The 72,089-nt window shown below is 33.0% G+C and overlaps 1 long non-coding RNA gene across 1 annotated transcript; it reads right to left on the bottom strand.

The window, feature by feature from the left end:
- Positions 1-16,376: 16,376 nt before the first annotated feature.
- On the bottom strand, positions 16,377-45,129 carry LOC142876869 (uncharacterized). The gene is made up of 3 exons (XR_012923710.1): positions 45,031-45,129; positions 17,481-17,616; positions 16,377-16,745 (listed from the first exon to the last, which is right to left on the bottom strand). It is a non-coding gene; the product is annotated as an uncharacterized LOC142876869 (long non-coding RNA).
- Positions 45,130-72,089: the final 26,960 nt, after the last annotated feature.

Raw genomic sequence — 72,089 nt, 5'->3', positions numbered from 1 at the left:
GATGTCTGAGAGAGAAAGAACCTGAAGTGAGGAACTTGCCAGTGACATGGGCAAAGAGAGACTGTGTAAAACCTTGTTCTCAGTACAGCCTCCAATGGATCCACAGAGTTAGTTCATCACATTTGCTTTTCTCATGGCTTCCCCCAAGTTGTTTCCACCCATTCATCTACATCTGCACCTTCCCACACCTTCTTATGGAAGAACAACTTCTATCTGAGCAGTGAAATGATGTCTAAGGTAGTCAAATTATCTTGACAATCAGTATATTTCTTTTAGTATATAATTAAAATTAACCTCAAAGAATAAAATTTTGTTCCCTCTTTTAAGCATAATGAAATAATTTTCTCAGTTCCTTTCATTCATAGTTCACTTCATGAGAAACAATTTGAGTGTTCAGATTTTAGAGAGAGAGGTACTTGGGTTCAAATTTCAAATCTACCATGAAGTAGGAATATAAACTTAAGCAGTTTCCTGAAAAAATTTCTATGCCTAGTTAGCAATATAACCAGTATTCAAACCCATTCATTCCATCATTCAACAAATATGCATTCATTAATATTAGATTCCTGATGTAGTCCTAATTTCTGAGCATATGGTCCTTGTCCTCATTGATTATTCAGATTAATTGATTTTTTCGTAGAAACATGCTACCACAATGTGACCAAGTGGGGGAAATGGATAACACAACAAATGTAATCACCACTAATAATGAAAAAAATATCTAAGAAATGTTTGTATTCCATTCACTGAATAAAACACAGTTTACCTATGGGGAAAGTTCATTAATGAATAGAAATTGCATCATTAAAGCAAACAAACAAACAAAACACAAAAAGCTTGAAGACAGTGGAAAGTTTTCTCATGGTATGCTGTTGAATATTATTTTAAAGATAATGTTGACTTAGTTGAGATTAGAACTTTTAATATTTAAATTCAATAAACACCTTGTTTTCACTAAAAATAAAACCCCACATATTATAGTAGTATTTTAAATATTTAATCCAATCAAATTTCACAAATTATTTAATACATTTCCAAAATGATAGAGTCACAAAAAATAAATGGATTTGGCCAAATAATTATTTGTGTGATAAAATATTGGTGAAGTAGCTATCACTATGACGTGATGATAATTTTCAAAGTATTTTCTAAATAAATTGATCAGATAGGCTTCAATGAAAAAATCAAAGAGTTATAAAATATTTGAGCGCCTATAAATCCCTTTGAATGTTAGCCAGATAGATTTTCTTATATTAAGGATAACAGGAAACGACTCAGAAGCAGACGCTCAGTGTATTACTTCCATTTAAAATGTTTGGGGAGTTCATTTGTTTACATTTAACTCATAAATAGGTTTTAGTTGAAACACTTGAGTATGACAGGCATACAAATGAATAATGAAGGATACTTCCTTACTTGGAAATCTTCCTTTCTTTTGTCTTGCCAGTGAACATATAGAATTATATTTTTTCTTCTGCTTATCTCTTTTTGTTTTATTATAGAACTACTGAGCAGGAATTCTGTCAATGTTTGATTTATTACATAACTGAAATATTGTTGGTGCTCAATGAGGCAGTGAAAATCTATTCTGTGAAAAGAAGCTATACACTTTTAGATGTTGTGTTAAATTTTCATCTCTCAAGAAGAGTGGTACTCTAAGTGTGGTCCAGGGACTGGTTACAGGCAGCAAAATGTTGTTACTGATTATGTAGTTAGAAGTATGCCAATTGAGAATAAAATTTAAAACCCTTTATAGAAATTAAACATTGCTATGACATCCAAGTATATTATCAGTCAACTTGTCTTTATGATAGGGCATAGATGGCTCAAGGGATTGTTTAACTCTTATTTCTAGTCACATGTGACAACTTGTTATAACATTTTGTCTACTGTCAACTAAATTGAAGAAAACTACAAGAAAATTTGTCACTATTGGCTTTGTTATTATTAAATACTTATGTGTGTGTATATATATATATATATATATGCACACACTCACAGAGACACCAATGAAAGACTAAAGCAAAGATAATTGCTTAGAAATGTTAGTTGAATCATGTCAATGAAGATAGCTATCTGGTCCCATTTTTCAGTGATGCCCACAGTATGGTAGCTTCAAGAATTGGCTATTGATATGAAAACCAATTTCAGTTTTTAGACTGGTTTTAGATTTATAAATAAGTTGGAAATATGCACATAGTTCATGTATATACTATACCTTGTTTCTGTTAGTTATTAATATCATGCATTAGTATATTTGTTATAATAAATGAACTAATAGTGAAACATTATTAATTAAAATTGAAACATTTTCATAGTTCCTTAAGTTTTGTAATATCCTTTTTATGTTTTAAGATCCCATCAAAGATAAGATACTGCATTTGTAGCTGTGACATCTTCTATCCCTACCCTTTATATATTTTATAACCTGAACAGTTTTGAGGAGCACTGCTCGGTGATTTCTTAGAAATTCCTGTATTTTCACGTTCGTATATTGTGATTTCTCTGATGTGTTTTTTATGATTGGCCTAGGGCTCCATGTTTTGGTGAGAAAAATCAAAGAAGTAAAGTGGCATTTTCATCACATCATTTCAAGTGTACATGGTTTCAGCAGGAATCATCACTGTTTTTCCTATAAAATAAGATAATTTAAGATATTTTATTTTTTAATCCCTTCACTTTTTTCTTTCTTCTTTTTATCAATTATAAGGTAATATGTGTACATATATTTTTGGAGTGCATGTGATATTTTGATACATTTATATAATATACAATAATAAAATCAGGGTAATTGTCCTAACCGTCACCTTAAACATTTATCTTTTCTTTATGGGGAACACTCAAATTATTCTACCCTAGTTAAACCGTAGAACAATACACAATAGATTATTTTTTGCTAGAGTTACTCCACTGTGTTTTTAAACATTAGGCCTTATTTCCTTGTTGTACCTGTATTTTTGTACCCATTAACCAACCTCTTTTCATTCCCCATCCTCCAACCCCTTCCAGCCTCTGACAACTGACAGCTACTCTCTATCTTCACAAGAGTCACCTTCTTAGCTCCCACATATGAACAAGAACATGCAATATTTGCTTTTCTGTGCTAAGCTTATTTCACCTAACATAATGACCTCCAGTTTTATCCATATTGTTGCAAATGACAAGATTTTAGTTTTTTATAACTTTATAATATTCTATTGTGTACATATGTCACATATTCTTTATCCATGGGCTTATGGCACACAGGTTGATTCCAAATTTTGGGGAAAATGAATTGCATGTGTATGAAATTTCATGACCTATTCTGGGCATGGAATGGTCCTAAAATTTACTATGTGTAAAGTAATTCATGTCTACATTATTTGAAAAAGCAAAGCAAGTGAAAGTCTACATAGTGTGTTTACAGTAGGTGCACTTGTGTCCAATTTACTTACTGATTTAGTAAGCAAATGAAAAAAAAATATGAAGACAAATGATAATGCAGGTAAAACTTAAACAAATTGAGTAAAGTATATAGGAATCAATATGTTATTAATGCTATAAGTATTTTGTGTCAATTAAGATATCAGGCTCCAGTTTTGGTTAAATCCAAGATGTATGAGCTAGGGACATACCGTTAACTGATCTATCCATTGTTTCACACTTGATAAATTATCTCAAGATTGCCTAATACAACTAAGCAAGTTAAATGATAAATGCTGAATATTGCATTTGACAATGATATGATGTATTAATGTGTGTGTAAAGACAAGTGAAAATACATTGCTAAGAATAAAAAAAATAAACACTAAGCCACTACACTATCTTCATACTTAAAACTCACCTGATTAAAACAATAATTGCTGAGAACACATATTTATTTTCCATAGTAAAAATTTCACTGAAAATATGTTCCAACAAATCAAGCTTCAGGAAACACTCTTGTTACAATTCATTGTAGTACTCTCTTTTTTTCCTATTTACAGACAACAGACTTAATGTACTTAAAAGTATCTTTAATACAGAATTTTCCCTTCAAACCACCACTAAAATTGCTTTATGAATAAATAATAGTAACATATAATAAAAATCTTGATAAAAATTTTAGAAAACTACTATGTTTTTATTCCTATCAGCAGCATGTTCAAATCACAAGTTTTGGTATATGTTATTTAGAAAAACATACAAAATATGTAATTTCAATGACTATCTTCTCCTATTCACTGCTGGTTTGTATTCTGTAGATAATTCTAGACCTTCAAATACAGAGCCTTTGGATATACATTTGCTTCTAATAATACTAGGCAAAAAGGCAATACTTTTGATTAATATATTTCTACAACATATAATCTATCTCTTAGAGGACCTATTGTCATTGTATGTCCTTGGTAGCCACATTAAAATATAAATACACTACATATTGATATTTCAAAAAAATCTTGGTTTGACTTGATCCCTTTGCTCACAAAGATTAAAAGCAATTCAACGAGAAGCCAAGTTTACTGAATGCATTGAAGTAAATACAAGTGGAAAAACTGTGACTACTACTCTAAGCAAACAAGGACTTTAACTCCTCTATGGTATGTTTTCCCCTATGTAAATAACTATTAGATGTATATTGCAGAAATATTTCAAATCCTTTATAGTTGTAGAATGAAAGAAGTACATTGCCATAGTATAGAATTTATACAGTAACTACAATATGTAAACTCAAAATATGAAAAAAACAGATAATTTTAAAATTCAAAACTATAAAATAGATATAAGAAAATTAATTTAGTCACAGAAGATATAATTTTTTGATAATAACAAAAGTACATGGAGTTCAGGAAATAAACAGCAAAACAAGGAATAAGAAAATGATTTATACAAAGTGGTAACTTGTTAGAAAACAAGAATAGATTTTTATAATTAATGTGATAACCTTACTGATACAATTTAATTCAATAGGCCTGATCATAAATAATTTGTTAAAGAGAACTTTTTATAAACCTAATATTAAAAATAGGAACATTGAATTATTATTGTTAGAAAAAAATCAATGGAGAATTTGAATTGAATCTTGTTGAAATTAACCAATATGATACACAAAGATTCAATTTATGCTGTATTCATTTGTGATACTTTTCTCTTTTTGAAATTACTAATCATACATCTCTAAAACAAACCTGATTAGTGAGGTTGCATGTTACCTACTTAAATCACCACAGTATCTCTAACTCAGAATAAATAATAGCTTTGGGCAACAATAAAATGTGACTGATGGCCTTTTTCATTTGAACACTGTAAGCAAGAGGCAGAATCACTCATGGAAAATTGTGATTGGTGGAATGAATAAGTGGTAATTGCTTCACATTAAATAAACAAAAGACACTATCATATATTAATGCATTCACATTTTATTACAGTTTAGACAGATATTCTAATCAACAGTGACAGCAATTGAATAGATTGGTTGCACCCAAAGGTGCTGTTTATTAATTTATCCTAACAAATAATGATGTTGTGTCAAGGTAAATTATGTTTCTTCATATGTTGCAGGTTTTTGTATTGAAATTTGAATCAAGCAGAATGGTTATTCATTTGTTAAATTATTTTAAATTAACATTTTACTGAGTTTTTAAGGGAATATGGTTTGGGTTGTTTTTAAATGGCTTTTCTAAATGGTAATAAAGGATGATCTCTGAGATGTTTGTCAAACTATCAGAGATTTATAGTGCATTTTCTATTGACTTTTTCCTTCCATATATGTAAAGTAGGAGTGATAATCTACCCAATTTAACTTTTAATGTTATTGAATATATAAGATATGATAAGAATAGGAGAATATTTGAAAGTTTTAAAAAGACATTTTAATGATTAACAACAATATAATTATACAAATAGTTTAATTAAAAACAAAGTATTTTTAAAATGTAACAAAAAAATTTTTGTAGCCATTCCATTATACAAAAACTATTACCGACAACTAGAACCCATTCAAATTAAATCTGGTGCTCTCCAAATATATCTGCCTTACTTTGCCTTTTTCTTTTTTCACATGCCGCTCAGAATAATCCCTTTTACATTTTTAATATGACAAGCCTTATTTATCATTCAAGGTTCAGCTACCATTTTGTTAAGCAAGTCTTTCCTGATACTCTTTTCTCTTTTATCTACCACACTCTATTTTAGCATTTCCAATATTAGAACATAAATGTTTTTTTTATTAGTGTGCTTCTCTCACACAGTGCAAAGTGAAAGTAAATATGTTTCAAATGGAATATATATACACCACTCTATACACACATCATTTTATTATATATTTGCACGAAAAATTTTACATTATTAAATTGATGCTATAAATCTAATAAAATTGCACTTTAGAATATACTCTCAAACACTCTCTGTAAATACAGACACATCTGCTCACCTGTAAACCATATTTGAATCTCTTTTCTCTCTCTCCTTCACTTTTTCTACTGGTATCTCTCTCTCCTTCACTTTTTCTACTGTATATATACGTATACATTGGCAATATAAATTTTAATTATATGCATGTAGCTATTGAGGAAAAGGCATAACCTAATTTTCTAGGAACACAAAAAGTGGAGTTTTGTAAAACCATTGAAAAGATTGATTCAGTCTGTTATAATATGTTTGTGAAATCTTTATAGTTATTAAAATCAAATGAGTAAAATAAGATTAATACTAATGCATACATGCATATTTATACATAGTAGAGGATTCAATTATGAAGCCTTATTCATTAATTTATTTATTGCACTCATTCAACAGATATTGATAAAATATCTGGTATGCTTCAGGCATTTGACTTGGCACTTCACATGAACTTGTGAGCGTAGGAAGTATAATATCTGCTCTCATGGAATTTCAAATATAGAGAGACTCAAATATGGTGAACAACTAAATAAAATTAATTTAGTGTTGTTTTAAAGAATCTGGTATCAAGAATAAAAATAGGGTGATGAAAGTTGGCTTCTATGAAGCAGCAATATTTATTTACATATAATTGAAAGTTGAAAAGGAGCTAGATATACAAAAGTAGGAGGAATATTAGTGGTGTTATAATTTTTTTCTGAATAAAAGGAATGGTATATGAAAACAGTCTTACTGTAAATAATTGTTAATTAATGTCAAAACTAAAAGAGAAATAATTTGAAAGGTGGATATTAAATAATGTCAGGAGAAATACCATTTAGGCTTGAAGAGCTAGAAAATGAGAAGACTGTGAGGGTCTTGTAAATCAGAGCAAAATACTGGGATTTGATTCCATTTTTAATGGATAAACAATCAAATACAAATAATGCAATCTGGTTTATATTTTGAATGCTTCATTTTGCTGCTCTATGGAGGATAGGTTGCATGGAGTCAAGAATAGAAATCAGAATACCAGTTAGGTAACAGTGCTGTGCTCCAGATAAAAGATTTAACTATGCATTGCAGATGTTTTGCAATTGCTGTATGGTGATATGAGATGAAACACCAAAGAAAGAACAGATACTATTCTTTTTCAAAAATTACAAAATTATAATTTACTGTTCAAATGAATTAGAGAGCAGTTATTTTGTATATAAAGCTATTCTTAAATTAAAATATGCAGTTATCTATGGACCATTTACATTATGATTAAATATCCTCAGATTTAAATATAACACCTTCCAAAAAACATATCTCTTGTACAATAACATACATAGGAAAACATATATGGACAATTAATTTAAATTTTGAAATTTGACTTAGAAATAAACTTCTGGTTTGATCATGTCCCATTTACACATAATGAGTGAGATGTGCACCATCTGGGGGATGGTCATGCTTTAAGCTCAGACTTGCCGGGGGAGTGGGGGCAAGAGCATTATACGCAACCTTAAAATTTGTACCCTCATAATATGCTGAAATAAAAAAAAATAAACATATATACTAAAATGTAAAGTTAATTATTCTCACACTAGAAAATAGAAAAGTCTTTCAGCAATATAAATAATTCACATTTTTATTTATCTGAATTTATTGGGTTATGACTCAGCATATACTGCTCTGCACTTGACTTGTGTCTGTGCTGCCTATAAATAATTATAGATAAGTATTAGTTCCTAGGGTAGATTAAAAGGACAGTTCTTACTGAGTTCAGAGACATACCACAGCTCCTATATACCCTTCATCCAGCTTTCTCTAATATCAACACATCTTATGTAATGATAATACAATTAAAACTAAATTGACATTGGTACAATATTATTGGCTATACTGTAGATTTTAGATCTCACTTGGTTTTCTATCAATATCTTTTTTCTGTTCTAGGATCCAATTTAGATCCCACATTGCATTCAGTTGTTATTTCTCTTAAGTTTCATACAATCTATAGTTGTTCTTCAGTCTTTCCTTGTCTTTCATGACATTAACACTTTCTAGAGAGCATTGATCAATTACTTTGTAGAATGTTCCTCAATGTGTGGTTGCCTGATGTTTTCTCATAATTAGATTGAGGTTGCACATTTAGGGAAAGAATATCCCAGAGGTGATAAGCCCTTCTCAATCCATTGTTATTAGTGGTATATGACATTGATATTATACTGAGGAGGTAGAAGAAGAAAGAGGCTGACCTAAGTAACTTTGGAAAATAGTGTTTGATTGGCTTCTGATATCCTCCTTTAATTATCAGTTATTTCTGAGCCACAAAACAAATGTGTCTTGAAAAATAGGAATTGATTATCTTGGTTTTAATCAAATGGTGACTTTAATTGTCACTACTATTTCATATAGGTTCTCTTAAAATGAATAAATAAGTAAAAGCTTTGGAACAGTTTATGATTTCAATTTTTAAAAAAAAAATCTTCTGAGAAATTATTAAAACTGAAAGCAGTTATTTTTATTTGGCGAGAGCATCAGTTCTACCTAAAATGTCTTACCTTGGTGTTAAATCAAATTTTGGATTCTGAACAACTATTAGGTCTGGAAGGACTTTGATGATCTTATAATCAAGGAAGGGCCTTGGCCATCTCACTGTTCCAAGAGACATCCCTCAGTGCCATTGATATTCTTACCACAATAGCACCTGAAAAGTAAAGGGTGACAAGTAATTCATTTGGATTCCAGAGGACAGGAGATATTTCTCATGAAAACTAAGGTATTTGCCATGTCAGTTGAGTAACTAGGAATCTAGAAGTCTTGGAAATTTTGAGAAATCCACTCCACAACAGTAAAAAGCAACTTTCTGCATATTAATTTTTAGACCTCTAAAACAAGCAATCATTGCTTGCTAAAACCTATAGAAATTTAGAGACAACATATGTTCTATGTGGCACTTATTGGACTTGGAGTCAGGAAAGGCTAGCTTTGAAGTAGTCTGGAAAACTGATACAGACTACAGTGTATACAGCTTTACTAACTCATAACGCCACGTGCCTGATGTTACTTAAGCATCTATGGTAGAGACAGATTTCATTTAACTCAATGGCAAGCCTCAACAGAAGAGGCACAGTAGTATCCCCCAAATATTGGGAAGGAAATTTGTGCTACCTTAGCAATTAACTATTTTCTTTTTTGAGAAATAGTTTTTTGTTTTCGTGTTCCTGGACAATGATATAATCTAAAATGCTTAACAGTGAGATATGAGATTTTTGTTCCACTTGAGTTAAACATGGTGACTTAGGTTTTATTACATCCTTTTCACAATAAATTTAGACATGCCCAGCAGCACTTTATGGTGAAGTAAAAGTGGTACATATGAAACTGTTTCGAACATGACCCAGGCACACATAATTTGCATGCTGAGTTGATTCACGCAGCTTATCTCTACCCGCTCCACCATGTCTCATCTCAAAACACAAGTATTGCATCATTAGTATTCCCTGTGACCACTGGTCTGATGGAAGAAAAATACCCAAGCCTGATTTATGCATAACACTGTAAAATTAATCTCCTTGCGCTGGTCAAAAGTGTACTACAACAGTACTGAAATCCCACTTTTGCACAATTCTAAATGATGGTGAAGAAAGTAACAACTATTAGCATCAGAACATCAACTAGCATAATCACATTTCAATGTTAACTCAAAGGAGAGAAGACCTGAGATATCTATGAATAATGCTTTGATAGAATTACAAAACATTTAGAAAAAATAAAATAAAAAGATGAATTAATAAGAAGTTTGGGAAGACACAGATTAACGGATCTCCTAATTTATGACCAGATTGTCGCCTAAAAGGCGCCTGCAACCAGCTTCTGCTTTCCTCAATTCTCAGTGATTCAGCTATACAGACACAGACTTTTTTTTTTCCTTCAGTTTTTCAAATATCTTGTCCAATCTTAGGGTCTTTATGTGAGATATTTTTGAACCTGTAAATCTCTCCAATTCTCTTCCATTTCTCATATTGCTTATCTTAAATCGTCGTTTAGAAGACATATTGAAAGACACTATCACAAAAAACCTCCCCTTCTTTCACAGACTACATCAGGGCTCCTTTCTAATGCTGTTACAGCTTTCTGTACTTTTTCATTTTACTGATCACAATGCAATTAATTGTATAATAAGTATTTCCTGTCCCTTGCTTTTTGGAATAACTCCTATAAGTCATGGATCATTTTTAGCTTATGCATTTCTGGCACTGGCGTTTTCATTATCTAGCAGTGTGTTTATACATAATTGGAATTCAAACATACTTGTTGAATGAATGAATAAACAAATGACCGAATTAGTTTTTTATAAGTTAATATTTTTCTAAGGATACCCTAATCAAAATAAAAAAAATAAATAAAAAGAAAAAAAATATATAAGTTAATATTTTGCAGGAAAATGGGAATTTTATGTTAGTGAGTGAGAAGAAGGACATTCTTCCCATCACATCCTCATCCTCATGTTTCCTTCATGACAGCAAGGTGGTGACTCGCAAACCGAGAACCCTCGCTCCGACATTCTCTTCCCAACATGTCATCCTCATTACTAGGCCTCGTGTCACTTAATCTGACACTAATCAATACACTAGCAGCAGTCTTACCCATGGGGAGTGCCCTAATCATGTCAAAAATATTGTATATTCAGTATTGAGACCATATCATCAAATTATTTTGGGATTTCTTGAATATATGAGAGAATTTTTCATTATATACACACAGAACAATTGTAATATTTGCTAAAGAAACAAACATGTTCCTGGCTATTAAGAAAAACAGTTGTACATTCAAACCCGACACACAGATTATGATGATACACTTGTCAAAACACAGTACAATTATGTTATGAATAGGAGGTTGATTTCATATTTTAATTTTAATGAAGATTGGATATTTGAATTCTGTAGACATATGTCTGAGTTTAATAACCATCAAATGCATGTTCAGATTGAATGACCGAGTCAATTATTTCTCCAAAAGTAGTTATTAAGAGAGTTTTAAATATATAAGAATAGTAATGGAATAACTCATGAATATTCTATGTTTCCAAAATTAATCACAAGTCAACTTCTAGTTTATGTTTTGTGGAATAATTATTATGTGATTTGGAGATGCTGATGAGTTCCAAAGTATTGGAATGCTAATAACTTTTGGAAGAGGTGAAACAATGAAAGGACATTGATCAGCCATGTCGTGCTTATCACAGTGATTTCATCTGCTACATATTTTGTGTCTGGACTTCCATTTTTCTGAAGCAGATGATTTTTCAGCCTATATATTTTATACTATGTAACAAAAAACATAAAACACTAAAATAATATAAACAAACATTTATATTTTATGCTTCTAAGTAATAAAGTACTAGTTAAATGTTGCCTTTTTTCTATAACATAAAATATTTTATTGATTCTAGGGTAGTTCCCAATTATTTTCAGCATTTTACACACATTTTAGAGAGTATAAAAAATTAAACTGAAACACATTTGCTGCCCATACTCCCCAATTGTACCATGTCCCTTCGGCATTCAGATATCAATTAATTTAGATGTCATCATTGCTTTCATACAGGGAAGGGTTGGGAGAAATGGAAAGGAGTGGGGGAAAAGAATGGTTATGATAGCAGCATAGTCCAAGGCTAAAGAAACATACAGTAATTGTTTGGGATCTGAGAGCAGGTTGTATGTCAGGAGACATGTACACTAACATTTGCTATTTTCCTGGCTCAATCAGATAAACCTATTCTACTAAGAGAGGCTGATAGCCTATTGTACTAGTCAGAATTCTCCAGAGAAACAAGACAAATAGTAGCTATTTACATATAAATATAAATTATATATAATATATATATCCTATATAAAATATAAGGAATTGGCTCACACAGTTATGAAGGCTGAGAAGCCCCACAATCTGCTATCTGTAAACTGGAGACTTAGGAAAGCCAGTGGTCAGGAAAGCCATAAATTCTAGTCCAAGTCTAAAGGCATAAAACCCAAAAGTCCTAATGGTATAAGTTCCATTCCAAGGTCAGAAGACTGATGTCTCAGCTCAAGTAGTCAAGAAAAGGCAACTTTCTGCTGTCTTTTTGTTCTATACCGGCTCTCAACAAGTTGGATGAGGCCTACCCACATTGGGACAGGTGATCTATATTATTCAGTCCGCTAGTTCAAATGCTAATCTCTTGTAGAAACACCATCATGGAAACACCAAGAAATAATCAGCTATCTAGGCATCTTGTGGCCCAGTCAACATATAAAATTAACTATCACAAGTCCACTCCTTGTCAATTTGTGATTCATATGAATCTCCATAAACCATACCTATTTCCAAATAAATACAATACGATTTTCTAATTCTGTCTACCATAATATAACTATGTTGTGTACAAACAAAAGCACTCAAATTCCTCCCTTAGAAGGAAAAGTAAAATCTTTCAGTGATGTTTACTCTTCTTCTTGATATCTGTCTTACTCTGTTCAGGTTGATATAACAAAAATGCCATAAGTTGGGTAGTTTATAAACTACATACACTTATTTCCCTCAGTTCTGGAATTTGGGGAGTCAAAAATCAAGGCACTGGAAGATTCAGTGTCTAGTTAGGGCCCATTCCTTATTGACTGTGCCTTCTCACTGAGTCCTCACATGGTGAAAAGAGCAAACAAGCTCCCTTAAGACTCTTTTATTGCATGGAGAGAAGGAAAATCCATATCTAGAGTAAAAGTCTATTCTAGTAAGGACATGTTATCCTTCTATGATAAAAGCTGCCCAATGTGATCAACCTCCCACCAGGGAGCTGTCTGCTCACCCTCAGCGTATGGTGCCATAACAGGGACTCAATGTTGGTCTCTACTGCTTGCAGATTGGGCAATCAGCAGTGGTTATAGCTAGATAATCTCCACTTGGAGAGTGGAAATTAATGTTGCTGAGCCCATATATAACCTACATCCCTGATACCATGGCAACTTTGTTCATGAGCCCATTGGGCAATGACAGGGGTAGCATGGAAAAAGACTGACTGATACCCACAGAATATGTTATCCTATCCACTTGTTTATGAAAATTCTCCTCTGCTGAGGTCAACTTTGTGAGCACTCACACGTAGCACACATATCTTCATATTTTTGCCAATTCAGAAAAGCAAATTTCTCCTCCAAATTTTCTTATCACCAATTTTCCAAACATGTTTTTTGGAAGTCCCTTACTATTCAGCTAAACCATTGGCTACAGCCCATGAATTGGTATGTAATCATATGTTTAGCAATTCTCCTAAATGAAGTGCACAACCAGGTACAAAATCCCTGATGTTTTGCTCCCTGGGAGGATTTCCCCTCACTACCATCCTTCAGGGAGTCCCAAAAAGGTGCTATAATGCTGCAACTGTTCACTTTTTGATTTTATATATATATATTTTACATAAATATCTGTAAACCAAGCCTCAATCTTCTCTTCTCTTCTGTCAGCTGATTATAGAAAACTCCACATAAAACCTTGTGTGAAGGCTCTAAACAGCATCCTTATCTACCACTAACAATTTAAGCAACATTTTATCTGCTGGATTATGTGGCCCAATGAACAGAATAGCTTTCACAGCAGATTTACCTGTTCTCTTATTCTGGACCCCATCCAAATCTAGCACTTTTTGAATCATTCAGTAAATGGTCAGGAGTAACACAGCAAAATTAGGAATATGTTGCCTCAAAAGTCCAAAGAGAAGCAGTTGACATTGTACTTCTTTATGGTTGAGAGAGGGGCCCGATGCAACAACTTAGAAGAGATATCTTGACAGGCCACATTCCACTACAACCCTAGAAATTTCACTGAGGTGGAAGGCTGCTGGATGTTAGCCAAATTTATTTCCCAACAACAACAAGCAAATGTCTTACCAATTAGTTTAGAGCAGTTACTAATTATTGCTTGCTAGGTCCAATCAACATAATGCTATCAATATAATGGTTCAATATGATATCTTGTAGAAGGGATGCAAAACAAATTATCACATAGGGCTGAAGAATTTATATACTCCAGTGGTAGGACAGCAAAGGTGTACTGCTACCCTTGCCATCTGAAACAAAACTACTTCTGGTAGTCTTTACTAACAGGTATTGAGAAATAAGTATTTGCTACAGCAATAGCTGCTTATCATGTAGTAGGAGGTATGTTACTTTGCTCAAGCAATAAAACCACATCTGGTATGGCAACTGAAATTGGGGTCACCACTTGGGGAAGATTATTATAATTGATTGTCATTCTTCAAGGTTCATCTGTGTCTGCAAAGGCCAAATAGGAAAGCTGCCTGGGGATGTGATGGGAATCATCACCCCTGCATCCTTTAACCAGCCAAGTAAACTTCCTCTATTTTTTTGTTTTATTTGGGCCTCAACAGATTGTGTGATCCCTATGCATGTTGGGGAGAGAAAAATGATTTGCTCATTCCACCAATTCAAATGCTAATCTCTTCTATAAACACCATCACCAACAGAAATAATGTTTAACAAGATATTTTGGTCCAATTAAGTTGATGCATACAATTAGCCATCATAGGTGTGGAGCTATAGAAAAATTTGATGTTAAGAAGAAATAGACATATATTTCTTCTCAAAATTCATAATGTGTAATAAATGAGTTATTAGTTTATAGAAGTTAGTGGTAAGGGCATTTGCTAGAATAAGTTTTAGCTAAATAAAAAAAGACAGAAAATCCATGATCTAATATGAAATAGCGGTATAACTTCATTACAATTTTGGATGTTGGTTTTCTTTTATTCACTCATAAACTTAATTATTTACACTTCCATTGTGTCATGCAGTCAGCATAATTTTTAAGCACTAGCTATATGCCCAACAAAGCCATAAGAAAGAATATAAGAAAAAGAGTAATGAGACAATTCTTGTCTTCAACAAATTTTCAATTTGCTCCATTAGTTAGGAGAGTAAGCAGTTATGCAGTGGAGAACATTTCAAATAAGAATAAACTTGATGTTAAGGGAATGGTTATAGGAGAATGCAGGACAAATTTGGAATATAGCAAATTGTTCCATATTTCTGAAGTATGATATATGCAGGTAAGGTATGGCAGGGATCAAGATCCAAAAAATGGTTAGAAGAGATTGGTCATGTATGTCCTGATATATAATGCTAGGAAATTTTCATGGATTATTAATTTAATAATAATTTATTTAATAATAATCTATTCTTTAATAATCCATGAGAAAAGATTAGAGGATTTTAGGAAAGTGATAATATAGATGTTATAAATAATAAATAATGATTTGGTAGGAGACAAGACTGCAAAAAAGGAAGTCCAGTTAGAGAGATGTTGTAGCAATCCAGATGATAAATATTCAGAGTATTTTAATAATTTTTATTGGGAAAATATATAAAAAGATCTTAAATATATAAAAAGAAAGATTTGTAGTGTCTAATATAGAGGGTATGGATATTGTTTGACATTGGGGACAGTGAGGAAAAAAAAATAGTTCATAATAAATCCAAGATGAAGATGATTAGGTAAATGGAAATACTTTTACCAAACTGTGGAATAAAAGAAAACAAGAGAGTATTTTGAAATGTTTCATTGGTTAATTTTATTTTGGGAGCTAGAAAAGTAGGATGACAGGGAGGTATAGATGATAACTTTGGAGATAGATACAAATTAAAAGAAACTTTAGGCCGGGCGCTGTGGCTCACGCCTGTAATCCTAGCTCTTGGGAGGCCGAGGCGGGCGGATTGCTCAAGGTCAGGAGTTCGAAACCAGCCTGAGCAAGAGCGAGACCCCGTCTCTACTATAAATAGAAAGAAATTAATTGGCCAACTGATATATATAAAAAAAATTAGCCGGGCATGGTGGCGCATGCCTGTAGTCCCAGCTACCCGGGAGGCTGAGGCAGAAGGATCACTCGAGCCCAGGAGTTTGAGGTTGCTGTGAGCTAGGCTGATGCCACGGCACTCACTCTAGCCTGGGGAACAAAGCGAGACTCTGTCTCAAAAAAAAAAGAAAAGAAAGAAACTTTATGAAGGTAAACATGGTCAAAAAGTATAGTGATTTGATAAAACTTTTAGCATTCTATCAATTTCATTACTTTAAAATTTGGGTTTTTTTCTAATCAAATATTTTTCTCTGTCCTCAGTTTTAAAGTGTCTGCCAGTGGGGAGGGAAAAAGACTTCATGTTTCACATAGAATTTATTTCTAGATGCTGTGAGGAAAAACTGTCATGCAAAGTCAGTATTCCTAAAATTCACAAAAGAACCATAGGTATATGCAGTTTAAACAAGGAGAACTCAGAGAATTCAAGTTCTTATTCTTGCTGAAAAATCTTGCCAGAAAGGGACAGCTGTGGATTTTCTCCTTCAAATCAGTCTTGCTTCAGATAGAACTAAAATATAGGGAAGGTGGAGATTAGATAACTGCAACCAGCTATTTTTGAAAAAGATTAATGTAGCAAAATTTCTGTTAATATTAATTTAGGTATAATTTAGAAAGCATTCTTGTGTTGCACCATCCATCATAGATAGGCATGAAACATAAAAAAAATAAGTAATTAAAAGCACATTTATTATTTTATATAAATTCTTATTCCATTATCTAGGAAAGTTGCTATAAGGAAAATATTTTGTTTTTCAAATTAAAATACAGTTTAATGTGAGTAAAAGTGTGCTTTATAACAAAAATCTTAGCAAGTATTTCCTTTAGCAATCTAAGGTCAGCTCACTGAAAACAACAAGGCAAGCACATTGTTCGGTGTGTCCTAACAGAACCACATTTGCACATCACCTTACCTTTTGCCATATACCATACTTAATATTTTTGCAAAGACTGTCTCGTTTAATTATCACAAGAACTCTTTAAGATAGAAATTGCCCCAATTTTAAAATGAGAGAACCAATCTTCATGGATGTTATTTGCTTTAGGTTCCTCAGCTGATGGGTAGTAGCTACAAATTAAACTTGAGAGATTCTGAATTCCATGTCATGCCCAGTACACACAAAAAATTCATAAATGATTTAAATGGGTAATTTTCTTAGTGGACAATATGTACATTTTTTGCCTCTATACTTACAAATCTACCATCTTTTTTGCTCTAATCTACTTTTAAGGCTCTATTCTTCACCTCAGATCCTGATTTGATCCCTTCCATTTACTCCAGGATTTCGTTCCATTATTTCTGTCTCTTCTCTCCCATGTTTGCAATTCCTCACTCCATTTTCACTGGATTCTTTGTTACCAGCTGAAAAAACTGTTGATATCTGAAATATATTTAAAATCATAAATAAAACAAAAAGTATTACACATTACTTGACCTTGAACTCTTCTAGCTATACTCCAATCTCTGTCGATTCTCATCCAGTTCCCCTGCAGTGCAAATTGCCATCTCTGTGTGCACTTCTTTTACTTCTCATGTACCATTTGGGAATCTCGCTTCTACTTGCAAAATTCCAATAAAACTATGGTCTACTTCTTGGTATAAAATATGCATGTCTATTCCAATATGACCAATAGAAATCATTTGAAACCATTGACTCTTTATTTTTTGTAGTGATTTTCTCTTTGGCTTCTCTGCTACTGATCCTCATTCTTGATCTTTGCTCCTTTCTGAATGTTGTACGTTGAATGATTGCTTTTCAGGTTGCATGTTAGCAGAGAGGTGCCTGCTAGATCTTAGCCTGATTTTAATCATTCATAACCTCAGAAGTATAAATCTATGCTATAAACTGAAAAGAACATATTTTATACTTATTTAGTTTCATACATTTTAAATAATAACATTTTAGTTTTTTAATTTACTATGAATGGAGGTATCAGATATTCACTGAAACAGAACACATTACAAATTTATTATTTGAAATTCACAAAACTAAGTTTCATTCCAATTAAAGATGAAAAATGCTGACTAAATATCTTTATATGAGCTCCATTCCCATGTATCCACTGGACTGCTTATAAACTTCTGTCAGTAGTTTTCCAGGTATATAAAAATTAACATACCCCAAATCTTACTTCCAGGTTTCTTCCTTAAAATAGTTCTCCTCAAACCCGTTTTCCTTAATTCAAGCGATAGAATCTGATGCTTCTAATCAGAACCTTTCTTCTCCTCTAATTTCAACATCCAATAAGACACAAATTTTGACTATACTTTGCTTTACACTGTTATGTATATGTCATCTGTTTTCTGTCAAGAACACCGATGCTTTCATTCAAATACTTATAACAGATTGCAAATTATTCAATAGGCCCCAAAATGGCCCGTCCATATCTTGTCTTGTATTTCCAAAAACCATTTTATAAAATGTACAAAGAATAATGATAACATACACATACAATATATAGACTTTCAATTTCAGATAAGGCCTAGCAGATCAGAGCAGACGAGTGCATCAGCTGAAAACTACTAGAAGAGAACAGGCATTAAAAATCACATTTTTGTAAGGATTAGTTACACTGACCAAACATTCATCAGTGGTTCCAATGTGCTTTGGAAGGCTTCTATGACAGTAGCTGTAAGGACACTTTATTATAGTTGGAAAGTTTATCTTACTCAATTCGCCAGGGTCTACATTTCTTCAGAGGATAACCTATTTTTTTATTTATTTTCTTATTCGCTTTACAATACTTATTGTTCTATAGTTCTTTAACATATAATCATTCAAAAAATGAAGGATCAGACAAATAAATAAACATTAATGAGAGAACAAACAAAGGAGTACCAAAATAAAATAAGAAAATATTTTCCAATGCAATTTCAGCCATTGTGAGAAAAGATGGTTTATATGGTGCTTTTTTTTTTTATTTTTTCTGATTTCCATATGTCACATTCTGTCTATACTGTCCATAGTCATAATGTCTTTTGGTACTTTCTTTTTTTTTTTTTTTTTTTTTTAAGACAGAGTCTTGCTAGAGTGAGTGCCGTGGTGTCAGCCTAGCTCACAGCAACCTCAAACTCCTGGGCTCAAGCAATCCTGCTGCCTCAGCCTCCCAAGTATCTGGGACTACAAGCATGTGCCACTATGTCTGGCTAATTTTATCTATATATATATTAGTTGGCCAATTAATTTATTTCTATTTATAGTAGAGACAGGGCCTTGCTCTTGCTCAGGCTGGTTTCGAACTCCTGACCTCGAGCAATCCGCCCGCCTTGGCCTCCTAGAGTGCTAGGATTACAGGCGTGAGCCACAGCACCCGGCCTTTTTGGTACTTTCTCTACTTATGAAAATAAAATATTTTATTCCCAGTGGATTTTAATAAGAGTATATAAATGTGTTAGCTAAAATAAAAGGTGTTTATTTCTTTTCTCTTCTTAAGAAACAGGACATGTCAACATGTAAGTTATTGAACAAAATCAGAGTTAAATTATTAAGGAAAAAAGTGGAGCTTACAATAGTACACATGGTCCACAGTATGCACTCTGACACTCTTTTTATTAGAGTGCCTTGCTGCAGCCCTATTGCTGGGTGGCAGTCTGATTGATGGCTATGTGATAGACCTCCCAATACTCAGCTCAGTCAGTCATATAACCAGAGATAAAGATAAATTTGGGAATCTAGTTAGTTCTGTGACCTTCACTGGTAATGAATCCTGTAGGCTCATTAGTTGCAATTTGAAGCATTTTATAATTAATTGCCTGTAGTTTAATGAAGTTTTTGCTTGCTTGGAAATCAGAACAATGGTAAACACCTCAACAAACTCGTTAACAATGTTTATTACAGGGCAGTTGTGACCTTGAAGAGTGTTGCTTGTTTGCTTTTTTGTTTTTTCTGATTTTAATGGTGATGTATCATATAAAATGCATAGGGAGGGTTTTATCTTAATATTTTCAAACCATACTTTATGAATTAGGAATCTTGTTATACTTGGAACCATTTGTAACTCACTAAAATATATAAAAATTTCTTCTGAAATTCTTTTTGCTCAGATTCATGATTTTAATTTCTTATCTGCTTAGCTTATTTGGCCATATGCTTGTCGTATTGCTCTGGGTACAAAAGCAACCACCCTGACACATTTTTTTAAGAAGAACATTACATTATAATTTGTACAGCTTAACAGGAATATGGCTCTATGCCAGCATGATAGAAGAAAAATATCTATGAGATGTTAGCTAGAGAAAGAATTTTCTCAGGAGGAAAGGTATAGTTGTAATTTCGAAAATTTGAACTTCTATTTTTGCCTGTACACAAAAATCAAATTGAGATCGGTCTTAATCAGATTGATTGCATAGTGTGTATTAAAAAATAGTCACATAATTTTTTTTGAGTCAAAGTCATGTCTTTGAGTACTGGCTATTAAATGACTGCTAGATTATGCTGTTTCATAATGATGTTGGGGCATATTTCTTCAAGCTTTTTAATTACAGAAGCCATTCACTTTTAGTATTAGGATTATAAGCACTTTGAGTTGTTTTAATAAAGTATGATATATTTTCAATGCAACATTCATACATTTGAGTGACCAACCATAAGCATAAAGAGCCCTAAAGTAAAATAGCTAAATTCTGGGATTAAATTGGCTTTTAACTATGTTACCAAGGGAAAGTCATTCATGTTGTATAGGTTTGGGTTTACCAATTGGTAAAAATGTAGTTAACGAGTAGATTATTAAAGAGTTGCATATATATTCAGTCATATAATTTAAATTAAACCAAAGATATCTTCAATAAGATATTTGAACCAGAAACCCTATAGCAAGGGTAAATGCTATAACAAAACATCTACTTTACCAACTGGTCTTCTTTGGTTAAAGCAATGGAAAAAAAATCATCTCTTACACTTAAAATGATAAGAGAGAGGAAAACATGGAATTTTTACATTAAAAGGTAGCCATCAATTTAAATATTAATATAAAATTTGGTTAGTTACCATTAGAAGCTAAAGTAGCATTTAACATGTCTCAGTCATGCATCTGAAATGACTTAGATTGCAGATATTTGAAGATTGTAGGCTCTTGCTTTCCTTTAGCTACATGAATACATCATTAGGTCTGTTTCATCATTAGATTCTTTTTTTCTCATTTCTTTTGCCAGAAATACATTTCTAGTTATCTTCACATAATGTCTCCTTTGGATTTTTCTGAATCAACTTAAACATAATCTCTGGCCATTTTAGCTACTGTGACCCCTCCCTTTAGTAATTTTCTATGATATATTTTATGCTTTATGTTTATTGGAACTGAAATTAACTTATTTATTTAGTAGTTCATAAAATTATGTTGTTTTTCTTCCTACTAAAATGTTGGCTTCTGGAATTCAAGAAGTTTGTCCATTTTATATTTTGTTCACAGCTAATTCTCCAATAACTAAAACAGTATTAGTCATACAGTAACTAAAAATGAAGTGTGTGGATTCAGGGAATTTACCAATTTGCTAGAATTCCACATATTATGCATATTCTGTATTTTAAGGTGCTTTTGATATGATGATATAATCACACACACATTTGTTTAGCAAAGTAGTGTTACTGAGATGAAATTAATACTCTATCTAATGGGAGGAAGTTGTAGGGGCATCTATAGATCCTAGGGCTTAGTTTTGTAATTGCTGAAGAAAGCGCCTGAAAAAGTATTCAATTGAAGCCCTAAATTTTTCACCTAAAATTTGTAGTCAGACCCATCCTTTTCATTTTACTATTATGCCATTCATACACCATTAAGTACTTGTTCCATTTGCCCGCTGTTGTCATCCTTGGTAGACATTGGAGTTAACTGTGAAAATTTCAGAAAATATGAAACACGGGAACCTACCACAGAGATTTTGATTCAATATGTCTGTGTGGGCTTGCGTGTTTATATTTTAAAATTTCACAAATCATTTTCAAATTCTGTCTCATAGTTGGATGCTACTACACTGGGCATCTTGAGCACCTTGACCAAAGATATCTCATCTTATTCATCTTTGTAGAGTAGATAAAAACAGTAGAATTGATTTTTTTTTTAAAGAAATGAATGAATGGTGAGAGATTATTAATTAACCAATCCAGAAACTGATTATTTATCCCTTAAAAAATAGCTAAAAGCTTTGATTTTGCATGACAAATATAACTAAATATTGAATACTAGAAGTCAGTACCATTAAGGAAAAAGAGAGAGGACAGGAGAGGAGAGAAGAGGAGAGGAGAAGAGAAAGGAGAAAAGGAGAGGACAGAAGATGAGAGGAGAGGAAATTAAAGAACAAATTGGAGAACTGACAGGAATCAATGAATGCTTCTCTTTGAGAGTCAAATATATTTCTCACTTTGCCTTCCAGTGAGATCACAGTTTCCAAAATTGTGTTTAAAAAGACATTGAACTAATTTCTTCCTTGATGATAAAACTCTGCTGTGTTCCCAGTTAATTTACTCAGTTCTTTTGTAATAAAGGCCAGGAGGCCCTGTCTTTTAAATGTATTTTTATCAATAAATCCTATAATTTCAGAAATGTACTTAAAACTTAGGGAAAACTTGCTTATTCATTCATTTTTCAACTTAGCCTAAAGGAATAATCTTAATATTCTTATTTATCTAAAGTGTAATTAATGTTAAATATCCAGAAACCTATAATGAGGATTTGGTTCCATTTTTCTCATATTTTCATCCAAAATTCTCACTTGGGTATATTTACTTATGTAAATTCACAAAATAGGTTTGGTTTTTCTCTGCCAACCTGATGATCTATTATGTTCTAGCTATAAGCCAATATTTTATTTCCCTTATAATGGAAACATGGAAAACTCTACAACTGTATCACATTAAATTTTTGTACACTCAAAATCATAGCTTTGCCCAACTCTCTCTCTCTCTCTTTTCTTTTTTTTCTTTTTTTTTTTTTTTGATATACCTAACTCACTAACATTATTGAAAGAGAAAAATGGGAAATTAGAGGGGAAAAAAAGTAACCAAGGTAAAAGGCATTTTGGTTAAATTTACCATCTTGTATCAAATGAATTCTGCCATTTTACCATCTTGAATCAAATGAATTCCTATTCCATGTTTGTACAGAATTAGATTATTCCAATTCTGTTATTTTAAAAACCTAGAAATATTCTAAAATATTCTAAGTTTTTAAAATTTGCTACAGAAATAATTTTATTCTTTTCTTATAGAGAATTTTAAAATCCTGTCTTTTACATCCTGGATTATCCCTACTAATATTTCAGTTCAAGTTACTTCAACAAAAGAAGTTTATTGTCCCCTCTGTGCACCTAACAATATACAAAGCAATTAGGATACAATGATGAATAATATATAGTCCATTTCCTCAAATGTGCCTTCTAGTGAGAAAAGTAGACATGTAACAAATTATTCAGCTCAATATTAGTGTGGAGAAAAGCATTCTCATATTTCTATAGAAATACAGAGGCAAGAAAGTTAGTTACTAAAATGTGAAAGGGAAAGGAGAAAGAGCAACAAGCCAAAAGTGGATAACTGGGGAGTACACATTTTAATGTACAAGAATACAGTCATAGAATAAATAATCATAGAGATTTTGGAAAACAATAATAGAGTGAGTAATCATATAGAAAAAAATGAAACAAGTAGAAAAACATACCATAGGAATGAATGAGGAAAGAGTTTTAAGAAAGGGGGCATAGCTCAATAGCTCCTCGCTAAATTATATACAATTATTTGTGTCAATCACCATTTAAAATAATAGTGTATTAGGATTCTTTAAACAAACAGAACCAATAGGAGATGTATAGATATAGATACAGATATATGTATGTGTGGGTTTATACACACACCCACACATATATGCAGAGAGAGAGAGAGAGAGGAGAGATTGAAGGAATTGGCTCATGGGATTATGAAGGCTGACAAGTTCTGAGGTCTGCAGAGGGAGTTGGCAAGCTCAAGACCCAAGAGGGCTAATGTGCTGTTTCAGTATGAATCCAAGGGCCTGAGAACCAGAACAGCCAAATATTTGTGGCAGTCTAATAAATGGCAGGCTCAAGATCCCTAAAATGCCAGTGGTTAGTGTGAGTCTGAAGGCCTTAAAAGACCAATATTCTACCTCAGTCAGTGAAGCGTTCTTTCTTACTTAGTCTTTTTGTTATATTTAGATCTTCAATTGATTGGAGGAGACCTACCAGCATTAGAGAGAATTATCTGCTTTACTCAGTCTATAATACCTATTCAAATGTTAATGGAATCCAAAAAGACCTTCGCAGACACAACAAGAATAATGTTGGGCCAAATGCCTGGGCATCCTTTGGCCCAGTCAAGTTGACACATAAAATTAAACCATCACAAATATAATAGTAAATATTCATTTATTTAATTTTAGATAAAATATTCATAAGATGTTATTATACTTTCTTCTTAGATACCAGTAAAACGCCTTGCTTTCATCTCACTCAGGAAACCACTACACTAAATTAAACTGCTGTCAGTTTAAATTAAACAATAGTCAAAGTAGAGACCACAACAATGCTTTTGATGAAGTAGGAGAAAATAGCTGAGAAAAATAGTAATTGGAAATTAATAAAAATTGACAATTAGTCGTGAAAAGCACATACTAGAACAAATGTTATTATAAGGTCCCTCACTACATGAGGGAAAACATAATAATGTGTTGAAGTTTTATTATATAATAAAAACAATCATTGCATTAGACAGTGTGCATAGAACACACAACATAAAAAAAAAATGTTTTCTTTAGCCTAAATTAGAAAGTTGGGCAATACCTAATCTAAAGAATAGGGTGGGAGAACCATAATTACTTGATGTAACTGGTACTAGCAATGCTAGCTACCTTAAATGAATCTCATCATTCATGTTTGGGTGAATTCCTTTAAACAAGTAGGGCTCGTTAATTAAGATGCCATTGAACACAAAAGAGCAAAATAAATTAAAGGCATGGGAGGAGTGAATAAAAGGTATTCTAGACTAGCAAAAGAAGCAACCTGAAAAATATATAATAAAAGAGACCTCAAAAAGAGATCATAATTTATATAAGTACAGTTTAGCATAAACATTAAATAATAGCACTTTTCACAAAGCATTGATGCAATTAATCTTAATCTTTAATTGTGATGATTTGATATTTGACCCACCATATATTGATTTGAGCAGAGAACTACATTAAATACTGCAGGAAAATAAAATGAGTTGGACCTGTTATTTTGGCTCTCATTATCTTTTTATTCCAGATGATGAGAATATATATATATATATACATATATATGTATAAAATATTACATGCATAATTAGAAGGCAATACATAATGAGGTGATTGGTAGTAATGGTGAGTACTAAAAGTATCAATTTGAGAGGGCATTAATTTGGGTAAAGGAAATTCTTTAACTGAGATTGAAAGAATTATAGTATAGAGTAAGCTGAGAGGATGGGGCAAAAATTATAGCATAGGATTATAAATATGATTATAAAACTGAGTCAGCTGACTGTACCAGACAAATCATCTATTAGGAAGAAATATACTTTTGGAGCTGCCAGTATAAATTAGACTTAGGGTAAAGTCAACAAGTAAATACTTTCTTATTTCTCACCAGCAGAACCTTAGAATTCTTCTATTGGCTGTGGCCAACATACATAGCTAAAAAACTAATTAAAGAACATTATGGATCCACAATTGGGTTTAATAGTAGTGTGAACAAGTGAAAGAGAGAATTAAAGCATTGTTTTTGGAGCCAAACTCAAATATTTACAGTTAAACTTAGTTCAACTTTTAAAAGTGGAATGTGTAGAAATGGAGGGTATGGATGACAAGTATATGAGCTACAACAGACATTTTCTAATATGTGTAACTGAAGTTCTAGAAAGTAGAAAGTAGTGGGGGAGAGAGAGAAAAAAAAAGAGAAAGAGAGGTGGAGAGATCGAGAAAAACAGTATTTAGAAATGAAACACTTGAAACTGAAAATGTATCAAAGCTTATGGTCAACAAGCACTATAAAACACAAGCAGGAAAAATACAAACAAACAAACAAAACAAACACCTGTGGGTAGTAATGATGGAGTATCAGGGACTGCATCTATCTTCCTGTCTGAAATAATGACAACAAAAACAACAGCAAAAAACAGACATGTTACACAAAACTGCTTTTGGAGACACCAGACAAGTAGCTGTCAAGCAATAAAGGGCAATAATCACTGAAAGATGGAAAACAAATGAGGTGAACCTCACATTTTCCCAAGTTTACTGCGTCCAGAGAGTTTGTAGACCGTGACACAGGGAGAGGAGAACTGAGGTAGAGCCCAGCAGACTTCCTTTGTCAGGAAGAAGGAGAGTTCTCTACCCATTCTCCGTGAGCACACAGTAGAATGCTGATCAACTCATGCATGTGAGGAAACTACCTCAGGACAGGTAAAGAACCACTGAAAAGAATTAGAACATTGCCTGGCACTCACGCAGAGCCGGAAAAGTGCTTGTTCCCAGAAGCAGGCCTAGAAAATCTTACAATTCACAAAATGTTACAATGAATTCGAACCAGTCTTTCCTCAGTGAAAAATAATTATTGCTAAAGCAAACACTGTTCTGGCCCCAACTAAGCAGAGTTAAGCCATATTTATATTTAAAGGATAAAAATGTTTCCAAGAACTTTAACTGTGTCATTGAATAAAGCTTATGAAGATATATAAGAATAAAAAAATAACCGGAAACCAACAAGGTAAAGCCACAATTTCTACCCTCTAATCAAAGACTCCCAGGCATGAAAAAAAGATAGGATAAAAAAAATCCCTTTGAGGAGAAAATTCAATCAATGGAAACCAACTCAAACCTGACACAGATGTTACACAGATGTAGAGAAGAACATTGAAATTATTATAACTGCATTTCATATATATTCCATATGTTCACAAAGTTAAGTAGAGACTTGTGACAGATTTAAAAGACTCAAATCAAACTTCTAGAGACAAAAATATGATACATTAGATGAAGATTTCACTGGGTGGAAGTAACACCAGATTAGGCATTGCAAAAGAAGAGGAACCTTAAAGGCTTAGCAATGAAACTATCCAACATAAATGCAGAGAAAAGCAAAGAACATTAACTAAAAGAACAGCTCCTCAGTGAGTTCTCAGACTCTTCAAGAGGCCCGATACATACGTTAACAGTCTCTGCAGGAGAAGAGAGAGGTGAGAAACAGAAAAAACTATTTAAATTAATAATAACTATTTTCTCAAAATTAATAAAAAATTATGAGAAAGTAGTAAACTGGAACACAAGAAACATGAAAGCTTTAAAAAGGCACTTCATGACTAAGAATCTCGAAACCAGTGATAAAGAAAAAGATCTTGAATACAACCAGAAAAAAAAAAAGGAAAACTTTATGTACAGAGGTACAAAACTATGGATAGAAGTAACTTTTTCACTAGAAACAATGAAAGCTGGAAGATAGCAGAGTAACATCTGTAAAATACAGAAAGGAAATAGAAACAAAAGGCAAATAGGATTCTACAACCAGCAAAAATATCTTTCAAATGCAAAGACAAAATGATGGCATTTTTAGAGATTAAAGAAGCTGAAAATTTATCACCGGATGATTCACACTGCAAGAAAACTTGAAGTTTTTCAGGCAGGAGAAATATGCAATCAGATAGAAATATGGATCCACACAAAAAAATGAAGAACAAATGGCAACTATATTGGTAACTGTATGATATTTTCCTTAATATTTATATCTCTTTAAAGAAAATTTTCTTTTTTTGTGTTTTGGGTTTTTTTTAATATTTATATCTCTTTAAAGAAATTTTTCTTTTTTTGTTTTTTGGGGTTTTTTTTGGAGACAGAGTCTGACTCTGTCACCCCAGGTAGAGTATAGTGGTATCATCACAGCTCACAGCAATCTCAAACTGGACTCAAGTGATCCTCCTGCCTCAGCCTCCCGAGAAGCTGTGACTACAGGTGTGCACCACCACACCTGGCTAATTTTTCTATTTTTAGTAGAGACCACCTCTTGCTTTTGGTCAGGCTGGTCTAGAACTCCTGAGCTCGTGATCCCCACACCTCTGCTTCCTAGAGAGCTAAGAGGAAAATTTACTTTTTAAGCAAACGTAATAATAATGTATTATAGTTTGCAATGCATGTAGGAGTAAATTTCATGGCAACAGTAGCATAAGGGACAAGAAGAAAAATGGAAAGAAACTATTGTAGGGTCTTTATACTATGTGTAGAATGGTATAATATATTTTGTAAATAGATTATGATTAAACATGTATACTTTAAACTGTAATGCAACCAGTAGAATAACAGAGCACGAAACTTGGTGAGCCTCTTTGAATTTTGGAAACAGTACAAAACACACTTTTTAATATTCCTCCAACATTTATTGGGTGATATGGAAGGCTGCAAGATTGAGGGAGCCCAGAATGATATAGAGTTTTTTAGCTGTTTCAAACATGATGTAATCTTTATGATTAGGTTCTATGACCTAGAAAATCCAGTGTTGCTGGAGACATCTATTATTGCCTTTATTTGTTTGTTTATTTATTTATCTTTGTATATGTGAAATCCCAGGCAAACCCTAATGGAAAAGTGACAAATCTGACTCCCAGAGTTTTGAAAACAGAACACACTTTCTGCCCTAAAGACCAACTAACTATTTAAATAGCAATTTTAAAAGTGCTTGCAAGACGCTTTAGAAATGGAGCACCTGGCCAGCACATACCATCTGACTTAGAAATTGAGTTAAATATTATCAAAATCAATAAATTGGAAGATTTAATGTATACAAAAAAAAGCCCCAATTTATAATGCTAAGAATACTTCTGGTATTGGTCCGAACCAGTTTCAAATAACACAAGTAAATTACACAAAGAGCTGGACACACACACCAATTTGACTGACTTCTGTTTTACCAATCAATGCCTGTCACTGAGCTCCATTTTATTTTTGGCCTTGTGGAATATTTCATATGATCAGTTTGCAGGAGAGGAAAAACACAGGCCTAATTTAGAGATATGTTTATTTGAAATGTAAATATGGGATAAAAATTAAATATTGTACACTACAGTCCTACTCATTGGTAAGTGGAAATCATGGATATAAACAGTACACATGGTACTTGTATTTTATACAGGAAAGAAAATTAGTCTGAGAAAAGAAAATAGGCATATCAAGGGTGATAACAAAAGGCATGGCTGGTTGATCGGGGATCTTAAAAGATACATGCCTAGTAGATCATACACAAAGGCTGCTGGATAAATAAACAAGCACATGGACCTATGAAAGTTGATAAAAAGTCTGTGGATATTTTTGCTTCATGATCAAACCCAACCAGAGAGCATCAAGTTACTCAGCAATTAGGTGGACAAGATGATTTTTTTTAGTGGCCCTTGGTTAATCTCTATTCTTGAGTATGACAATGATTTTGCAAGAGGCCATAAATGAAGTAGCATGGTAGCGAGGGTAGAGGCCATGAAAGCCTTTAAATGACTGGTTTCTCAGATTCCAATATTGATTTAACTACAACTACAGCTGAATGTTCATTTTGTAAGAGGCAATGAAGGATGCCAATTACCTCATATGATAGCATCCTTGAGATAAAACCAGTCTGTAATTTAGTAGAAAGTTAATGATATCTGTCCCCTTCAACCTCAAAAGATTCAGTGATTCATCTTTATTGGAATTGGCAAGGGTTTTTGCCTAAAATTTCTCTGCCAAAAGCACTATGTAAGGCTTACAGGATGCCTGACTTACATTCATGGGATTCCTCATGCGATTTCATGTGAGATTCACATTCATGGGATTCCACTCATGGACCAAGGAATACATTTTCTGATGAAGGAGGTGTGAAACTGTGCATGACCACAGGATGCATTGATTCTTTACATCCTCAGTTGCAAGCAGTGATTCTAGTAGAAAATTGTAATAGTCTATTAAAGGCTCAACTAAAATTCCAGGTTAGGTATGATACCTTGTGAGATTATGTTGGTGTCCTCCAGGATGCAATTAATGCATATAACAAACAACAAATATATGATGTTGTGATCCTAATATGTAGAACACAAAAATTTGGGGAAAATGAGCTAAAGTAGAATTGGCCCCTTTCAACATCACTCCCAGTGACCTATTAATTTGTGTATTAATTTGTGTTTTTTTTATCTCATAAACCATATATTTACTGGATTAAAAATTTAGGGAGAGATTGCATTCTTCAAGGGAGTCTGTAAGGGCACAGTAAATTCCGGTGAACTTTAAGCTATAACTTCTATCTGACACTAATGGACCAGTAGACCAAGAAAGGAATTACTCTACTGAAAGGGTTATGAATGCATGGAGCTCAGAGTGCTGCTACAAAATGTGGACTAGTAGGTCTGGAACTCAGTGATTTCATAGTGGTGTCACTGTGTTTCTATGCCCGGTAATGATCATATCCTGGCATGGACAAAAATAGTAAGGGCTTGGATTCTACACCTTAGGCTTGCTGAAATAATGAAAAAGAGAGAAAAAAAGTCAAAGAAAAGAGTGAGTGTTAATTAGGGCTTTGAGAGAAGTTGCAACAACAAGGAACTAGTTTGTGCCATTATACCTATACTACTTAAGTTTGTCTTTGAAAGATTCTTCATCTTGAAGCCTATGTGATAGAGAAGATTTATGGATGGAAGCCTGGATTATGGCAGACGATTTTGCCGTCCACAGCACATCCTTTCAGCTCACCATGCTTTTAGCTGCAGTTACAGCTAATCCTATAATCTCAAGTTCCTCCAAACTAAAACGATCATTGTGAATTTTTCTACTTTTTTCCTCAAAGCCTTCTTTAAAACCATAGAATGCCATTCATTTAGTATCCCAGAGAAGCCCAATTGTTGGAGGAAGACACAAGTCGTGGAGTTAACCCTCAATTGATGGGCAATAAGAGCTGGTGAATGAATGCCCAAGCCTCTTGTCTTTGGAAAGACAATATTGGAAAAGATTCTCTATGCTTCTTTTTTTTTTTTTTTTTTTTTTTTTTTTTTTTTTATTAGTCAATTACTATATTTTTTTTTTTTTATTTTGGCATATTATGGGGGTACAGATTTTAAGGTTTCAATAAATGCCCATTCCCCCCCTCCCCCCAAAAGTCTGAGTCTCCATCATGACCATCCCCCAGATGGTGCACATCTCACTCACTATGTATGTATATACCCGCCCCCCTCCCCCCTCCCACCTGCCCAATACCCTATTACTGTAGCACCTATGTGTCTACTTAGGTGCTACTCAGTTAATACCAGTTTGCTGGAGAATATATCTGGTGCTTGTTTTTCCATTCTTGGGATACTTCACTTAGTAGTATGGGTTCCAGCTCTAACCAGGAAAATATAAGATGTGCTATATCACCATTGTTTCTTAGAGCTGAATAGTACTCCATGGTGTACATATACCACATTTTATTAATCCATTCTTTGATTGATGGGCACTTGGGCTGTTTCCACAGCCTTGCAATTATGAATTGTGCTGCTATAAACATTCGAGTGCAGGTGTCTTTTTTGTAGAGTGTCACTGGATCATTTGGGTAGATGCCCAGCAATGGGATTGCTGGATCAAATGGTAGATTCACTTGTATCGCTTTAAGGTATCTCCATATTGCTTTCCACAGAGGTTGAACTAGTTTGCAGTCCCACCAGCAGTGTAGGAGTGTTCCTCTCTCTCCGCAACCACGCCAGCATTTATTGTTTGGAGATTTTTTGATAAAGGCCATTCTCACTGGGGTTAAGTGATATCTCATTGTGGTTTTGATTTGCATTTCCCTGATGATTAGAGATGTTGAGCATTTCTTCATATGTTTGTTGGCCATTCTTCTGTCTTCTTTAGAAAAATTTCTGTTCAAGTCCTTTGCCCACTTTTTAATGGGGTTATTTGATTTTTTCTTCCTAATTTTCGTGAGTTCTAAGTATATTCTAGTTATCAGTCCCTTATCGGTTGCATAGGATGCAAAAATTTTCTCCCATTCTGTAGGCTGTCTGTTTACTTTCATGACTATTTCTTTGGCTGTGCAGAAGCTTTGTAGTTTGATCATGTCCCATTTATTTATTTTTGTTGCTGCTGTGATTGCCTTTGGGGACTTCTTCATAAACTCTTTGCCCAGGCCGATGTCTAGGAGAGTGTTTCCAACTTTTTCCTCTAGAGTTCTAATAGTTTCATATCTTAGGTTTAAGTCTGTTATCCAGCGTGAGTTGGTTTTTGTGAGAGGTGAAAGGTGTGGGTCCTGTTTTAGCCTTCTACAGGTGGCTATCCAGTTTTCCCAGCACCATTTATTGAAGAGGGATTCTTTTCCCCAGCGTATGTTTTTGTCTGCTTTGTCAAAGATGAGATGGCTATATGAGGATGGTTTTATATCAGGATTCTCACATCTGTTCCACTGGTCAATATTCCTGTTTTTGTGCCAATACCATATTGTTTTAATTACTACAGCTTTGTAGTATAGTTTGATATCTGGCATATTAATGCCTCCCATTTTGTTTTTGTTGCCTAGAATTGCTCTTGATATTCGGGGTCTTCTTTGGTTCCATACGAAGCGTAAAATTATTTTTTCTATATCTGTGAAGAATGCTGATGGGATTTTAATAGGTATTGCATTGAATCTGTAGATCAGTTTGGGTAGTATAGACATTTTGATGATGTTGAGTCTGCCGATCCACGAGCATGGTATGGATTTCCATCTGTTTACATCCTCTGCTATTTCCTTCCTCAGTGTTTCATAGTTCTCCCTGTAGAGGTCTTTTACCTCTTTGGTTAAATATATTCCTAGGTACTTTAATTTCTTTGTTGCTATTGTGAAGGGAATTGAGTCTTTGATTTGGTTCTCAATTAGATTGTTGTTGGCGTATATGAATGCCTCTGATTTCTGTGTATTAATTTTGTATCCTGAGACTTTACTAAATTCATTGATCAGTTCCAGGAGTTTCTTGGTTGAATCCTTGGGGTTTTCTAGATACAATATCATATCATCAGCAAACAGTGAGAGTTTGATCTCTTCTGCCCCTATTTGGATACCTTTGATTCCATTTTCTTGTCTGATTGCTGTAGCCAAGACTTCCAGCACTATGTTGAACAGAAGTGGAGATAGTGGGCAGCCTTGTCTGGTTCCAGTTCTAAGTGGGAATGATTTCAATCTTTCCCCATTCAGTATGATGTTGGCTATGGGTCTGTCATATATGGCTTGTATCATTTTTAGGTATGTCCCTTCTATGCCTATTTTCTTAAGTGTTCGTATCATGAAAGGGTGTTGAATTTTGTCAAAAGCTTTTTCTGCATCTATTGAAAGGATCATGTGGTCTTTGTTTTTGCTTCTGTTTATGTGGTGAATTGCATTTATAGATTTACGTATGTTGAACCATCCCTGCATCCCTGGGATGAAGCCCACTTGGTCGTGGTGGATTATTTTTTTGATAAGTGTCTGTATTCGGTTAGCTAAGATTTTGTTGAAAATTTTTGCATCTATATTCATTAGGGATATTGGTCTGTAGTTTTCTTTTTTTGTTGCATCCTTTCCTGGTTTTGGTATCAGAGTAATATTCGCTTCATAAAAGGTGTCGGGGAGGTTTCCGTTCTTCTCGATGTTGTGGAATAGTTTCTGCAAGATAGGTACTAGTTCTTCTTTGTAAGTATGGTAAAATTCAGGTGTGAAGCCATCTGGACCGGGACTTTTCTTTTTAGGGAGATTTTTAATTGCTGTTTCTATTTCAGCTGTTGAGATTGGTCTGTTCAGGGAATCTATTTCTTCCTGGTTGAGCCTAGGGAGGCTGTGTGTTTCTAGAAATTTGTCCATTTCCTCCACATTTTCCAGTTTGTGTGCATAAAGATTTTTGTAGTATTCATAAATTGTATCTTGTATCTCTTTGGGATCAGTTGTGATATCTCCTTTTTTATTCCTGATGGAGCTTATTAGAGATTTCTCTTTTCTGCTTTTCGTTAGCTTAGCCAACGGCGTGTCAATCTTGTTTATTTTTTCAAAGAACCAACTTTTTGTTTTATTAATCTCCTGAATAGCTTTCCTGTTTTCAATTTCGTTTAGTTCTGATTTGATCTTGTTGATTTCACTTCTTCTGCTGGGTTTGGGGTTGGTCTGTTCTTCTTTTTCCAGCTCTTTGAGTCGTTTCATTAGATTGTCTGTTTGTGATCTTCTTGCCTTTTGGTTATAGGCATTTATGGAGATAAACTTTCCTCTCAGAACTGCTTTAGCTGTGTCCCAGAGGAGTTGATAACTTGTCTCTCCATTGTCGTTTTCTTCATAGAAGTTTTTTATTTCCGTCTTGATTTCTTCATTTACGAAGTAATCATTTAGTAGGAGGTTGTTTAATTTCCACGTTTTTGTGTAGAAATGTGAGTTTCTGTTAGGGTTGATTTCTAGTTTTATTCCACTGTGATCTGAGAAGGTACATGGTATGATTTCTATTTTTTTAAATTTCTTGAGATTTTCTTTGTGTCCTAGGATATGGTCAATCTTAGAGAATGTCCCGTGAGCTGATGAGAAGAACGTATATTCAGTGGATTTTGGGTAGAATGTTCTGTAGATGTCTGTCAGACCCAATTGTTCTAGAGTTTTGTTTAAGTCCATTATTTCTTTATTAATTTTCTGTTTGGAGGATCTGTCTCGTGCCGTCAGTGGGGTGTTGAAATCTCCGGCGATTATGGAGTTGCTATTAATCCATTTGCTTAGCTCCAGTAAGGTTTGTTTTATGAATCTGGGTGCACCTAAGTTGGGTGCATATATATTTAAAATTGTTATCTCTTCTTGTTGGACTGTGCCCTTCACCATTATATAATGACCCTCTTTGTCTTTTACTACTTTTGTTGGCTTAAAAACTAAATCGTCTGAAATTAGAACTGCCACACCAGCCTTCTTTTGGCTTCTGTTTGCTTGGAATATTGATCTCCACCCTTTTATTTTTAGTCTATGTGCATCCTTGCAGGTTAAATGTGTTTCCTGAAGACAGCATATACTTGGCCTGTATTTTCTTATCCATTCAGCCAGCCTATGTCTCTTGAGTGGAGAGTTTAAGCCATTCACATTTATTGAGAGAACTGATAGGTAAGGTAGATTACTGATCATTCTGTTGGGTTGGATGTTGTTGCTATGATTTGTGTCTTGAGCCATTGTAATATCTGGCCTTTAATATCTTTGGGTTTTGGTTGTTTTTATATCCGTGGATTATTATTATGATGTTCCGTGCATAACGCTGTTTTAAGTACTTCTTGTAGGGCTGGTCTTGTCTTGGTGAATTCTCTGAGCCTTTGCTTGTCTGCGAATGTTTTTATTTCTCCTTCATATATGAAGCTTAGTTTTGCAGGGAATAATATTCTAGGCTGGGCATTGTTTTGTTTCAAAAGAGTGAGAATGGGGCCCCAGTCTCTCCTTGCTTGTAAAGTCTCATTAGAGAAGTCTGATGTTATTCGAATTGGCTTTCCCTTGTATGTCACTTGCTTGTTTTGTCTTACAGCTCTTAGAAGGGCCTCTTTAGTTGATACTTTGGTCAGTCTGATGACTGCATGACGTGACGTCTTCCTGTTTGCATTGAATCTCCCAGGGGTCCTCTGGGCTTCTTGAACTTGTATATCGAGATTTTGAGCAAGGCCTGGGAAATTTTCCTCTATTATATCTTCAAAAAGCTTGTCCAGCCCTTGAGTGTTGTCTTCCTCCCCTTCAGCTAAACCTATGACCCTCACGTTAGGTTTTTTCACATAATCCCACCGCTCTTGTAGACTTTGGTCTTTTCTCTTGTTTCTCTGCTGTATTTCTGTGACTGATTTATTTAATTGGAAGGTGTTATCTTCAAGCTCTGAGATTCTTTCTTCTGCTTGATCTACCCTGTTCTTGAGACTTTCCACAGTATTTTGTAGTTCTCTGAGTTGATTCTTCATCTCCTCTCTATGCTTCTTGAAGATCCCAGAAACTTTAGCCTTAACTATTCAGAACAAGTATTTCAATGCAATCCCTTCATTTTTGCTTTTCTTTGTTACCTGTCTCCTTCTCCTTCTGGAATTACCCTGTAAATAAATTATCTGCATCCCAGTCCTTGTTTTAGGCTCTACTATGGGGAAAATACAAATTGAGAAAGGCAGAGAATGTCTTATTTTTCCAATGCCTTTCTAGCTTTTATAACAATTCTCGATATAAAGTAGTACTCAATGGCTGTTTATTTACAAATAGTCAAGGTCATTAACCACAGGGAGAATTAATATTTAAGAGGTCATGTAATCTCAGATGAGTGGAAACAGTAACAAAAACATTGCCTGTTTTTCTGACCAGAGCACAAAGTAGAAGGAAGTAAAAACCACGTAGATAGATAGATGAGAAATAGATAAATAGAGAGAGATACTAAGCAGAAGCCAGAAGAAGTAACAGAAAGCAGTAATAGTTCTAAAGAATGGCAAAAAGTAATTATTAAAATGCTACTCTCATTTTCTCTTTATCTCTCCTCTCAACACAAATTTTGCTAACTTCTATTTGACTCATATACCTGTATTGTTCTTCTATTCCTCTGCTGTTGCTTTGCTGTTATTGTTGTTTTTTATTTTCCTTGCAATAGCCCAATGTGACTTTCATAGCTCAAGTCTTATATCAATTTCAAGTTCAAGCTCACAACTAGAGTGTCTGAGCTACAGATCCTAATTGGCAGAGTGCAAGTCTTCTTGGCCCAAATGTGACTATATCAGTGGGGTGCAGTATCTTGCTGCCGGCTCACCAGTGCTCAGAAGAGCAGAATCCTGGGAGGACACAGCCAGTTCTCTAAAAAGGAAATATGAGTATAGGAAGAAAATGATTGTCAAATATCCCACAGCAAAATAATATTTTACATTTTTAATAGTGGATATTTATTTGTATAACTAAAATGTTAAATAAATAACATAGCATTTCCTTTTATTAAACAGGAGATTCTTAAAGCAGTGAGATGAAAAAAATTAAATTTCACTGTTTAAGAATATTTGCTTTGTGAGCTTATGAGATAGCTATATAACTTTATTAAGTATTTGTTATATTCCATAGATATCATAACTAATATAATGTGAGTCATCTTTGATACTGGTGTCTTAAAAGAAATCCAGAAAATTTGGTATCTGTATGAGTGTTAAGGTGTAATGCTTAATGACATTAATAATTATATTTGATATGTGTATTAAAATATAGATGAGCAGCAAATATATAATTTAAAAAAATCAATCTTATGCTTAAATTATAACAAAAACACTGTTAAGTTCCTTGAGCTATTCCTATGCTAAAATAGATCCTTTCTAAGCAAACTTGTATATGTCTTATGAAGGGTGACTCAGAAGTTCAATATTTCCTTGTTGGAAAATTGGTTTATCATTGTTTCACAGCTACAAATTTGCTTGTTTTATATTATTGTCAGGCCATGAGATTCCATATTTTGTTTTCTTTTTTGCTAAGCAAGGATGACTGATTAAGGGTGCTAGAAAGAAAATGTTTTCCTTCTGGAATTTAATTAGTTTGACTTTAACTCAAGACAAGAGATTCTGCTATCTGTCAGCTACTATTTGGATCTCTAGCTAATTAAAGCTCTGAGGAAGCCTATTAAAATTGTACAAAAGCCAAGCCCCCTGTAAAACATCTCCAGTGTTGCCACACAAGGAGTGATGGTGATATTATTGCTCACATATCTTGTTTATTGCCTTTGTGTTGAAAATGAGACAAAATATGCCATCAACTTAGCTCTGCCTTTTTTTTTTACCAAATACTTTGCAAATGCATCACCTTTTAAAATACAATATTTTATCATGCTGCTATATACATATGTGTAGAGATAAAACAGATGTAAAAATAATTTAGAGCCCCCTTCACTAGAGGAATTTCCAAAATATTCCTCTTTTTTTGTGCTTCAAAGCACCAGTTACTACACTTATAAAAATCCCTTCTAAAATAGAAAATGAAAATTATTTACCTGATTTTGCTTATTTTGGATCCCCTAGGCTCAGAGACATGACAATATATAAAGTTGGATCTTTAAACTTGTGACTTGTTAAGGAAATAAAAGGATTGTTGCTCATCGTTAAACCTTCACTCCATAATAAAATCTATATAAGGGTTACTCAATCTACATTTATACATTTTAGAATATAAAGTTCGTTCTCTAATAGAAATTTCCAGTTTCCCACATTGAAAAATAATGTGACAATCTCCATAGTAGAGATAAAAACATAGCTCTAGGCAAAATGACATAAACATGCAGTATACAAAATACACTCTTTCTACCCTCCTCCAATTCTTCTAGTTTTGCTCTGTGCCATGGTATCTGCTCCCCACCTAAGGGACATCAGTAATGAGTCTCAGTCTTTGTACATACACGTGCTCAAAGTTTAAAGTGTATGCACCAAGGCTGTAAATTGATTTATATGAGCTTTCCTTTCTTCCTTCAGTATTCTCCGCAGGATGATAGCTGTGACTTTGACATATTGAAGCTCTTTTTCTCTCTAAACTTACCACATGGGCAGCACTGTCTATGGAAAGTCAGCTCCAAATTCACAAACTAAAGCACTGAAGAAAGAGACTATAAAACCATTTCTGGCAGGAGGAATTCATTTCTCTTTGGACTGACACTTAGAAACCAGCGCTTAATGTTTCAGCAACAGAGATGCCACAATAATTTCTGGGAAAGACAATCAAACTGTTCCTGAGAATGCTAGCTAAAATTTTACTTATTTATAACTTCATGTACATTACTTCATTATTCCTAGTACAGTAACAAGTACCAAGTTGTCACTTTATAAACACTGTTCAATAAAGTGGCATAGCCTCTATGGAATCACCAAATGAATGCATCAGGCTTCATTTTAGTATTGGTATAAAAAATAGCCTTCTAATTCAAGAAGAATAATTTGGAAGTCAGTGGTTGCAAAATTATATAACAAAGTCTATGTGTATGTATAAAGGATTTTTAAAGAAAAACAGTGTGCATTCTTGAGAATTCAATATTCTCAAAAAAAAAAGAGCTTTATTGTTTAGGGCTTTTTATTTTTTTATATCATTATAAATTATTTGGACAGTCTAAAATCAAGGTGCCAGTAGGTTTGATGCCTGGTGAGGGCTGCTCTCTGATTCCAAGATGGCATCTGTGGTTGCATCCTTTGCAGAGGAAGAATGCTAGGTACTCACATGGCAGAAGGGATGGGAGGGGACAAAGCTATTTTCTCCAGATCTTTTATAAGGCCCTTAACCCCATCCATGAGGACACTTCCCTCAAGACTTAATCATCTCCTAAAGGACCCACTCCTTGATACCATCACATTGGTGATTAACTATCACCTTAAAGATTTTGGAAGAGGATACAGTCAGACCATAGCACAATTATAAATATTTAAATTATAGACTTATTTTTAAGAAGATTTATTTTTGTCATTTTCCTGTTGGTGAAGACTGGGTCAACTAACAATACATAAAGTTCAAAATTCCACTAAGCAACCTACAACATTCTTCATGATCTAGATTCATTGCACTTCTTCTGAACCATTTTTAGTCATATTCAATTTTTCATTCTGCCCTGCAGCCACAGTAGACAATTTGTCCTAAAGATGTTCCCTTATAGGTCTTTGGCTAAGTTATTCTTCCATGAATTGCTTTGCTAACATGTAAGATTTATGCCTACTCCTGCTTTAAATCTTGGGTTGATTTTACCTCTTCCATGAAACCTGCTTTGAAACTCTCAAAATTGTGTTAGGTGTACTCTTGTTTTCCCATAGCAGCATGTACTTACCTACATGTAAATAATTGTCATACTAATTGTGAAAGTCTATCACCCTGTCTTTTTGCACTACTAAACTGTAAGTGGACTGTAAATTGCTTTAGAACTGAGTCTCATTTATCATTAGGTGTTAGGAACTTAACAGTGCCTAACATGTGGTAAACATCAATAAGTGCTCATGAAATGAATGAATGAATGTAAAGCAAAGTTGGAATCAAGAATAGATTTGGTGTTGATCTTTTTACAATAAATTTAGCTGTGTCTCATAAACTAGTTGTTATATCACAGAATCAACTACATCGAGTAAATATGAAAAATTTAAACGTGTATTAGTGGAGATCATTTTCAATAAAAGTGCATGATCATAGCATTTATAAATGAAGTAATGGACTATACAAGCCAATAATTTTGTTGAAAGATCTAGTCACATAGTTTGCTGCCTTGTTGAGAAATGACCTGTATGTTCATAAAAAATCAGTACTAGAGTAGTCTATGATATTTACAAATCTGGCTCTTTCAGTTCTGTAACTAAGGCAGATCTTGGAATTAGGAGATTTTAAGGGAAAGTTCATATGAAATTTTGATATTACATGATAAAATACAATAAAGATAGAGGAAATGCACAATCAATCTGTACATAAAGCAGTAAATATACAAGTGGATAAAAAATAATTACTTTCTAACAAAATGAATTAAATAGAAATTATACATGATCACTAATTGTCCTAGAAATTTATTGATTTAATTACAGGTAATATCTTTAACAATCAATGTAGAATATTATATAGGACACAAAGTAGTAGAAGGAATATGATATGATTATAAAGCTTTTTGCCTATAAATGCTCAACTTTTAGTATTCAGATAGTCTCTAAAAGTTTAACACATTCAATGAAAACTATGCTTTAACATTATTACTAAATATAATATTATTATATTTATGGGCAGCACTGCATGTGAAATGCTAAATATATTAACATTTAGAAGTATTTCAATATCAACTTTATTTCTTCATGTCATCCCAAATGGACAATTGACTACTAAAATACTGGAGGCACAGGAGGAGCAGGCTGGAGTTCTGGCCCTCATGTGGCTCACATCACATTTTTAAGACTCAAGTCCTGAAATTGGTTCCATCTCAAATCATTTTCCCCAATTTAGCATTATCTCTTTGTTGGTATAATCACAATAATATTCTATATTTTTTCTTTTTATCTTTCAAAACAAAATAAATGCCAATCAATCCATATATACCATAATTATATATAACCTCTGATAATTATATCCATATATAGGATAATTATATACAACCAAAGCTATATCTGACAAACTCACAGCTAATATCAAACTGAGTAGGTTAAAGCTGAAAGTATTCCCCCTAAAAACTGGAAAAAGACAAGGATACCTACTGTCATCACTTCTATTCTACATAGTACTGGAATTCTTAGCCAGAGCAATCAGGCAAGATAAAGAAATAAAGGGCATCCAAATTGGAAAAGAGGAGGTCAAACTACGCCTTTTTGCTGACAATATATTTTTGTATCTAGAAAACCTGAAGACTCCACCAAGAGAGTCCTAGAATTGATAAATGAATTCAGCAAAGTCACAGGTTACAAAAGCAATATACGCAAATCAGTAGCATTTGTGTATACTAATTACAATCTAGCCGAAAGTCAAATCAAGAACTTAATACTATTTACATTAGATGCAAAGAAAAAAATACCTTAGAATATACCTAACCAAGGAGGTAAAAGATCTCTACAAAGAGTACTACAAAACACTGATGAAAGAAATTATAGATGACACAAATGCAAAAGCATCCCATGCTAATGGACTTGAATAATCAACATGTTAAAATGTCCATACTGCACAAGGTGATTTACAGATTTAGTGCAATTTCCAATCAAATACCAACATCATTTTTCACAGATGTAGATAATTAATCCTAAACTTTATATTGAACAACAACAACAACAAAATAGCCTGAATAGCCAAAGCAATCTTATGCAAAAAGATCAAATATGGAAGCATCACCTTACCTAACTTCAAATTATATTACAAGCCTACAGTTACCAAACCATCGTGGTACTGGTATGAAGGTAGAGACATAGATGAATGGAACAGAATAAAGACCCAGCAATAAAACCATATATCTATGACCAATTGTTCTTCAACAAAACAGACAAAAACATACACTTGAGAAAGGACGTACTATTCAATAAATGGTGTTGGGAAAATTGGGTAGCCACATGCAGAAGAATGAAACAGTATCCCTATCTTTTGCCATATAAAAAACTAACACAAAATGGATTAAACACTTAATTGCTAGAAACCATAAAAATTCTAGAAGAAAATGTAGAAAAAACTTTTCTACACATCAGACTAGGCAAAGAATTTATGACTAAGACACAAATGACAAGTATAGCAACAACAAAAATAAATAAATGGGAGTTAATTAAATTAAAAAATGTCTTCACATGAAGGAAAATAATCAAGAGTGAATAGACAACTACATAATAGGTGAAAATATTCTCAAACTATACACTTGAGAAAAGACTAATATCCAGAATCTACAAAGAATTCAAACAAATCAGCAAGAAATAAACAAATAGCTCCATTAAAAAATTAGACAAAAGACATGAACAGAGTCCTTTCAAAAGAAAATATACAAATGACAAAATATACAAATGAAAATATGCAAATGGAAAATATACAAAATATACAAAGACACATAAAAAAGCTTAACATCACTAATCATTAGGGAAATGCAAATGATTTAAGATATGTACATTAATTTTTAGACATAGTGCTATTACATATTTTATAGACTACAATTTAATATAAACATAACTTTTATATGTAGTGGAAAACCAAAAAATTCATGTGACTCACTTTATTGTGATATTCTCTTTATTTTGATGGTCTGGAACCAAACTTGCAATATCTCTGATATATGTCTGTATTATGTAATTAATTCTATACCTTTTTTAGTTTGTTTACTGTTTAAGTTCATAAAGAAAATATAAAAGCTCATAACTATGAATTGATTTCATTTGGTTTTACAGAAACTAATTGCATAGGTAATACATGTCTTAGGCATTAATGTTCAAATATAGCAAACATTCCAGCAGAGATCAATGGTAACTCTTACCCATTCCATTTACTCACATCCTAAGTGAAATATCACCGGGTCCCTTATTTGTGCTCATAAATACTTCAAAATGTAGAATGGTTTTGTAATAGATTATGAGAAGTGACTTAATGAACTTGATTACAATAAAATGAGAATTTGCAACACTTACTGATTTTTCATGTCTTTTGAACATTGTAATATATTTATTATTATTAAACTCACATTTTAACTTTCTGATCCAGTAAATTAATTTTGGATAAATGTAATAATGTCAGTTACCCCAAGGTTTATGAATATCACTGTGAGTTAAGCAGTAATTAACTCAAAAGTCATTTTTATGTCATGATTACTTTAGAATACTATTTAAATTTAATAAAAATTGTGGGAATTTCTTATCTCATGTTTTTTTTACTTTGCTTAATGAAGACAATCACCAGATAAAAATACTAGTATATTCTCAAAAAAGTTTAGAAAGCTATGTAATGTAAAACACCTTATTTATAAATTAGATATTAGTAGGTTTTAAGTTTATTGCCTGTAATAGCATCCACCTACATACCAACATTTGTTGATCTCTAAATTGGCCAAAAATAATCTGACACTGCATGAGTTGATTAACAATTAAGGATAACAAAATTATTTATAGACAGGAACTAGGTACTCTAAAGAAATTTCATGCTTAGATCTCTATGTTATTTTTAAAGAAATGAGAGTAAAGTAGAATAGAAAGCATAGAACTCAAGAGAGAAATATCTATAAGAAATAAAAAAAGAAGGCTTTTAGTTACAGAAAAAAACACAGAAAGTGTACGAAAAAAAGAAAACCGGCATAAATTAGAAAGGTAATGCCAAAGTTTCTGTGTTATTTTAAAAAACTGGGTAAAATATTAGAATATTAGAATGAAAAATAATAAAGCTATTGGATATATTAATGTAAAATAGTAAATAACTTCAAGACTAATTTCAAAATACTGTGGATTTCATAGGTACAATTCTAGTTCCACATAGCACTGTAATTTTGAATAGTTTTTAAAATGTGATTTTTAAAACATATTTCAGTTGTTCAAATAATTAAAATAATGTGGCTCATGTACCATAGTCTCATTTATTTATTATTTTGGAATATTAATTCTGTCTAGAACAGAAGATACAATAATAAGTGCGATGAGCACTAACTGGGGGATGGACATGCTTGAAGCTTTGACTCGAGGGGGGAGAAGGGCAATATAGGTAACCTTAACATTTCTACCCCCATAATATGCTGAAATAAATAAATAAATAAGAGAGAGAGAGAGAGAGAGAGAGAGAGAGAGAGAGAGAGAGAGAGAGCTAACAAAGGAAAACAAAGAAAGATTCAAAGGATGGGAAGAAAGCAAGCCAAGTTCCACAGAAAAGTTAAGAAATTTAGAGCCAGCGCTTGAAAGAGATCTGTAAATCACAAGAAGTGCAATGATTAGCCAAGCCCTTTCCGCCTTCCTTCCTTCCTTTCTTCCTTCCTTCCTTCCTTCCTTCTTTCCTTCCTTCCTTCCTTCCTTCCTTCCTTCCTTCCTTCCTTCCTTCCTTCCTTCCTTCCTTCCTTCCTTCCTTCCTTTATTCACTTTAAACAGGTGAATTCTCTAGCATGTGAATTATTGCCCAAGAATGATATTGTTTACACACACACCTTCCTTCCTTCCCTCCTTCCTTCCTTCCTTCCTTCCTTCCTTCCTTCCTTCCTTCCTTCCTTCCTTCCTTCCTTCCTTCCTTCCTTCCTTCCTTCCTTTCTTTCCTTCTTTCCTTCTTTCCTTCTTTCCTTCTTTCCTTCTTCCTCTTCCTCTTCTTCTTTTTTTTTGGTGATCAATCATTCCCTCAACACAAAACTCCTCAAGGAACCATCCTGAGAAGAACAATAGGGACATTTTAAACAAGAAAACAAGACTGGCCTCACCTGTCTCCTTCTCAGCCCTTCTTCAAGGTCCTGCTCTGTCTCTCTGTCAAGGACTGCCCTGCCAAGGATACAGTCCTCTCTGCTGAGCTTCAGGTCTGTGTGTACAGCTGCCAGGTAGCCTGCAGGGCTGCACTGAAACGCAGCACTTTCAACCACTCCTTCCTGCTGAAACTCAGCCTTTGTTCCCCTCACAACCCTGTGTGCCCTGCAATCAATCAGACTCAAGTCCCGCCACTTCTACCCCCATAATCCCAGGGTCCCTTCCATCCTGTCTTTCACCTGGACACTTACAACAGTGCCGGAGTGGCTCCCTGCCTCCGGGCTGGCTTTTCTCCAGACCTGTCTTTACCCACAGCCTTAGAGATCTTTCCAAACTGTGAATAGGATTATACAATCCCTCTGTGAAACCCTTTGTAAACATTTGCATTGTCCTCAGATTTTAATCATTGAAGCTCCTGAACATGTTCAGCAAAGTTTGCCAGATGAGGACCCTCTCCAGCCTCACTTTTCGAACTCCTCTTCCTTGTGTTCCATGATCCAGCCATGTTCAACTTCCTTCCATGTGAGAAAGAAACTATGTGCTCTTTCTCCCCATTATTTAGCTTTTAAAATGTGTGTGTGTGTGTAAACAACATCATTCTTGGGCAATAATTCACATGCTAGAGAATTCACCTGTTTAAAGTGAATACATTGCATAGGTTTGTAGTATATTCATAGAATCGTGCAACCATCGCCACAATCAATTTTAGCATAGTATCATCATCCCAGAAAGAAACTCACCACCATTATCAGTCACTCTCCATTTCTTCCCAACCCCCTCAGCTCTAGGAAACTATTAATGGTAAACTATTTTCTGTCTCTATAGATTTGCCTATTCTTGACACTTATATGAATGGATTCATATAATAATATGCAGCCTTTTTTGATTGATTTTTTGCACTTAGCATAATATTTTCAAGGTTTCTCCATCTTGTACCATCTACCAATAATTGATTCCTTTTTATTTACCAAATAATACATCATTGTATCAACATACCACATTTTATTTATCTATTTATAAGTTGATCAACATATGGATTGTTTTGACTTTTTGGCAGTTATGAATAAAGCTGCTATGAATTAAAAAAAAAGAGAAGCAATATGTGAAAATGTTTTAAATATAAAAGGAATATATGATTCAAAATTTATCAGATATAGTATTTTTTCCATAAAAATTGATGAAATACAAATATATATCTAGAATATTATTAGAACAGTTGCTTGTTTCTTGTGACTTAACATATTCATAAAAATGAGAAATCATTAATTTTTTAGACAATCATTTATTTCATTTTTATTTTATTCATTATCTCTTTGTAGAACCATAATTTGTTTTAATCATTTTGAAAATATCTATATAACCAGCAACAACCTATGTGGTAAAAGCTACAAGAACTCATTAATCCTTTCAGTTACTTTTAAAGCAAGCTCTGGAGCAATTGGAAATCTATGGCAAAAGTCACTTCACATTGTAATTATTCCAATCATTTAAAAAAATACAGGAAATTATCAATTAAACAGATATTGTTGGTAAGACAGAACATGCCATGTTTGTACAAATTTGTATGATAAAATTGTTACAGGTCTCTATTCTATTGACAGTATGCTAGAATGACCCCAATTTCTTGTAAACTATCAACACAATACAACAAATGAGGGGTGGCAGATCTTGTTAGTATATTTGTGAATGTACAAACACCACCATTATGGTAGTTTTGTCCCTATTGTCAACATGTTTTTCAGTACTGATTAAAAAGAATGAACATTATCATTGTTATAAATGACAAAGAATATTGAAATCTATAATATACAAAATGATGAATGCCTACAGTATTTTAAGTATTACACTGATGCCAGTCTCGTATTTTATTTTGAAAAGTATTGGTGTCTAAGAAACATAGGCTTCTAGATTTTGCATGGGATTGTGAGCCATCCCTTAGTCTTCTAGATGTAGATGGCACACTGGAAGTGTAGTCAAAAGCAGCAAGAAGAAAGAGCAGAGAGCAAGAATGATATCCGTCTGGTTTAATGACACTTGTACAGATAATGCACAAATAATGAAGCTACTTAGTATCATATGTGCATAAAGAGATAAAAACTCAAAATCTAACTTCTACAAATTGGAGATATATCTTCACAAATTGCAATCCTTTGAGTTAAATGTATAATATTAAAATTTTCAAATTCTAACTAAAAGTCCTAAATAATAAAATAAAAGCAATTTGTAAGTTCTAGTCTATTTTTAAAATATGACTTAACATAATTTTTAGCTTTTCTATTTTTCAATAATTAATTTTTAAATCCAGATGAATATAACCAAAATGAATGTAATTGGAACCATAGCATATGGTTATATTTCTTTCTTAAAGAAGTTTTTAATGATAATGAACCAGTGTGCATTTTTAAACAATTATCTGATTTGAGGAACATTAATCAGACTGATTTTATCAACTTACATTGAATACCCAGGCAAAGATTTCCATAATTTTATTAATTTCCACAACTTTACATAAGTCCTAAAAAGGAAATATAGAGGAAAGACTTAGTTTAAGCTTTTTACTATTTAACAATAAAAATTAATGATGGACCAAGACAGATAGCAAAAATAACATTGTCCCAAAGATGCTTTCCTTGTGGAGCACTGGGAAGCTGCCGTGTTGTCATAAATGTAACAGGATTATATTTATTAACATAATAACCTAGCTGAAATCAATCTAAAGTAGCGAAGATAATTGACTGTTATTGATATATGAGGAAAAAGACATCAAACAGAAGGTCAAGTGGATCAGGCTTGGATCTAATTACAAATGCCAGAAAATCTACCCACTCCCAGTTGCCACAATCACAGACTTTTAAGCAAGAATCTAAGGTTGAAGCTTTCGAAGACTACAAGTCTCTAACCAACCCTAGATGAGATTTACTTCTCAGCCCAGAAGAAAGTGGTACCAGAATATAACTACAATAAATACCCAGAATTGAAGAAGAAAAATCTAGACCCTTGGCAGGCCAAATCAGAGTTAGAGATGTTTTGGGTATCTCTTGCCAGTGCTTAGATAAATGGTTGCAGGAATTTGAAGAGTGGACTACAAATATCATGCCATTGCTTCAACTTTGACCCATCTGAATTCCTGATTTAGCTTGAAAAGGACTCCTATAATCCCTGAACTCTTAATTCAAATCCAAAACTATCTATTGATGGAAGCAAAACAGAAATTGCTGAAAGATTAGAACAATTCAGTTCTTTATTCAGAATCAACAGAATTATTATCAGCAGAAATTTAGAAGTTTCATTTTTTCTTAAAATTAGTTCAAGTTTATTGATCTTCTGCCAATTGTACTTCAGGGCATAATTGGGAAGTAAATAAGTTATGAAAATTAGTTTTTCCCTATGTACCATAAGCCTGAAAGAACCATTCCATGATGTAATGTAAAAATTAAATGGAAGATTTGGAATATCGTGGTTGTGTTAATCATAAAATATATTGTACCCCAAGAGTACATTTTTTTTTAAAAAAAGTTATTTGTCCACATGTAACATCATAACTCCCCTTTGCGCTACCTTTTGTTAATGAAATGACAAGTGATGCAATATCCTTAAACTTGCATATTTTTAAAATAGTACTTTCTTTATATATATTCACTATGTATCTTCTATCATTTAAAAATCATGGTATCTGCCAATCAAGTCTTTTTTTGACACCTTGGTTTTGAATCATTTGGCATTAACTTCACTATCAAACTCAGCAGAAATAATTATAATTCAGTACTTAGATGTGATTGAACTATCATACCTCATTATTAACTCACCATAACACTACACTCCTAGATAGTATATATTAACATCTAACTCCTATTATTACCCATACAGGATTACGATAACATTTCACATGTAAGTTTTATTGAAAGTTTCCTTAACAATAGAAATGTACATAAAACTTCAATGTGTTTTTGCAAATAAAAAACAAATTACTATCATGGGAAATAGTAGATAAATGGGAAGGAGTTTAAAGAAGAGAAGAAAGAATAAACAGAAGAAATGACAGAAATATATGCTATGGCCAATATTTTTGATATATAATAAAACTATTCACATAATATCATATACCAGTTGTATACTCATTTTCTGGTTTAATATGTAAGCATTGTAAAAGAAAATACAAAAGAGCATTTTATCAAAAAAGATGCACACCAACATTAGGCAATGGGGAGAATAAAAGCCTTAAAATACTACTAAAGACCACTCACTCTGATTTTTATAACAATGGTTGTTATTACATCAAATTAGAATTATCACCATTTACATTGGATAAAAATTAGAGATGAGATTATATTCTGAGATACACTGTCTCAGACCTAATGGCCTAAATTATATGATTCCAAATAATATAAAAACATATTATATGCAAACATTTACATAAAGGAGATCTAATTTTCCTCATTATTGAACAAGACAAATATTCCCAATACTTCCCAGGATTATTATTTTCAGAAGAAGTTTATGAGAAGATGATAGTGTTGTTTCAAAAATCAAATGATAATGTCCTGGAAAGATAAAAGCATACAAGTAGCAAATATGAGGTGAATTTTAAAAGCCACATCCAAAGTCTAAGGAAACATTTTGTGCTACTGCAATAATACATAATTGATATCCTAGTTGTTATGTAATTTCACATCAATAAAACGTTTTGTCAAACACTTTGATATACATAAATTTTACCCTCAAGGACTGATAATATTTTAAACATTTTTTTCCTCCACTGATGTTCTATTGTATAAATTTCCTTTTAGAAATTTTTTATTTTGACTATATTTTTTACAAGTTTGTGCTCAGTCATTTTGAATATTATTTTATTCATGTATATTTTAAATGAATAGAACTGTTAAAGATGCAGTTTGTGTCAATAATTACTACATAATTTATACTTCTGGCAATAGAAGAATGGCTTAACTAAAAGCAAGTCTCCTAGTGAGGACAACTAGAAAACTTATATTTGAAAAAAATATATAAAATCATTGGGTTAAAGCTAAGTGAAAATGTGAAAGACCAAGATTGCAGAAGGAATAGAAGCGTGGACAGATGTTGTCTTTTCCCTTGAAGTATTTATCAATTTTCAAATAGGTGCCGAGAGACAAAACATTTGGCAGAGCTTTTTACATCACATAATCTGAAGCCAAAGAATTAGAGTTTAATGTATGACAAGGAGGTCAAGCATGACTGTTACAAGACTGGAAGAAATACATCTTAGTGCTAAAGGAGAACTGGCACTAATCACAAAGACTGAAGTATATTCCTTAATCATCTCAATCAATCCTTAATTGATTAAAGTTTAACTGTACCTAATCTCTTTCCAAAAAGCAAGATTATATTATTTCTAAAGGAAAATAATGTGACCAAGATACTTAAATTATTCTGATGTTTTAAACCTCAATGTGTGGCATTCAATCAAAATGTATAAAAATGACAAAAATTGATGAAGAATAAACTGAAAAAACAAATAATAGCAATAGAAGGAAAATTATTAAGACATTAGAGTGATTATGTATGTAATTTATAATATATATGATTGGTATGTTAAAAAAATTAAGTGACAAGATAGAATATTTCAGCAAAAAAGAGAAAAGCAAAAAGAAATCAAATAGAAATATTATAACTGGGAAACAAAATATCAAATTAAGATATAAGGTGCACTTTAATGGCAGATTAGACAAATTAGGGAAGATAATTGTTGAACAGAATTATACACCGTAGATTAAGAAAAAATAATTCCAGAATGAAGCATAGAAAAAAAAAAAGCAATATATCTTAACAAACTTCCTTTTTCAAATCTGTTAGATAAAAACTTGGAAAACTTCACTCTTTCTTTACAAAAAGAGAGAAATGAGAAAATTAAAAATGAATGACTTTTCTTGGACTATCACCAAACTGCCATAATAGGGCAAATCATTACCCTGAAAATCTGGAGAGAGAGGCAAATCCAGAGGGTCACAGCCAGGATTTGATTTCCTGGAACAGAGGTTCCTGAGCCACAAATTGTTAGAAAAACTAAAATAATAATTTTGGTAAATTGCTCAGGGTTGAGTGTAGACTGGAGCAAGAGTGAGAAACTCCCGGGACCTGCAGTCTATGGGTGTTCACACATGTTTGTGTGTTTGCTTCCTGGAACCCCGCCAGGTTCTCATGCTGAAGAACTAAGAACAGTCAATCCACTAAGGTTTTGGCAGGTAGACTGAAAATCAACCATTTGAAACATGTTCAGAGCATTATCTATCAAAAAGGGCTACTCTCCAGGGGAAAATACTTTATCAGAGCCTCACATTAGTTCAGAGAAGGAGTTTCCTCACACTCCAGCATTTTCTAACATTCCTTTTTCACATATGGGGGGAAAATCTATAGCAATGAAGAGACACATAACAGTTCAAAGACATAGATCCACTAAACAACTAAGATTTAATCTAAGATTTAGAGTGCCTCCCCATCGTCATACCCTAACATCATACCAACAGGCGGTCCAGGATAATTACAGTAGATTACAGATGAAAGAGAAGCAAGCAGCAAATTCTCTCTGAGGATGTATAATTCAGGAAGTACAAAGTCAAAAGGGGACACAAAAACAAGGACACTAGAAGAAATTCAAGCCTCTGGCAGCTACAGTTACAGAAAACGTTAAGCTCAGTACAATTCCTACCCAGGGTAACGTGAATTATCACATTAAAGGTGTATTAACATCAGTTACCAATACTCAATATGATATTTTTGTCTTTATCAAAAACCACAAGGCATGCTGAAAGGCAAGAAAAACAGCCTGAAGAAGCAAAACAATCATCAGAACCAGACTCAGATATAACATAGATGTTAAAATTATTAGATATAGAATTTAAGATACCTATGATTTATATGTTAACAGCTATAATGTGAAAAGTAGATAATATGCAAGAAAAAATGGATAATGTTAGCCAAATAATAAAAGCTCTAAATAACATTCCAAAGGAAAAGCTAGAAATTAAAAACACTATGAAGGGGCTGAAGAATCTCAAAATTATTATAAGAGAAATGAAGACTACCAATGATAGTCTCAACACAAGACTAGACATAGCAAAAGAAAAAAAAAAACAATAGAGCTTAAAGATAGATCAATAGGAACTTCAAAAACTGAAATAATACAATTGTATCACAAGTTTTGGGTGATTATATTAGCCATGGGACTTTATTGTCTTTCAGGAAATGATATATGCTGAAAACCCTGAATGCACTCAGGTTATTTTAGGAAACTTTAAATATTCACTGGACTGTCCAGAATATATAGATTACTGATACAGCTAAATTATGTGTCAAATTTACTCCGTCAAATATACTGAAGGTTATACAAATTAAAATGCAATCTAACATTGTCATTGCCAATTATATTAGGCACATTTTTAAAAATGAGTATTGTATTATATAACAATATAGAAATCAGCTTACAGTCATTTAAACTCCAAAGTAGTTTCATTTTAAGAGTGTCTATCATATAAATGTATTTCATTGCATGAACTTAGTGAAAATAAAATCTTATCTGAAATTCATTTTCTTAAATTGTATACTTGCATTTTTTTCTAAATATCATTTTGTATCTGCATTCATACATGGCAAAACAATCCCATGAGTGTTTCTATTTCTCTTCCAACCTGCAGCTGAAGAGTGCTTCTAAAAATAATACATATAAAACATTTCCTCAAAACTGATGTTAAGAGAAAATACAGTAAAGTGTGCTTCTACAAATGATTTTTATAAATAGAGTTCTACTATATTTTTCATGTATTCAGTCATTAGTCCAGAGTATCTGGATTATACAGTTTTTATGATTCTCTGAACACATATACTCTGATTTTAGCATTCTCATGATTTCAAGAGGTGTCACAGAGAGCAGGAGAATGAAAAGGGTTGACAGAGTTCAACATATGGCATCCAATTAGAGACACCATAGAATTTTAGTACTTTCTGTTTCACTCCTATAAAAGCTATTTATTCTTGCATATAAGATTCCACTCAAAGATATTATGGAATACTTGTTTTTTGTCGTATTTTGGCATGATAGATTGCATAAGTTATATAAAAGTTTTATATTATTCCTAAAATGATAAGAAATACTTTTAGTAACAAGAACACTTGATTTAACATCACACAATGTCATTTACCATCAATATGATATTCTTAGATAATCTATTTAACATTTCTGAGCCTCTGATAAAAAATATCTTCCTCACAAAATTTGTACTACTTTTCTAGGCTTGCTATGCCAAAACACCACCAGCTAGGTGGCTTCAAACAACATTTGTTGTCTCGCAGTTCTGGAGACTAGAAGTATGAAAGCAAGATGTTGATAGTGCCATGCTCTTCTCCAAAACCTGTAGGGAAGAATGCCTTCTTGCCTCTCTTGTAGCTTCTGATGGTTTGCCATTAATACTTGCTGTTCTTTGGTTTGTGACCATATTACTCCAATCTCTGCCTCTGTTGTTACACAGAATTCTCCCTGTGTGTCTCTATCTCTGTGTCTTCTCTTCTGGTAAGGACAACAGTCACACTGGATTAAGAGCCAATTCTACTCCAGAAATACATCATTTTTAGTATAGGCACAGCCCATTTCATAGCACTTTACTTTGTTGTGATTCACAGATATTGAATTTTTTTAATAATTTGAAGGTTTGTGGAAACCCTGCATCAAGCAAGTCTATCGATGCCAATTTTTCAAGATCACGTGCTCACTTCATGTTTCTGTGTCACATCTAGGTAATTCCCACAATATTTCAAACATATTCTTTATCATATCTATTATGGTGATCTGTGATAAGTGTTCTTCGATGTTACTATTTAATTGTTTGGGGGAGTCACAATCCACACCAATATTATGTGATAAACTTAATCTACAAGCACTGTAGGTGTTCTGACTGCTCCATCAACCAGCCATTCTTCTGCCTCTCTCCCTCTCCTCAGCCTCCATATTCCCCCGAGACACAACAATATTGAAATTATTACAAACTCAGTCCAATTACAAACTCTACAACGTCCTCTAAGTGTTCAAGTAAAGGAAGAATCACACATCACTCATTTTAAACCAAAAACTAGATAAGTGAAAGCTAAAGGAGGGATATGTATGGTATAAAGTGGTGTAATGGACACTAAAATCTAAGAAGGAAGGAGAGTAGGAGAGGGGTGATGGATTAAAACCTACCTATTGGGTGCAGTGTACACTTTTCTGGTGACAGGCTCACAGGGCATTTATTGAAACCTTAAAATCTGTACCCCCATAATATTTATGTCAAAATAAAAAAAAAGCCTTGACTTCCACATTATGCAATTCATTCATGTAACAAATAACACTAGTACTTCCTAAATCAATTGAATTTTTTTTAAAGACAAAAATTATTCATATTAAAAAAGAAAACTAGAAATGATTAAGATTAGTAAGAGGTAATCTTTTCCCCCCTACAATGATCATCACATCCTTAAGATGTAGGTGCCCTCCCCCAGATCCCTGTTGAACACTACAATTATTTGAACACCATAGTTTTAGGCTATCAGTACCAATTTGATGGCGAGTAGATGTGTAGCCCATTTTCCAGGTCTTGTGTCGTCTCACTTCGTATTACAGGCTTAAGAGAGGCAAAGAAACACATTGTAACCAAAATGTCTAAAAAAAAAAAAAAATTGTTAATGGGAGGTGAACAGGTGGAATGGGGGAGAAGGGGAAGGGTATGCACTTTCATGGTGGGTGCAGGGTACACCACTTGAAGATTGGACACGCTTGAAGCTCTGGCAAAGCAGGGTGGGGAGGGGAGGCAGGGGCAAGATATGTAACCCTAACAATATTTGTACCCACAGAATTTGAGAAAAATAAAATAAAATTATATATATATATAAAAAGATTAGTAAGAGAGGTATGTCGAAAGCAGATACCCTGAAAGCTAAGCCTTTTGCACCAAACAATTAGCCAGGTTGTAAATGCAAAGAAAAAGTTGTTGAAGGAAATTAAAACTGCTATTCCAATGAACACATGAATGATAAGAAAGCAAAAAGTCATATTGCTGATATACAGAAAGTTTAAGTGGTCTGTATAGAAGATCAAACCCACCACAAAATTCCTTTAAGCCAAAGCCTATCTCAGAGAAAGGGCCTTAACTTTCTTCAATCTAAGATCTATCTTTCAGGTAGTTCACTATTGGCATGTTGAAATGATACTGGTATTTGTTTGTTGATTTTGTATTCTGTAACTTAACTGGATTTATTTATTAGTTCTGTTTTTCATTGGAAACTTTAATGTGTTCATCAGAAATTTGGCCTGAAGATTTATTTTTAGTTGATGTGTCAACTAGTTGTAGTTTTGGTATCAGGAAGTGCTGGACTCATAGAATGAGCCTGGAAAAATTCCCTCCTCTTCAATTTTCTGGAATAGTTTGAAAACAATTAGTGTCAGCTTTTCTTTAAATGTTTGGTCAAATTCAACACTGAAGCTTTCAGCTGGGTTTTTCTTCAATGGAAGATTCTTTATTGCTGATTCAATCTTGCTATTCATTTTTGGGCTATTTAGATTTTCTATTTCTTCATTATTCAATCATGGCAGGTTGTATGTGTCCAGAAATTCATTTCTTCTAGGTTTTCCAATTTGTTGGTGTATAGTTGTTCATAATAGCCTCATGATCCTTTGCATTTCTCTATCAGTTCTAATGTTTCCTTTTTTATCTCTGGTTTTAGTTATTTCAATCTTCTCTCTGTATTTGTTAGTAAGTTTGGCTTAAGGTTTGCCAATATTTTTTTATCTTATCACCAACCAAACTCTTCATTTCATTGATCTTTTGTATTACTTTTTAGTCTTCATTTCATTTATTTCAGCTCTGATCTTTATTGCTTTTTTCCTTCTATTAATTTTGGGTTTAAATGGTGATATAGCACCTCTTGTATTTTCCTGGATAGAGCTGGAACCCATTCTACTAAGTGAAGTATCTCAAGAGTGGAAAAACAAGCACCACAAGTACTCACCAGCAAATTGGTATTAACTGATCAACATCTAAGTGGACATATAGAAACAACATTTATCGGGTGTCGGGCAGGTGGGAAGGGGGAGGAGGAGATGGATATATACAAACATAACGAGTGAGATGTGCAACGTTTGGAAAATGGTCACTCTTGAAGCTCTGACTCAAGGGGGGAGGGGGGCATGGGCAATATATGTAACCTTAACATTTGTACCTCCATAATATACTGAAATAAAAAAAATTGGGGGTTTAGTTCTTGTTTTTGTAGTTTTGTGCATTAGGTTATTTGAGATCTTTATTTTTGAAGTAGGCATTTATTGCTATAAATTTCTTGTTGAGTACTCCTTTTGTTGTATCCTATAGATTTTCATATATTGTGTTTCCATTTTCATTTGTCTCTGAAAGTTTTTTAATTTCTATTTTAATTTCTTCATTGATCCATTGGTTGTTCAAGAACATGTCATTTAATTTGCATTTTATAACTTCAAAATTCCTATTCTCAATGATTTCTAATTTTATATCATCATGATCATAAACAATACTTTATAGTATTTCATTGCTTTTTAATTTTTTTAAGACTCATTTTGTGGGCCACCATATGGTCTGCACTGGAGAATGTTCCATGTGCACTATAGAAGAATATGTATTCTTCTGCTGTTGGATGGGAAATTCTATGCGTGTGTGTGTGTGTGTGTGTGTGTGTGTGTGTGTGTGTATGAAATCTGATGATCTGTTAGTTCCATTTTGTCTAAATTTCAGTTTGATTCTAGTATTTCTTGATTAATTTTCTGTCTGGTTGATCTGTCCATCATTGAAAGTGGGGCTTTGAAGTCCCCTCCTATCTATTGCTCTCTATTTCTCCCTTTTTGTCCATTAATATTTGCTTTATATGTGTAGATGTTCCAATGTTGGGTACATATATATGTACAAGTGGTATGTCTGCTTGATGAATTAAGTCATAATGGCAATGAAGTAAGACTCTGTCTCCAAAAAATTTTAAAAAAGCATTGTACAGACACATACCATATTCCATTAATCCTAAATAAATAACACTTGCTACCTGGTGGTACTTAGTGCCAAGTTATCTGTAACTATGATGGTATTAGCAATATATTTTGATTAAATTGTATTGATTTGATAATATGAGTAAAAAAGTGCCAAAACAGAAAAGCAGAGATACAGCAGCAATGACAACTTTTCAGCCTTTTGCTGCTTTTTGGGAGTGCTCATGGAATTCTGAATAAAGAAGATAAGATTTGAGATTTCTGTCAAACAATAAAATGCAGATCAAAATCCTTGAATGAAACACCAAAAATGCTGTAAACTCTTATTAAGTTTCTTTGCTTCTGAGAAGGAAAATAAAACCAACAAAATAGAAGGCATAAATCTAAAATATATGTGTACATGCATATTTTATACACACATATAATTTGTGAGGCCAAAGTCAAATCAACAAACAAAATATTAAGTTTAAAAACAAATCAAATATTAGGCATAGCAATAATTAATCGATGGGATTTTAGAGAACTCTTTAAAGGAATATATAAACATAATAAAAATGACTGACATCACAGTATGATGGCTATCTGCAGATCTGAAAATAATTCTCAACTACTAAGCTTGAATTTTCTCTCCCATATTCAATAATGAAGTTGCTGCCCAAAGCCTCCCTGGCATTTTACTTTTATTATGCAGTTCTACCCACAGCACAATAACTAGTGCTCCATTCAATTCCACAGGCCCATTTATTATTCAGTTTTGTATTGTGCTTCTGTTGTCTGCTGCCTGTACAGTCCCATAAGAAAACGTCTTATTTTCATGAAAAAAATCAAAAGAAGAGTTTTTGAACAAACATTACTTGAGGATTAAAAAAGTATTTAAATTCTGGACATAAAACAAAAAATTATATATGTTACTAAACAATTTTTATAACTCTTTGAATAAAACAGATAGACTCTTAGGCATAAATTTTCTCTGGAGATTTTATTTTTGCCATAGATTAAAAAAAAACTTGAACTAGTAAACAACAGAAAACAAATTATGAGGTAGGGGTTTATTTTCTTCAACCATATAAATTATTCTGTTCTGTTCAGATTGTGCATGAATCAATTTTTCCTTTCTTTCTTCATACCTTCTTTCCTTCCTTCCTTTCTTTTCTCCTTTCTTTCTCTATTATCTCTCCCTCTCTCTCCATCTCATTCATATCGATATATGCATGTGTATCTACATACATGTATATACATGCATATATGATGTCTATGTGTGTGTGTAAAAACCATTTTAGTAGGCATAGTATCAGGACAAGATCCAGTTAAATCAAAGCAGGGAGAAATTACATTTACTTCCAGGAGAATGTAATTAGTACCCACTGTGTATCCACCTTTGTTATGACAGCATGAAAGTCTGTGGGTGAATTCCTCGTGTCCCACATAAAACACTTCCATGTCAACTTGTTAATACAATAGAATAAATTGATGCTTTTGTCAGATTTGGTACAAGTGGACATACCAGCTTTGCCCATATCCACTATCAATACATTGAAATTATGCCACCATTGTCTTATAAACACGGGACCGAAAGGCTTATGAGGGATTGATGGGGGATAGAAAGAATGTGACTTGGTCATGATGGAATTTGGAGTTTTATGTTACTGTATAACAAAATCATAATAAAATTGATAAGGCTATACATTTTCTAGGACGTAGGTTCTATTTGAGGTGAATTCTCTGTTAAAAGTAATAACCAAATGATTGTTTCTGTAACAGATTTTACACGATTTCTGGGGCAGGCGAAAGTGGAGGCATGCCAGGTTGTAGCCATTTTTATGCTTTTTCATACCATATTATAATTATTAGTTTACACATTTTCTTCCACGGAATTGTGAGCTTAAAGCAAGAAGAATGACAAGAATCATGTGTGTGCTACCATGTACACAATCCTGAGACATAGCAAACATAGTTTTTTCTCTCAAAAAAAAGAATAGCATATTGAATTAGATCCAATCAGTTATAACCTCAAAATAATAATATTGGCTATGATTTTCAAAGATAGTTCTGTTTTTTTTAAATAAAAGGGAAAAATCAAGAGTAATTTTTATTGGTATATTCAGTCCTTAAATAAGTTAAACAAAATAAACCTCTGTTTTTGTATTATTAAAATTATTTTTCCCAATTTTTTAGACATCAGTTTGAAAAGTTAATGAGTAAATTTAGCTTTCAGAACAGATTCTTCTTCCACCTTTCAATTGCAGAGGTGGAATTGCTATGCAAGTTGAACAAATTGGAATGCCAATTTCTGTGTAGTTGCTCAAATGTCTTTTAATACATTTAGCCAATGTTATAGACCTCGAGAAAATTGTTGGAAAATATTAATCACTTTATTGTTGTTGTTGAAATTATGTTTATGTGTTACAAATAGCCTTTTAGTGGTGCTGCCATTTCTAACAAACTTTCCTCATGGTGATATGAAAAATAATGAGAACAACTTGCAATGTACTAAATTAGTTGAATAATTTATCTGAAGAGTAGGTGGGACTATTTTTAATCCATGTTGTATCCTAAATTGTTTCTTAATATTCAGGATGTTAAATTAATTTAAAATAATTGGTTTTTGTGTCTAATTTTTTACAAACAAGTTGGGGGGAGTACAGAATACGAATTATATGTTAGGCCTACAATTCTTCTTGCTTTAGTCCCAATTCAAAATAGTAGTTTTTTCAAGTGCTTAAAACTCAAAATTTTAAGTCAGGAAAAACATATTTAATGAAAACCCTACTCCTATAACCTTGTGAAGGTCCATAGAGATTCCATTGCTTTTCTTACCTAAGGCCCGTGTGATCCAGCTGGTGAGTGATATATGGGATATTCTATGGCTCTTTATCTATTGTTTTATGACTTGGGTTAAATCACTCATGAGTGGCTACCATGTGCCAGGTGGTATCTTATTAATAGGTATGCATTCCAAGATAAATAAAATCTAATTTTGGATGGGAAAATAGACAAATAAATAGGTAATTATAATTTAGATTATGTTAAAGAATGTATATGTTTCCTAAATATATTTTAGACCCATACACTCTTCTTTGTTTACTAATATCATGATTTCTCTACACAAACTATTACTTACCTGAAAATAGTAAATTGAATTTTAGCTGTTTCCTATGTCTGCACCAATTTATTCTAGAGTTATGTGTTAAACAGGCAAATTTGAGCATTCCATGCAAGTATGAAACTGTGCAAATCCTTTCTTATTGTATTTTGATAAAGTTCTAAATTATTTAGATATACTATAGGTCTCTATGTTCTTTGGCCCTGACTTTTTAACCTAATCCTTTCAAATAATATGCATTAATTTGCTTTCTATGCCCAAGCTTCTTAGACATTTTTCCATCCCTTGCTTATGCAAAGTTGCCTCTCATTTCACAACTATGGCTCATGCTATGTCTATGCCTAGAAAGTTCTCCCTCTTGGTAGCACATCCCTCTCACCTGGTTAACTGATCCTCATTCTTTGGTTCTTACCACTGATTACTCTTCCACAGGAATATCATACCTTAGGTTTCTCTATAGAGTGTGAACTATAGAGACAGAATTTCTGAATTTGACCTCTGGTCACAATACTCATTAACCCTGTGACTATGTGAAAATTGTTTAATATCTATGTACCTCTAAATTTTCATTAGTAAAATAGGATTAAAATGCTTAGCTCATAAAATTTTGGGGGTGGAAAATAAAATGTGTTAAGTAATTTGAACAGAGCCTGAAATTTTTCTTTAAGAGACATAGTCTTGCTCTGTTGCCCCGGTTGCTGTGCAGCGGCACAATCAGAGAACATTGACAGTTTGAACTCCTGGGCTTAAGCAATCCTCCTGCCTCTGCCTCCCAAGCAGCTGGCATGACAGCTATTTTTTTTTTTCTTTCTTTTTTTTTTTTTTTTTTGGTAGAGATAGAGTCATGCTATGTTGCTCAGGTTGGTCTCAAACTCCTGGTTTTAAGCCCTCCTCCTATCTCGGCCTCTCAATGTATTGGGTTAATAAGTGAGAAACACCACACCCCGCCAGGGTCTGGCATTTAGCAGACATTCAACAAATGTTAGGCATTACTGTTAGCTATTAGAAACTCTCTCTCTCTCTTTGATTTGACTTCATAATAATCTTCACAAATATAAATGAACACATACACATGCACACACACATACACATGTATGTGTGATTTCTCTACTGTATGTCTATCTATCTTGAATATAAGCTCTGTGAGGGCAAAACCCATGGGCCTTTATTCTTTCTCACTTAACAAACTATACCATAGTCAAGGCATACAAGTTCACAATGAAAAGTAAATGATGAACATATCTTTTATTAGAGCTTCTATTTCTGGCAGGAAAAATTAACTTTAAAAAACTGTCCTGTATTTTTCTCCAGTTTTGTTAGCTTTGAGTATCCATTAACTTATTTTGATCTAAGTTAATATGAATACCTAATAAATAAGTTAGAAATTCAGAAAATGCATCAACTAAAAAGCAATACTCATTATTCCATATTATTTTGAAGCAAATTGAGATGCCAAAGATTCTTTATAATTTTAACAAGTTAAATGGCACTGCATGATTTCAAGCAAAGTTGTCAAACTATCTCTAAGTCTATAGCTTTTCAGTTGTACAGAAAGAAAAAGATGATGTGGAATAAATGGCTAATAGTGATATTATGACCTATTTATGATCAAAGATTGGTAGCTAGTAACATGAAGAAATGCAATAATAATTAGGAGAAGAATTAAGAAGAATATTCTGTGGTGAAGACTGAAGACTATGTTATTTAAATATACAGATGGGAGTATTCTTCTGAGCAACTCGGAAGATAAATGGTCTGTCCCAGAGATTATTCAGGCAAATGACAGCCTAAATGTTATAAGCATTAGAATGATTCAAAAAATGGGGCAATTCAAAAATAGAAAATTCTAAATGAACTTTGGAAATTTAGGTATTCGGTGTTACAAAATTATGAGAAAACAGTTTCCTAGCAGGGCTTCAGCTTGCACGACCAGTGTTTGTAAAGGGCCAGTTAAGATTCCAGAGTTAGTCACTGGGGATGAAAAAACAATTACCAGTACAGAAGATTAATAGAAAAAGAAAATAAAAATAGTTTCACTATGTATAGCACTTTCACTAATGTATTCATTTGTTTACTTTGAATAATGCACATATTAATTGAAAAAGAAATGAAGATTTGCCTCAGAAATATGTGTATGATGTCTCTGTTATCACAGTATGTGCTGAGCATTGTTAACAGTATAAAGAGCATGCCTGTTGAAATAGAATAAACATATATTTCCAATATGGATTTGTTGTTTAATAAAATCATAATGGACTAATCACTTTAACCACCAGTGACTCTATTTGCCCATCTGTAAAGAGAGAATAACACTAGCAACATCATGGGATGGCTAGGAGACTGTGATGTTTCTACAGGAAAATGAACGTAAAGCACTCAGCATAGGATATACCAGCAGAAGATACTATTATATATGACTTTTTTTGTTTTCCCACATACTGGTATGGTATAGGCAGGGTCTTGTGAGAAATAATTTGGGAGCTGAATCAAAAATCAGCATTGCAATGGTAGAAATTGATATGACAACGTTAGAGAAAAAGGAACACAGTACAGCATGTAATATAGTTATTGCTTTGGGAAATTGAAGGTATTTTGGTTGGAACCATGATCCATTTTCTTTTTGTTCCATTATTTCTTTCTATTTTTAGGAGCGTAATTGAAGGATAATTGATATGCAAAGAACTGCATGCATTTAATATGTACAATTTGATGAGTTCACCTGTGATAATAACACCACAACTGAGGTAAAAGTCATATCCAATGCCTCCCAAGGTTGCTTGTGCCTTTTTTGGGGGAGAGGGGATGGGAGGGGAATCAGGTTTTTTTTACTATATTTCCCCCCCTGTGTTGAGAACACCTAACATGAGATCAACTCTCTTAAGAAATTGTGATAATGCACAATATATTTTGCAACTATAGGCCCTATGTTGCAAAGGATATCTCTAGGACTTATTCACCTTTCATAGCTGAAAGATTACATCCCTGAATAACTCCCCATTTCCCTTACTACCAGACCCTAGCAACCACTATTATATTTTTTCTTCTGTGAGTTTGACTATTATATATGCCTTATATAACTAGTCTCATGAAGTATTTGTTCTTCTGTGACCAGTTTATTTCATGTAGCACAATGTCTTCCATGTTCATCTATTTTGTGCAAATGACAAGATTTCTTCCTTTTCTGAGGCTGAATCACATACCATTGTCTGTCGATACCACATTTTCTTTATCTGTTCATGTGTCAATTGGCACTAGGCTTGTTTACTTTGGTATTGTGAATAACGTTGCAATGAAGAAGGGAGTGCAAATATTTTTTAGAGATCCTGATTTAAATTATCTTGTGTATATTCTCAGAAGTAGAATTGCTGGATTATATGGTAATTCTCTTTTTAATTTTTGAAGAACCTCCATACCATTCTCCATATCTACTGTACCATTTTACATTTCCACCAATAATGCACTGGGTTCCAATTTCTTCACATCCTTGACAATATTTTATTTATTTATTTTTTATAATGGTCATTGTAACAAATGAGAAGTGATAGCATATTGTAGTTTTGATTTTCATTTTCCTGATAATTAATGATGATGAGTATCATTTCGTATATCTGTTAGCCATTTGCATGTCTATTTTTGAGAAGTGACTATTCAAGTATTTTGACAATTTTTGTTTGTTTGTTTTAGTGTTGTTCTTCTTGAGTTGCAGGAGTTCCTTTCACATTTTGGAAATTAACTCTTTATCAGATATGTGGTTTGCAAATATTTTCTCCCATTCCAGAGATTTCCTTCTTATTCTGTTTATAACTTACTTTGCTATTCAGAGATTTTTACTTTGATACAATTCCACTTATATATTTGCTTTTGTTGCCTGTGCTATTAGAGTCATATAAAAAAATCACTGCCCAGACCACATAAGTTATAGTAACTATTGCTGTAAAAAGTTAACATTGACATTTTGATAGGAATAGCATTGAATCTCTAGATCATTTTGGGTAGTATGGACATTTTAACAATATTGAGTCTTCGAATTCATGAACATAAGATGTCTTTCAATTTATTTGTGTCTCTTTTTATTTTTTAAAAAAGTTATTATTTCAATGCTTTGTGGTTATCAGTATGCAAGTCTTTCATCTTTGTTTGAATTTATTTCTAGTTTATCTTTTGATGCTATTTTAAATGAGATTGTTTTCTTAATTTCCTTTTCAGATGACTTGTTGTTAGTATATAAAAACACTATAATCTTTATATATTGATTTTGTATCCTGCAGCTTTACTAAATGTGTTGATTATTACTAACAGAGGTTTTACAGAATCTTGAAAGTAGAAACATAGAATCATGTCATCTGCAAACAGAGATAATTTTCTTTCTTTCTGATTTGGATTTATTTTATTTTATTCTATTTTATTTATTTATTTTTTCTTTAAACCTAACATGACTAGAGCTTCCAGTATGGTGTGAAATAGAAATGGAAAGAATGGGCATCCTTGTCTTGCTCCTGATCTTAGAGAAAAAGCTTTCAAATTTTCACTTTTAAGTATGATTTTATATGTGGGATTGTAGTTTATGGTCTTTCTGAAATATATTTCTTCTATAACCATTTTGTTGATATTTTTTATTATGAAATAATGTTGACTTTTGTCAAATTTTTTTGCATCTACTAAGATAATCATGTCATATTAATTTTCATTCTGTTAATGTATCACATATATTGATTTGTTTGTGTTGAACCATCCTTACATCCCAGGCTGTTGAATTTGGTTTGCTAGTATTTTGTTGAGGATTTTTTTTTTTTTTTTTGCATCTATGTTCATTAGGAATGTTGGCCTATAATTTTTTTTTTTATTTCAGCATATTACAGGGGTACAAATGTTTAGGTTACATATATTGCCTTTGCCCCACCTAAGCCAGAGCTTCAAGCATGTCCATCCCCCAGACAGTGTGCACCAAACCCATTAGGTGTGAATATACTCATCCCCTTCTCCCCCTCCCAACTGCCCGACACTCAATGAATGTTGCTAGTACATGTGCACATAAATGCTGATCAATTAATACCAATTTGATGGTGAGTACATGTGGTGCTCATGTTACCATCCTTGCGATAATTTACTTAGTAGAATGGACTCCAGGTCTCATGGTGTTCTTATTTACATTTGGTATCAGGGTAATGTTGGCCTCACAAACTAAGTTTAGAAGTATTCCATTCTCTTCAATATTTTGGGAGAATTGGAAAAAGATTAATGTTAATTCTTTAAATGTTTGGTAGAGTTCCCTGGTCAAGCCATTTGGTCCTGGGCTTTTGTTTATTGGGAAGGTTTTCTTTAAAAAAAAAAAAAAATGCTAATTAAATCCCTTAGTCATCAATGGTCTCTTCAGATTTTCTGTTTATTTTGTGTCCTAATTTGTGATTTATCCTGGAGAATATTCTGCTGCTATTGGGTGGAATGTTCTTTATATTAGTGTGTCTGTGGGGTCTATTTGGTCTATTGTGTTGTTCATATCCACTACTGCCTTATTGATTTTCTGTCTGGATATTCTATTCATTGTTGAAAGTAGGTTATTGAAGTCTCTATTATTTTATTGCTGTGTATTTCTCCCTCCAGGTCTATGAATATTTGTATTATACATTTAGATGTTCTAATATTTGGTATGTATGTATTTATAATTGTTATATCTTCCTGATGATTGAAACTTTTATCATTATATAATGTCCTTCTTTGCCCCTTTTGATAGGTTTTGACTTAAAGTCTATTTTGTCTAATCTAAAGGACTTACCATTGTTATTTTTTTATTGTCTGTTTTTTTTGAAGTTCTTTATTCCTCTTTTCCTATCTTTCTTTGTGTTTCTTTGATTATTTGGAATGATATTCTCTTATTCCTATTTCTTTTCATTTTTTATATAGTCTATACTTATTTGTGGTTACCATGAGGCTTACATAAAACATCTTATAGTTACAATAGTTTATTTTCAGGTAACAACTTAAATTATATACAAAAACTCTACACTATTACTTCTTCCTGAACACACTTTGTTGTTGATGTCACAATTTGGATCTTTTTATATAGTGAATTTATTAACAGATGTTTGTGTTTATAGTTATTTTTTGTCTTTTAGCTTTTATTATAAAATTAAATGTGATTTACACATCACTAATACTATATTTCATTATTCTGGGTCTTTTATATATTTTCCTATTCCAGTGAGTTTTATACATTCATATGCTTTAATTTGCTGTTTGGCATCCTTCATTTCAATTTGAAGAACCCACTTTAGCATTTTGTGTATAGCAAGACCAGTGGTGATGAGTTCCCTTAGCTCTTGTTTGTCTTGGAAAGTCTTTATCTCTCTTCAATTTTTAATGGATAATATTGCCAAATATAGTAGTCTTGATTGACAGTTTTTCATATAGCACTAAGACTATATCAGCCAACTCTCTTCTGGCCTGCAAAGTTTCTGCTGATACTTTCACTGGTAATTGTATAGGGGTTCTCCTACACACTATGAGCTGTTTTCAAAATTCTCTCTTTTGTTTTTGACTTTTGACAATTTGATTATACTGTATCTTAATGTGGATTTCTTTGTGTTCTTCTTATCTGGGTTCTTTAGGCTCATGACTCTGGGTAATCTTAGCACTCTGGGAGGCCGAGGTGGGTGGATTGCTCGAAGTCAGGAGTTCAAAACCACCCTGAGCAAGAGCGAAACCCTGTCTCTACTATAAGTAGAAAAAAATTAATTGGCCAACTAATATATATAGAAAAAATTAGCCAGGCATGGTGGCGCATGCCTGTAATCCCAGCTACTTTGGAGACTGAGGCAGCAGGATTGCTTGAACCCAGGAGATTGAGGTTGCTATGAGCTAGGCTGATGCCATGGCACTCACTCTAGCCTGGGCAACAAAGCGAGACTCTGTCTCAAAAAAAATAAATAAATAAAAAATAAATGAATCTGGGTGTCTAATTCTCTCCCCATATCTAGGAAGACTTTGGCTATTATTTCTTTACATAAGCGTTCTGCCCCACTGTTTCCCTTCCTCAGGGTTGTGTGCCTTCTCCAAATATCACAGAGTCATGCTTGCCACAGTAAGCTGCCTTCCTCTTTAGAGCCGTGCACTGATGGGCTGAGATGTTGCATGTGCACTCCAGTGCTCTCCCTCACTCCTGAGGAGAAATGTCAGGTTGGCGTGCTTTCATTCACCATGCAGAGCTATGTGGGACACCATAAACCTCTCTCTCCTTGACTTTATAGAAGTGTGCCAAGATGATAAGACATGAGGTGCAAGCTCCACTTCTCTTTCTTCCTCCTGAAGGAGAAGATTTGGGGTTGTATATCATCCCTCTGTCCTGTAGAGCTTTGCCTGCTGCTGAGAGCTGCCCATCCCTTTTCCCTAGTGCACTGAAATTCCAGGACATTAGATACAAGCTCCATTTCTCTCCTTTCCTCCTGAAAGAGAAGTCTTAGGGTTGTGCACCTTCTCTCAATCCTGCAGCACTATGCATGCTGTTGAGAGCACCTGCTCCTTTTCTTTGTTCTTAGCAGCCTCCAGGTGTTCTCTCTGTGCTGGTTGCCTCAGTGTTTAGTAAATTTGGTGTCACAGAAGTAGGCCTCTTGGGCAGTCCCTTGAAAGACCGGGGGATGTTGAATGCATGTTTCACTCACTGTTTGTTCCAAAGGAGAAATCACAGGCCTAGTGGAACCCGCTTGGTATTGAGCTGTGCCAGCCTGGAGGAGAGGCTGACATGGCTGAAATAAAACTGTTCTTCATACCTGTTTAAAAGTAATTTTTCTTGGTTCTGTGCTTGTCTGAAGTGTTGTAATTTCTTAACTGAATTGTGGAGTTCTCATAAACATATTGTGAGATATTCCTTTGTTGGTGTTTCTCTGGGGGGATGAGGGCTGGAACTTCTTATTGTGCCATCTTGCTGGTGTTACTTCAAATGAACATTTTTCAGTGGTACTTTTTAGAAGTCAGTGACTGCTTGTATGCATATAGAAAGGTATATAAAAAGACCCAAATATTTATCTTCATGCATGCCAATGTCCTCTTTTCTTCTTCATAACACGGATATTTTTATTTTCTCTCTTCAACTTTTAAAAAATTCTACATATTTTCTTCTCCAGGGTTACTATGATGGAGCACACAAATGAACAGCCAGATGAAGAGGTACGTAGGGTGAGGTCCATAAGGGTCCTAAGAAAATAAGAGCTTCTTTTCCTGTGGAATTGGGGAATACCACCCTCCCAGTTCATAAATGCTTTCACTAACTTGAAATCTTCCATTAATTTTTTCTTAATTTTATTCATTTTTGGTTTTTCAGAGTTCCCACAAACCACATTATTCTAAGCATTTTACATGAGAATATCATTTTTATTATAATTATAAACCGAGTAGGTAGTGTTGTCCAATTCACAAAAATTACCAAAGGATAGAAATTCCAGTCATATTATTTTCTTACCGTAATTCTTACTACAGACTTAAAATCTATTTAGATATAACCATCATCCTTGCCTTTCAAAGTAATGCCTACTAGAAAAACATTTAAAATTCTTGTTCACTCTAAGTATCTTGGCAAAGAGTCTGAAGCCAATAATACCATATCAGACTTTGTTTCAGATCTAATTGATTGTTTAGGGATATGTTAGAGTTGTCTTTTTCTAGTAAAGTAAGTTGCTGGACACAATCCTTTCTGAAGAGCTGTGTGGTATTGAGATTCAGCTGAAACAGGAAATGGTGACCCTTATTAAGCTAAGTACTTAATAAGAACTGTATAATGTACAGATTTATTTTAACAAAATTAAGTTAAACTTTTAAAAATGGAGTCAGATTCTATAAAATAATCTGAAAAAAATGTGTAGGCATTTAGCACAGCATGACATTTTTGCAATGATACCTACTAATGTTTTTCTAGTTTTCATAAAAATGCCTTGGGCATAAATTTAAATCCAAAAGAGACAAAGGCAGATGCTTCTATTTCATAAGCTTTGTGTTCCTTTCTCTCTTAGGAGGATCATCTTGTTGTAAGACTAATACCAAATCACTCAAGAGGCTTAAGTACAATTAACTTCTTTCCCTAAGGTTGATGGAAACTGTAAAACAGGGAACCAAGCATAATTCTTTATAAAAAATTCTTACCTCAGCAGTTAGGGCAGTCCCCTCCTGGGCTCCTAGCATGTTTTACAATATGTCTACAGTTTGCAGTGCACTGTAGAGAGTGCATTAAAATACACACTCATAGTTATATACATAAGGATGGAGTGACATTTGATAAATGGAGAGTTTACCATTCATCATCTGATATGTTCCAATTCCAACAAGCAAAAGAGTTGCCAGCCTGGACACTCCTACTTGAGTCAATCTGTGAGAGATCCAATAGCAGGTCAACTCTTGTGGTTATGTCATAGACAAGGCTTTGGCTCATTGCATTTTTCTATGACAGAATGAAACCACAGCCATTCAAGTATCTGGCAATGTTACATAAAATGTTTATTAAAAACTAATTATACCTCAATATTATATTTTAGTAACTTTCAAAGTTTTATTCCTCATTGGAATAAATAAATCATAAATTAAAAAACAAAATATAAACTCTTATTTATGATTTTCTAATCATTATTATTAAACAGTAATAATATTTTTTCCAACAAAATATTTTAAAACTCTAATTGATGTTGGCACAAATTAGTATGAACATAAATTGTAATTTATTATGACAGTAATCTTCATTATCAATTTATGGTATACAATGACTGAAAATAAACTAGTTTTTCTGAAAATATTTAAACGATTTAAGCTTCTCTGTGCATTATTCAGAGTAAATAAATGAATACATTAATGAGAATGCTGCATATCTATGTACTAGTTTTTCTGCATAAGTAAGTTCAATTATTTAATAGTAATTTGTATTTAAATGTCTCCTTTGTTTCTGAAAGTACTATTGGTTTGCTGTATTAAAGGATAGAATTAAGATTGCTATTCATAGAACATGATTGTGATAATTTTTCATCACATTACATTTATATTCACAAATTAAAATTTATTGCTTTGTTGGAGTATAATTTTATGAACATAGTCACTGTTTTAAATGCATGTGAAGTATACAAAGTTGTGCCTTCTATATGCTCAAATATATGTTAAATGGCAGTTACTAAATGAATTTTAAAATTCATTATAGAAAACTCTTAGAATGACCATAAATTTATCTTATTCTAGAACCCAATCAACTTAACAAATCTACTTAACTCAATTGGATTTAATTTAAATATTGGGAAATGCTGTGGTGCTTCTAAAAAAATATGTTAAAAATTCAGAAAATAACCAAATTTAAATATAACTGAGCTCACTCAAGTAGTGAAATAATCAGTAAAGATATTACGGAATTTCGTCTTCTAAAAATCCTTAGGAGGAATCAAGGAATGGTGTCCACCTCACAAATGAAGATGTCACCTTCCTATAGGATTTAGGGCAAAGGTGGAGTTCAGATAAAATTGAAAGAAACCAGTGTTTTGATAATTCCAAAGCAAGATTGGGCTGTCTGAAAAGGGATTACTACAATACCTTGGTTGAGAATTAGATTTATTATGAAATTGCAAAGTAAGTTGTTTGTAAAATATTGTGTCCAGAAACCTGTTAATCCGATTCTAAACCCAGCCTGGAAATTAAGGGTGTTTTTCTTTGTTAAAGTGGCTCAGTTCTTCTGTGTCCGAATAAGACACTCCATTCTTAACTCATGGTATTTCGATCAGCTAAATTTCTAACTATCTATAATTTTAATAATCATAATTTCAGTACTTTGTATTTTTTGTTAATACACAAAAGTAGATTTTTCACCTTCACACAGAACATGAAGTTGAAATTTACCCAAGAATCATGTAAAGTCTTAACTTGAACTCAAGAGACTTAGATTGTGAATTCACTCTTTGACCATAATTTTGGTAAGCAACATTAATCAACTGTAAAAATAAATTCCAATTTGTTTGGCATGGAAAAACCAATTCATTTGGAAGATATACTTCCCTTACAGAAAAAAAAATGCGTTTACCCTAAGAATGTTTGTAATTAATTGAGTATAAAAATGATGAAATTATGAACTCAAATAATCTGTTCCTGAAATCACATGTCCCATGTAAAAAGGATAACTGAGAATCTATTCCTCATTATTTCTAATAGAAACCTATTATAATGTATTACATATAAACCCAATGCCACCTGAACATTTCTTAAAACTTGATTAAACCACAGGCATACCTATATGTAAATAATAAAATACATTGAAATCGAAATGCTGAAAATGTTGCTTCTTGATCATCAAAGTACTAATACTATAGTTAGCAAGAAGTTGTTCTATACAGTTATGTAATCTCTTTTAGCAGAAACATCTGAGAGAAATATCTCTATTGATACTCAAAAGATATTTTTCAAGATGCTATTCAAATTTCTAAGAGTTACATTTTGAATGTAACATTTATTTTGTTATGTATGTCATATTGAGTTTTAGACATGTAATTATACATTTTTCTGATCTGGGTTAAAATGTTATCTTGAAAGAGAGTTATATGCTATGAAATATAGCTATTACAGTAGAAAATATTTTAAACAAAGACAAGTTAACCGTGAAGATATTCTAAGAAGGCAATTCATACTACATGTTAATTTTAAATATGATTTTTAAAAAAATCTGGCATGTTAGAATATCTCACTGATTAGTTTCTTAGTTCCAATTTATTTTGTAATTTCTAATTGATGTGTGAAAGCAATATTGAAAATTTAAGAAAACAGTATTTTCCTCATTTTTAATTTAATGTATTAGATTTAAACAAGATAAAAATAATTTTGGAAAATTTTATTTGTATATAAACAATATAAGTACTTAGATATTTAATAAATATATCATACAATTTAAGTGACTT

This window comes from Microcebus murinus, chromosome 2 (genome assembly GCF_040939455.1).
Source record: "Microcebus murinus isolate Inina chromosome 2, M.murinus_Inina_mat1.0, whole genome shotgun sequence".
Taxonomy (NCBI): domain Eukaryota; kingdom Metazoa; phylum Chordata; class Mammalia; order Primates; family Cheirogaleidae; genus Microcebus; species Microcebus murinus.
Note: the sequence above shows the minus strand (reverse complement) of the source record. Positions and strands in the feature narration are given on the sequence as shown.